The sequence below is a fragment of the Centruroides vittatus genome, unplaced genomic scaffold (genome assembly GCF_030686945.1).
Source record: "Centruroides vittatus isolate TY-2023 unplaced genomic scaffold, ASM3068694v2 contig_474, whole genome shotgun sequence".
NCBI lineage: Eukaryota > Metazoa > Arthropoda > Arachnida > Scorpiones > Buthidae > Centruroides > Centruroides vittatus.
The window spans coordinates 4,600,143-4,672,231 of NW_027122266.1; the positions used below are offsets into that span (position 1 = coordinate 4,600,143).

The window sequence follows — 72,089 nt, forward strand, 5'->3', positions numbered from 1 at the left end:
GAAAATCGAAAGATATAATCAGAACACATCGTGAAAATCGAACAATATTAGAACATTCGATTTTCAAATTCGACCTTTCTTTAGAAAAACTTAGTTCGTTGATGAAATTACTCTTTTTTTCTGACTATAATGTAATAATCATAATCTTCGCTATCGTTACTTTTGCCAAGCAACGCCGGGCCTACCTGCTAGTAATAATATAAATAAACTCGATGTAAACAGCTTATATCTGGTTTTAACGCCTCACAAGTTGCCAGGTAGGTTTTATAAACAGTAAAACAGAATTCCTAGAAATGTAGCCCAAACTATTTTTAAAGCGGCTCAAAAAGTAGTAAATAGCCCAAAAGTAGTAGCCTAGAGCTTACAAATACCTCAATCCGCTACTTGAGCCCAATTTTGCAATCCCGAAAACCAGCCGTATTTTATGAGATAAGAAGGAAAAAGGAGAAGTTTATGAATAAGGTGACACCCGAAAATGTGTTATTGTAAAAGCATAGCCATATTGACCAATTACAGTTGTTCTTGATCTATTGTTCTTTTAAAACATGGAGCACTTCGACCTAAGCGAACGAGTTAACGTACGCATATGACAGTTTGGGCAGAATTTTCACTTCGAATTTCGAAGTAGCCGTATTTCAAACTAACCGAATTCCTTAACGCGTAAATCCCTATATTCTTGGTCGGGATAGAAGTACGGTTACGATTTAACCAGATTTCGAACTAACGAGGTGTCGTGGTCGGAATCGCGAGACGGGCGATTCCCGCCTTTTTGTGTTACAACGCATTCTGTAAATTCAAATTGCTAGCCGTTGGAGAGGAGTCCGTTGGAGAGCGACCGTTAGAACGACGGTTAGAATAACGGCCGTTGGGTTTGAATTAAAGAGCTACTATTGGTCAACGATATCGTACGTTGGGCCGGTGAGCCGAAGACTTCGTAACGCTGATTGGAAGACGGCCATGGACTCTGAGAAGTATAAAAGGAGTAACTTTCGGCGGGAAAGAGGTTCCCTTTTGAAAGCTCGAAAGTGTAAGGTTTCCTTTTGAAAGCTCGAAAGTGTGAGGTTTCCTTTTGAAAGCTGAAGGCAAAGGTTCCTGTTCGAAGCCCGTTGAATGTGGACTCGCGTTAGACTGTGACGTACTGTACTTGCTGTGGTATAGGACTGGAGTGCTCTACGATTGTTACGTTCGTAACCGGAAGTCTTAAGGTGCTCTTCCGACGGACCTGTGACGGAATTATTGTCGTTTGTAACTTCTATTTAGTGTCATCAAGTGTTACGGTGTATTTATTTTTTGTATTTTTGTTTTGTAAATATAAACGTTTGTGAATCGTCAACCCGAGTTGGTTTTTGAACATTACTCGAGGATTTACTGTATTATTTTCTTTACGATATTAACAGACTGTTCCGTAATGATGTATCCTTGAGAGCCGTTCGGTCAATTCTTTTAGTTTTCAATTCCGATTTCGACGATCAAACATAAATCTAATATCTTTCAATACACAATGCAAAGTTGACTTACTTAAGTTTTGTGAATCGGGATCGTCGTTTATTTCAAAAACAGCGTATTTAATCATACGAGGTTCAGTTATAAAGAAAAATCGATAAATTGTGCTTCTAATGATCGTGCAGAAAAACTCATCACATTTTGTCTCTCTCTCTCTCTCTCTTTTTTTTTTCATGCGAAATCTCTTTCGAATTGGCGGTTTCACCTTTCCCCTGTCGATCGCCATTCCCCCTTCATAACAAAAATTTTTGAAGCACAGCAAACTTGTTTTAACTCGTGAATAAGACATGAGTTAGAACAGAAGTTTGCTATGCTGCTTCCTCGACTCAGAAAGAGGATTTTGTTCTTGGAATTGAGCATATACTGTGTACATTAAATTACGTATTTCTTTAGCCTGTCCTTGTAAACGTTGTCCTTTCTTATTACTTTTGAAATAACATTCATTCTTTACAAGATTGAACATTCTTTGAAAAATGTCAAATACAAACTCGAGTTTAAAATGAGGTTGAATAAAATAGAATAGAATGAAAACTTATAAAATTCAAACACTACGTCATAAGACGTCTAGATAAGTAGACTAATGAACATCGGCACCATTTTTATTCTGAAAGACTTTAGAGCTTATTCATTAGGCTTATTTTCTATTTTATGAGTGAATTGTTTTAAGAGTGTTACTGCTATTTTATAAATAAGTGAAATTTATTATAAAATAAATTATAATAAATTTATTTTATTTAATATTGATTATTGCAAACATATGTATGTTTACTATGTTTAATAATATATTATTAAAAGATGTTTATTTTCATTACAAATTTACAAAAAACTAATTTTGCATTAATTTATGCATGACTTTTAATTTGCATTAAACCCTCGAATATTTTAATCAATGAAGTATTATATATATACGCGCTTGTGTGTGTAACCACATTATTTAATAATTTAATAAAATTGCTTACTATTCAAAATAATAAACACAATCAATTTTTAATAAACACAATAATAAACACAATTTTAACATTTTACATTAGCGTCATATAGGCCTATTAATTATACATTACTATAATGCGTATGTAAGATACATTAATTATAACGTAAATAAATAAAGTACTGTACTTAGAATATAAAAGATAGTACATTAATTTTTAAATTTAAAATCATATTTGATCTTTCAGTTACACAACAGTTTTAACTGCAAATTTTAAAAAATTTTAGTCGTTTTGAATAAAAATTCAAAACAACATTTAATAAATATTATTATAATTAAAATGCACCCTAGAAAGTTTTTTAGAAATTAGACTTATTATTCCGTGTCAGTACTGCAGTGTTAGAATAGAGATGGATGTAATAAAATTATTTTAAGTGTTTAATAAGAGATTTCTAATGTTCTGGTAGGATGATAGTCAATTAATTACAAGGATTACTTTATTCGGTATGTATAGTTGAATTTATTTGGGTGTGTATTTACACCTAATAAACATTTGTCTCGGAACAGTACACATTTGTAGTAATAGTCTCAGAACACTTAGGACCAAAATCCTTGTATAAGACATTTCTACTTAATTTTTTATGTGCATTTTTAGCATTTATGATATAATTGTAATGTTCAGAAACATTCTAAAAATAGCTCCTGTATAAGGTATGTGTACTGTACCTTTATAGAAGATATATTACGTAGCGAAATTTTGTACACACATCTGATTTTTCCCATTTTAATACTTCATCTCTACATCTCTAACATTTAATATGAATCTTTTTAACTGTGATGAGACGTACCGCTTTTCGAAACTACGACACTAAACATTAAAAACATTGTTCCTAAGTATAAAATTGAAAATTTGGCAAACTTTTGCATTAATTTAGTATGCATTCTTGAGATAGGATACAGAGAATAAAACTCTTTGCTATCGTTAGTTGCATAACATGCATTTAAAAGAGCCAGCAAAGTACATTTTAAATCAGTATTCTTTCTTCTGTAAGTGGATGGAAATAGACCAATTCTGCCAATTAGAGGAAATATAACTGCACTTTTATAAGATGCAGGCTGGAAGAAATGCGTGAAATGATTAAAAATTTTTTTAACTTTATAATAAACACCAAATACTTTTACTTGATAATATTTTAATATTAAGATCTAAAAAAAAGAATATGAGAATCGTCCGCTTCCTCTTTAAATGATAATTTTATAGTTAGTTTCATTTGTTTTGACCTGGTTTGATGACGCAACTCAACACAATAGCGATCTGCCAAGAGACTTGCTATTGGAAATAGACTCATATTTGGAGGTTAAACAAGTGAAGAAAACCTGGAAAACTCCATGTAAGCAGCCCATTGGTCAGGCGCTAACCCGCGATTAAAGCTAATTCACGTTATCGCGGTAGCGATTTTTACGTGTTGCGTTTCCGCTGTGGAAAAATCGAGTAGCAGTTAGCATAGACGACTGAAATGTCACGGCAATTATAATTTTGCGCTTCGGTCGAGTTGAAATCTTCTCAATGCAGAAAACCGCAACTTATTCCTCTTTCCAATCACTCGAGATAACGTCACGATCTAAATTCCGCGCTGAAACCGCGATAGTGGAAGCAAGCTTAACTACCAGAGTTCAATGATTTTATCACATAGCAACTGTTGGACCAATTTTATACTTGGGAATGTAAGCTTTTAAAATTTTTATATATTGCTGCCGTTTATCGTTTAAACTATCCCATTCTAATAGAGTAACATCCATATATCTTAAATTCATTTTATATCTTAGATATAAAATGAGAAACTTCAGAATCAGAAAAGGGACCATAAACATTCTCCGTTCCAAAAGTCTCATAACGCTTTCTACAGGTATTGCAGTTAAAGAAGAAAATACTGGTATATCCTGTTTTTATAGATAACAGTTATCATCAAAACAGAAATAATTATTGTTGATCACAAACTCTAGCGCTTCTCTTATTACCAGAATCTGATGAGTAATTGCCGAGGCTGCTGTGTAACATTAGTTTATTTACGAACATAAGTTATTAAAGAAGTTATTTCTTCAAAAGTCAAAACAGATGGGTACAGAAATATTAAGTCAATTTTATGGAAACAGAAAAGTAGGACAGAGTAATCAGACAATTCTGATTATTCGGTTATTGGTCTCAATGAAAGAAATGATAGTATAAAAACGCTAATCTGCGAGGTTCAAAAAAAAATAATAAGTCTGGAATTTTTTTAAGAAATAAGCTGAATGAGATATTTTGTTTACTATCAGATTATAGATAATGCGGCCATTGCTCTTTGTAGTTTTTAATCTCGAAGAAGATGCGGGAATATGCTATATTTCTGGGTGATTTCAATCTATCATATTGTGAAGAATATAGCATTGAATTGCAATTTATTTTATTTTATTTATAATTGAAAGCAAAAAATTCCTATTTAATAATTGAGAGGTGGTGTGCACAACATTTTGCTATACGGTATATCTTCTATGAAATATACACCTTACATAGGGCTATGTCTAGTCCTATGTATGGTGTATTCTATGTATGTCTAGTCTATGTCAACTCATGTTTCTGAACATAGTAAAAATATCATATAATCTAAAAAATCATCTGAATTAAATAAAATATTTATACAAAAGTTTTGTTCCTATGTAAACTGAAAACACATATTTATTGTCTTAAGTAATTTAGTTTGTCGAAGATCGAATGCAATTTTAAAACTGTGATGTTCGAAATCCATAAAACGTTCCAAATTTCTGATATTAGAGTTAAATATATTTTAATCTGAAACTTTTACTTCTTTGTTATTTAGAGTTTATAATGCAATTTCCATTAAACAATACGAAAACAGATCATGAATTAATTTTCGAAAATCGAATAGAACATATTATCGTAATTAATTTGGTATTTTAACATTTTTAAATTAACAAACTTTTACAGTAAATATAATTAAAATACAATCGTCAATACAAAGTAATAAATAATATTAAAGTTTTAGTAAATCATAGCAAAAATAAAGAAAAAACAAAATGCAAAATTACATTAAAACAAAATGTTATAAAATCAAGTCGATTGCAAGGTTATTTCTAAGAGGATGACAAAATAAATACAATTTAGATACTATAACCAACCAATTTATTAAATTCATACTCCTTAAACAGGTTTATTTCTATTTATACTAGTTTAATCTATCTTCATAAAACTGAATCAGTTACGTAAAAACAATCGAAAACTTGAACTACGCTATAAAACGTGGTTTTCCAAATACACGAGCACGCTAAAAAAGGAGCCATCTAATCACACATAGAATATACTTATTTTCAACGTAATGACTATTAAAATAAATGTATTCTTTCAAAAATATCATTATATTATAAAATTGCCATTGAGAATACATCAAAAAAGAAAAATTAAAGAATAAAACAAAGCTCAGGAGGAACAATTATCTCTCCCGGTACCTCCTCGCTGCCATTCTTCTGTAAACTATCAATTAATTATTATTGTTTGTATTATTATATTCTTATTTTATTTGTATTATTATATTTAAGTTACATTTATGATAAAAGTTCGTTAATTTATATTAAGATATTAAAACGATTACAATGATACACACTGTTCAATTCACGCAAATTAGTTTACGTTCTATTTCCGTTTCTATTTTAATTCTAAATTAACCTAATATTAAAATGCTGAATTTCAAAAAAGGTTATCCTGAATGAATATTTTTATCATCCAGTCTTCTACAGGCATTTAAGCGTTTTATTTATCTTCGTTATATAAGAATGAAACAAATAAAATACTGCATACAACCATGTTAATTTTGTCGTCAAATCATTATAATGGTATACTTTCACAAATAAATTTAAATTAATTTAATTTTGCGTTTTAAAAAATATTTAATTATTTATATAATTAATAGAAGAAATTTGATATAGAAGGTATATAAATACATTTCAAAAGTGTTTGAAGTAAAACCATTGGTTTTTGATATAATTACTTTTTATGTTATATTCGTACTAAATTGCATTTACTTTCTTTTTTACTTATGTCTCAAAGCATGTGTTCCAACTGCATAATCAATTCTTATATATCTTATATAAGTTGATTTCTTTTCTGGGAAAGTTGATGATAAATTATTTATTTCTGTCTCTATTTTATTAATTAAACATTTAAAGCAAATTATATAAATGAAAACCTCATTTAAAATTTTATTGCTAATGGTTATTTTTCAGATTCAATTGTAAGAAAATTTATTCTAAATCATCAATTTTTGAATTAATAATGATATTATAACAGAAAAAAATAAATTTTCTAATTAATGAATGTTATTTTACGCTCATATAGTCTATATCGAATTTTAAATTTTCCTGCGGAAGTAAATTGCTTTTACTAATAAATAATACTATATAATTACTACAGATAAGCCCGGCTTTGCTCGGGCAAAAGTAACGATAGCGATAATTAAGATTATTAAGTTATAGTCACAGAAGAAAAAGAGTAATTTCATCAACAAACTAAATATTTCGAAAGAAAGTCCGAATTTGAAAATTGAATGTTCTAATATTGTTCGATTTTCACGACGTGTTCTGATTATATCGTTCGATTTTCATCGAATGTTCTAAAGAAGAAAAGTCGAGAAAAACCGAACTAATCTGTTTAAACTTGAAAATCGAATATGTTCTAACATTATACTCTTTTCTTTTTTTTTCCTCCAGCGCCCGTAAATCTTGCACGTCGCTTTCTCTTGTTCTCCATTGTTACTTAACACTTCCATTGTTGATGGAAGTGTTAAGCCTTAATCCTGTCCCTCTCCCCCGTGGGGAGGAATTTCGAAAAATCCCTTCTTAGTGAGCGTTTTCGTGACTTACCCTAACTGTGTACCAAATTTCAACTTTCAACTCCTAACCGTTTGGGCTCTGCGCCGATTATCATTATTATTATTATTATCAACTCGTCTCGATTATATATATAGATATAACTTTTATATTTAATTTATATAACAATAAAAGAAATGAATCTTTGTCTTTTCTTATTAATAAATTATCTTACATTTATTTTATGTAAATGTAAATATTTTATGTTTATGTATATCTATAAAAGTTATTCTGTTAAATGTACTTTCAAAAATAAAATATTTGCAATACAGTAAATAATTTATTATAATATATGTAAGGGTTCTTAACTAAAATTTTAATATAATCAATTTTTTACTTTATTATTTTATAATAATTTGTTTATATTATTTTTTTCTGAATAATTCTTAACGATCAAAAATAAACTAAGAATAAAAGTAAAAATTAATTAAAAATTTATTTAATTATAATTTTAGAATTACTAGTAAACTTTAATCGTAAGTTTTTTAATTGTAACATAAATTTTAATAATGAATTGATTATCTTATGAAAAACTTAAAGACGCAATTTTATAATTATAAATTAATTGCAGCACTACTTCACAAAAGGTTTAAAATGTCCACGATTATGGTTTATTTTTTAATTTTGAATAATTATAGACACTAAAGAAAGAAATGGGATCTAATATAACTTTTTAACAAGTTATTAAATTTAAATATTTATATGTTTAAAAGCAACTGACATAAAGAGCTTACCTATAAATTACTAGATCATTATCTAATTTCTCTCTTTTATACAATGATAGAATGAGTATTTTAATGGAATCTTATATTATCATACAGAATCGAAATTAAACATCAGTGATTCCAGAACCGGGAGGCTGAGTAGGCCATGACCCACACATTTTCCTCAGCTAAAAAATCAAAAAAGCTTAAGCTGTAAACCAGAAACAGGGTATCCACTTAAACATCTAATGTTATCAGGGGACAAATTATTTGTGAACTAAGCTTTAGACTACTTTAAATTATTTGAATAGCATTTATACACGTATATGTAGCTTATATATATTAGAGAAACTTATATTTCCATATGTGCTGTACTTTGATTAAGAGTAGCTAGAATATAATTCGTCATTGGCCCATTAGTGTCCGGGTGAATAAAACGACTAAACACTAATAGTTGGTCGAGGGTTTGCGCTTCACTGACTGGTAAGCCATATGGAATTTTCCGGATTTTCTTCATTTGTCTAATGCCTAAATAGGAGTCAGTTTCTGGTAGATAGTCCTCTGGCAGATCGTTCATGTGCTGCGTTGTCTTGTTGTATTAATTCAATCCTAACTCTTGAAATATGCGGGGTCTCCAGAGCCAGGGATGCCGGTTGCGCAGATCTGACACTTCAAAAATTTTCAATTAAAAATACCAGATAACATCGTATATTTCTGCAAAAGAGGAAATAAAAGTGTTATAGTGGTTATAATATTCAAATTATTCATGTGTTAAATAATGGCTTAATTGATAACTTATCAAGAAACACATATCTATAATATGATAACTTATCATCTTGCTTATAGATATGTGTTTACTATAAATATATGATACCACACACAACATTGTTGATTATCTTGATCGTACAGAATTCCAGAAGCAAAGTTTACCATTCTTTATTTTATAGAGATATTTTTTGTTTCCGAAAGATCTTATTCAGAATTATTTTTATGCAATTATAGATTGCATTTCTTTCTATAAATGAAAATAATTAATCATTAATCATCAATAATACTACAATTGTCATTTTTTCCTGCGGTCGAGCACATAGGTACTGTACAGTGAGGGATATTCGTGAAACAGAGAGAAGTACAGAATTGAAATCCATCTGGATCGAACTCACATAACTCTTTACGAATACTAGAGTTTGAACAATATCTCTGTTTCTTATTTATTTGGAAATCTACTCTCGAGTTATTTCTACGATAACGCGAATAACTCAGAACTAACTTGGTTCCCTATCGTTGTTCATACTCCCCAGCAGTAGCGAAATTGAATCCATTGTTCAACCTGCCTTGCCAGAGATCTAAATCGTCTGATTTTATAGATCATTTCGTACTTTGTAAAAATGATCAATTGAAATCTGTTAAATAAAATAAACTTTTTCAAAATAATCTATCAATTATCAAATAGCCCTCAAATCTAAAATTTACTATGAATTATTTATACAGAAGCATATAATTTAATTTTATTTATTTATCCATTTTATGTTTGGTTTTGCAACGAGTATCGGATTTACATTTTTAATATTGTTTAAAAGTCTAACAATATCCAAAGCAAGTAGTGTAAGGTTGCTCAAGTCATACCACTGCCTGAATTTTGAATCTTTAATGGAATACTATGGAATCTTTAATATTTAATACCATGGAAACATCGGTTCTAGCGGCAATAAGATGCAGACTTCAGTCAACCATATTGGTTCACGTAGTAACTGTCCATCACCGACGACGTAGTAACAAATTTTCTCAACAACTATGTTTATTGTTGTTTTCTTATAATTTTCTGTTTGTTTGGTAGCTTTGAAACAAGTAAATTATTGATAAATTCATGATTTTTTCTAAGTGTTCGGTCTATACTCTACAGTATCACTTGTTTACTCGAAACCAAATCGTAATAGCTTTATTCAGTGTTTTCTTATGTTTACTTGAAATGTAACTCGTACTGTGTTACATTTAAGTCATACCTACATAAGATTCCCAAATCGTATTGGTTCGTTTAGGAAAATACTCTCTCTGCTATCAATTTTATCTGCCGAGTGTCAGTAGAAGTAAGACAATACATTCAACAACATATAATATTGCTTTGATTTTGGTGTTTTTTGCTTCATTATTGACCATAAACACGTTGAAACGAATTTATACAGTACTAATCGGAAACAATAAGATATGGACAAAGCAGTAAAAAAATTATGCAGTGGTGATATTGCATTTAATGAAACACATAGACAATATAAAATTTCTAAACCAACTCTACGACGTCATCTTCGAGGATTTAATAAGAAAATTAAATTTGAAAGGCCTAAAGATCTGACTAAAAATATGAAAAATAGTTAGTTAAACATGTTCTTTAGAATCATGTTTCTTTTCTACTGCAGCTGATCTATATAAACTGGCGCTTAAATTGCCAGAAAAATATAAATTACCACATTCGTTTTTTCCTTAGTCGTACCGATTTTAGTTTAATTAGTTTAATTTCATATAAAACCGTATAGAATTTCCGAACTTTATCATAATAAATAACAACAATGCTCATAAAAATTTAAAATAAAACAAATAATTTATGATTATTTAGTAGATCCTATAATTCATACTTGATTTTCCTTGTGGGGTACGACTTGATCAACCTTCCATTATTTTATCTTTGATTGTCCTCAAATAAACAAAATCAATTAACTTCGTTAATTATAATTAAGTAGTCAAAAGTAAAGCCTGCATTTTTTATTTTTATACTTTTCACTTTATTTAAAATTAATCGCCATAAAAGACAAATAAGCACAATGTAAAAGCAATAGTATGTGTGATATCATGTGCATATGATAAGTTTTTTAATAGTGCTTTAAAAAAAAGCTCTATTAAACTTTAAATTTTATTATACCTTTTAAAGCTAATATTATTTTCCTACATATAGTCAGTGCAAATACAGTAATGTAAAATTTATCGATAAAAACTTAAGCTTACTTTTTACAAAATATTTTCATTTATAAATTAAAGTTATGGAAATTCATTAAAACATAAATCTTTACCATACAATTTTTCATCGTGATACTGAAAGATCTTTTTTTGCATAAGAAAATATTTTTGTATTTTTAGTTATTTATAGTTTCTTGTATACTATGTTTCTTTTTTTTATCTTCGGCAGACATAAACATCATTATAAAATTTCTCATATTTACGCCATATTTAAAGATCGACCATAAAGCATATATAGATAAAATACTAATAATTACTTCAATCATTATATTGAATTATAATTGTGTTTAAAAAACAATTAAACAATCTCAGTACAGCTTTGCTTAAAATAAGCTTAGCAATAACTAGATTAAAAAATCTAAATTATTATAAAACGAAAATAACTGCAATAATTATTTTGCTTTTACTATAAAATTATCCAATTAATAATATTTTTTTCTTAATACTGAACTTAAACTGAAATATAAATGATTAGTTTATTGAATGTAGAAATGTGTTTGTACTAAATGAATATTTTGAAAGGGATAACGATTCATAGACTGTGAAAATAAAATGTATAAATCACACTCCAAACGATACTGGAATACTATCATAAGAAATTAGCACAAGAAAAAGTTTAAAATTGAGTATTCCGTCCTTTTACAGGGGAGATTTCTTTATGCAACATCTCGAATGGAACAAAGTTCAACTGAAATGAACAAACCACAGAGATAGACAACAGCTTCTTGAAAATTCGGAAATGCGTAAAAATGATTATATTCTAATCAGCATAATAATCTCAATTGTTCGATTATTCTAATTGAGGAATCTTGACTACTTAATTAGCCGAAAACATTTCTTCCGTTATGATTACATTAAAAGAAATTTCATGAAGTTAAAATTTTTTCAAGCATTTCTAACATAAACAAAATGTACAGTTATTACGAGATTTCTATAAAACTAATCTCAGAGTTCCCTTAATATCCAACGACGTCACGTCAAATTTTCTGTAAATGAAATAATCATCTTCAATTCGGTAACATGCATACCTAGTCTCATTTTTGGACAGAAAAATCTGTCCAAAAATTTTCCTCTATTCGAAATTTCCGAATAACGCAAAATTTAAACTAATTCTGATCGGTTATTACGACCTGAGTACAGAATTTTTAATCAAATTTATTTTAAAAAATAATGAACATGCTAATATTTATATATTTTATATGAAAAGTATATCGCCAATTCCAGCATACGTTTAACTGTATCAACGGTCTTAAAGTATTTTTTTCTCATACTTCAATGTTGTATGGGAGATTTGGAAGAACTGGGACGGTTTTTACTTTTTATTTTTATTTTTTTTTAAGGAGCTATAAATGAAAAACTTTTATGCAGAGATGGTCTGTATATATTAATATATTATGTAAGAGAAATTTCGTGCGTTACACAATTAGAATAAATACGGATAAACATTTTCTTTAACTTTATGAGTCTATAGTGTCAGTTTTTCCCACTACGGGAAAAACTGGGACAGCATAAGGGGAGATATAGGACATCTTTAAACAGAAATTTACCATACAAAAGCATACAGACTTTGAAAAAAACTTAAATTTTATTAATAAAAGGCAACTAATTATTAATAAAAAGAACACGAATGAGATGTTGAGCACAAAGTAATCTATTTCACATTAAAACGTTCAAAATTGATGGCTTTATCTAAAAACAATAGTTGTAATAACTCTCGTTCTCTATTTCTCTGAGGATCGTGTAACGGTTGTTTCATCTGCTCCACTTCAACTTGAATTTCTAATTCTTTGGGACAGTTTCAAGTAAGTTCTTTAACAGCATCTTTTAGCTGAAATACTTTGGTGTCTAGAACGGTTTGAATTTTGCTGATCTGTCCATTTTTTCGGGAGTTACTGCACTTTTTGTACAGTTGATCGGCGACCGTTATAACTGTCCGTTATAACGGTCATTTTGACTTAAATTAGACTTAAATTAGATTTTTCGGTTATGGGACAATAAAGCCATGGAACCGGAAGTAACCCACACTCCATTAGGGGAGGAAGACACGACAGAACAACAAACTCAACAGACAACAAATTTCCAACAAACAAAGGAATCAGAAGAGACAACAGAAAACACTCTAATTAAGGAGGCAGCTTTCTTACTGGGAAAAATAATGGACTTGTGCCCAGAGCACACATACTCGAATATTAAGGTCAATCAAAGACATGAAATAAGGGAACATGCTACTAAATTGTACGGATACTTACATGAAATGCATGGAATAGTTCGGGAAATGCGGAAAACAAAATTACCTATGCGGAATGATAGCCACAAACCAACTTATAGTGACATAGTCAAACGAAATACTAGGCCAAGCAACACAACAAGGAATATACAACGATCGATAGATGAAAAGATTAATAGTGAAGGAACGGGAGGATCACACGCAGTGATATTATACCCCAAGGACCAAGAAGACGGCTCAACGGTGGACATGAGGAAACTCACAGACAAGATACAACAAACAGTTGAACCACACAAGCTTAGAATAAAAATAAAAGCAGTCAGGAAAGTCGCTAACAATGGAATATGTATACGTGTTGGCAATAGGGAAGAATGTGAAAAATTGGAAACGGAAATCCAGAACATACCAGAGATAAAACAAAAGATCCAATGTAAACGATCAGAGGGGAGAAGACCTCGAATTATACTTCTCAACGTCCCTCAATCAGTAGCTGATGAAAACATAATAACATGCATATACGACCAAAATGAGATCTGGAAGGAAATAACCAAAGAAGTATTTCAAAAAGAATGTAGAATCACGGCTACAATCACAAGAGGGAAAGTCAATGAAAACTGCAGACATGTGGTTATCACAACCTCCCCGAAAATCAGGAACTTCCTCATAACAGAAAAGAATATTTCAATTAGTTGGGTCACAGTAAGAGTGGACGATTTTATCCCTCTGTTGAGATGCTACAGATGCTGCAGAATAGGGCATATGGCGAAAACCTGCACAGGACAGCAACATTGCAGCCACTGTGGTAAAGAACACAAATTCGCCAACTGCGACAGACGCAAGGAACCGCCTTGCTGTATAAACTGCCACAAAATAAACAAAGAATTGTCAAACAACAAGAAGCAGCCAACCAACCACGGAGCTTTCCATCCAGACTGCCCCGTAACTAGAAAAACAAAGGCAGCACAAATCAAAAAGATAGACTATGGCCTGTAATTCCTCACAAAGCATCACTCAGTCAACTCAAACTACACAGGCAATGCAAGCGAACAACAGTAATACCATCAAACTTCTCCAGATAAACCTACAGAGAAGTAGAGCAGCGAGCTCTCTTTTGATAAAAACCGCAAACGACCTGAACGTGGATATCATAACAATCCAAGAGCCATATACCATCAATAATAAAATAATCAGATTTCAAAACTGGAGAATTTTGACTAGTAACAAAAACACCAGGCCTAAAAGTGGCATCATAGTCCGAACAGACTCAACAGATATAGCTTTTGTCCCACATTTAAGTAATGAAAAAATCACTACAGCTATAATTAACCAAAAACAACCAATCTTTCTGATTGGTGTCTATTTTTCACCGTACGACGATGACGACGAATGTATGCAGGAATTAGCTGAAATTCTTTACCGGTTAAAAGGAAAAAACGTTATAGTTGCAGGTGATGTTAATGCGAAATCAGCAACATGGTACAACAAAAAGGAGGATAAGAGAGGGACCCTGCTTAACAACCTTACGGATGAGATGGACATGGTCTCGTCAAACATGTCAACAGAACCAACCTTCTATACAGGCTTCGCGGAGGGGTGGACCGATGTATTCATTAACACAACAAATTTAAGCCACATAATCTTAAACTGTGAAACGCAGCTGAGAACCTCCGCGAGCGACCACAGATACATCTTGACTTACCTCCAGTTAGACACCGTCACAAACTGCAACCAAACTACACTTCAAACCAGAATAAATTGGGACTTATTCAAACAAACCTTCGCAGAAATCTGGCGCACTTACCAATTCCCTCAGATAAAGACCAAACAAGACCTGGAAACATACGTGGAATTCATCACCAACACAATAAACAAAGCAAAAAGGATAGCAACAATCACAAGAAAAGAGAAATTCATCAATACGGTCTGGTGGACTAAAGAACTAACTAATAATAAAATGGAAATCAGAAAATTAAGAAAGCAAATACTCAAAAACAAAAATGAAAAGATCCAGGAGAGACTTAAAACAGAATACAATAAAAAACTCAAAAAATATAAAAAGAACATCAATAAACAACGCACGAGGGCATGGAGAAACTTCTGCAGCCAGGAGAATAAAAAAGACCCATGGGGAATACCCTTTCAAACTGTCTTTAAACGTAAGAAAAAAACGCATATCCCCGACATAACTGACAATAACCAGAATAAAATAGACATGGAAGATAACATACGGCAAATCCTAAACTATCACTTCCCAGACGACGACCAGCAGACAGACACGGCACTCCATAAGCAAATACGGGAATTATCAAATCTTCCCTCAACTGGGAGCAACGACAAACCTTTCACCTTCAGGGAAGTTCAGAGAGCCATCAGGACCATGGCAAATAGGAAATCACCAGGCTTGGATACTATTACGGCTGAAGCAATCAAGGCCATTCAAGAAGAAATCCCCTTAGCACTAGTCCATGTCTTCAACGAATGCCTAAGGATGAAAGTCTTTCCTACAGCTTGGAAACGAGCCAGCGTCAAATTTATCCCTAAAATGAAAAACCCTCAAAAACCTATGGATTACCGCCCAATAAGCCTGCTCCCTACAATGGGAAAGGTTTTAGATGGATTGCTCATAAACCGAATAAATTGGCACCTGCACAAGCACAACCTCAACAGTGATAAGCAGTTCGGCTTTAAGAAAGGAAAATCAACTACACAAGCAACATTAAAAGTTAAGGAATTCATCCTGAAGGCATGGGACAAAGGCCAACACGCCTTATTGGTGAAAATTGACTTCCAGAAGGCCTTTGATTTTCTCTGGTGGCCAATCGTATTAAAAACGCTTAACGACATCAATTGCCCCCTGAATCTCAAGAAATTAACACAGGACTATCTTACAGACCGCCAGGCAAGCTTTTTCACTAAAAACATAAACATCATAAAGCGGATAACTAGAGGATGCCCACAGGGCTCCAGGGCCGAGCCAGGTCTCTGGAACCTAACGTTCAACAGTATACTACAGGAAATCCCAGAAACATCTGATGTCAAAATTCAGGCATATGCAGATGATGTCCTCCTAATGGTCGCACACAGAAACTGTAACCGCCTAAGAGATGAGACCAACAGGTTATTAAAAATAATTGAAAACTGGAGCTTTAACAATAAACAGCCAATAAATCACCAATTTCTGGTGATTTATTGGCTGTTTATTTATGTCAGGCCATGGTTTGCACACGAAGAAATAAAGGCAGTCATCTCAAAAAGTCAGTAGGGGTTAAAATCGGTAACAAAAGCATCAAGAACGTAGAAAATCTTAAATACCTCGGAATCCACTTCGACAGATCACTCAACTGGAAAACTCACATTCAAGAAATTTGCAAAAAAAACAACAGAAAGAGCAAACCTCATACAGCATATCAGCAGGAACACCTGGGGTTTAAGCAGCAGACACACGAGAATGATCTACAAGGGAGCCATCGAGCCTGCGGTGCTGTACGGGGTCCAGACGTGGGGAGAGGCGATCCATAAGGTGCATAACAAGAGAAGACTGCTAGCAATACAAAGGAAAGCAGCAATTCGGATATGTCGAGCATATCGGACAGCACCGACTGATGCCTTGCTGGTTTTGGCGAAATTGAAGCCCATATACTTGAAAGCTACTGAAATAATCTGGCAGGGGAACCTAAAGAAAGAACATATTGGAGAAATGACAGATACAGAGATAAATAAAGCAATAAACAGAGGGCAACTTCCAAACGATAAACAGCTCATAGACCTAATTAAGAAGAACGATACAGAGGAAGTGGACAAGACAACAACAATAGAAAATCCAGCACAAATGGAGACATACAGAGTAAACACAGATTATGAAGAAAATCCTAGAAGTAATAAGAGCCTAAAGGTTTTCACTGATGGCTCGAAAACACTATCAGGAACGGGTAGCGGTATAATAATTAAAGATCCAAACAACCGAACATGTTACCAGGCTGGCAGACTTCTGTACAATAACACAAGCAGAAATGTATGCCATTGTAAAAGCTCTCAATCATATTCAACAAAACAACTATCAAGAGAAACAAATCGAAATCTTTTCAGACAGTAGGGCAACACTTCACATCCTACAAAATAAGAAAATTGCCACAAAAATTGCACAGGACCTTATTGCAATCTCCGAAAGCACCAGCAAGAATCACAATCTAAGCTATAATTGGATACCAGCCCACAAGGGCCACGTGGGAAACGAACAGGCAGACAAACTGGCCAAATGGGCAACCAGAACCAACACGACAAAGGGATATGCCAGAATTCCACTCACTGAAATAAGAAGCCAAATAAACAAAATCATGCAAAATCTCTGGCAACAGGAGTGGGATAGCTCCGAAACAGGACGCTATTGCTACAAATTCTTTCCAACAATCCAAGATAGACTTCAAAACAAACACTTCACCGTGAACTTTGGTGTGACACAGTGCTTAACAAGGCACGGAAACTTCGGGGAATATCTACACCGCTTCTGCATCAGGAAAAGCAACCTCTGTGACGTCGATGACAGCAAGAAGGACGATGTGCAGCATTACCTATTTGAGTGCACGAAATTCACGACAGAACGGGAGAACTTTCAAATGAAAACACTCTACGCAGGATTCAACTGGCCCCCGGACGAAAAAGACATTGTGGGTAATAAAACCCTCTTTAGTGCTCTCAACCAATACATCAAAGACACAAAAATTCTCATCAACCCGTACCGGCAAGCAGCAAACCAAACTTCTCTCAACGACACACAAAAAAGCAGCAATCATAATTACAGTGTCGAAATAAGCGAGGAAGAAGACGCCGATCAAACATCCGAAGACGAAAACAAGTGATCTAGGCGCAAGATTCACATAATCTGTAGCTGACTGAGAAGACCATTGTAAATAATGTATATAAATGTAAATAGAGTATTACTGTTATTGTTTAAAAAAAAAAAAAAAAATTTTCTTGTTTCACACACTTTTACAATTCTTACTGTGCGAACCTTGATTTATTGTGAGGGACAAGTACTCCCATCAAAAGCAATTTTGTTTTGTATACTGATTACTTTTTCAAATGTATCTAAATGTGTTCTGCTTTTTAATTCAATAAAGGCCAGGCAGATGACCGTGGGGTCCCATGGGACCCTTTGGCAGCTTCTCTTCACACTCTCCTGTCTTGCTTTATTTCTTCTTCCCTCTTATTCCCTAACCTTCTTCCCTCTTCCTTCCTCTTCACACTCTAGGGCTAAGTCCTTCGATTCACAAGAAGGACAGCCCTCTCAACTCTTTTACCAAAGTCTATTTCTCTGAGGGATAGGATTGGGCAAGAATGTTATAAAAAACAAAACATTGTAAAAGACATTTGGGGAGAAATAGGACATTTCTCACTTCTCTCCAAGCCTTCTTATCTCCATGCACATTAAATACGCTGTATACCGTATGCCTAACAAAGTAACACGTGTGTACCGATAATGCTAATAAAACCTTAAAATTGTTAGTAAATAACTAAAATAACTTACCGGATTTTAAATTCTTCGTGAGAAATTCAGCTGGAATTTTTTGCCAGATATTTACTTAACTTTTCAAAAACAACTTATTTATTTTTTTTATAGTTTGTAAATCAGAACCGCAAAAATCAACAAATATACGCCATAATGAAAAAAACCTCTGTTAGGAAAAGTGAACGTTGCCAGGCACAAAATAACGTCACAGTTTTTTCAAAAATAGCGATGTCCCAATTCTACCCGGTATCTCCTACAATGTTGCTGATTATTTCCTGAGTGAGACCACGTGCAATACTGTTTTCCCCAAACCTGCATTCATCTCTATCGTTACAGCAACCTTCTGATAATTGAAAAAGATGTAATCTCTAATATTACAAGAAGACGCTTTAATAATCTTTCAGATTTTATAAATAAACAGCTAGCAAATAATAGAAACTCTTGAAAAAAACTCAGATTTTAATAATAATTTTAAAAAATAATTTTATTTAATATTCTACTATTTCCTCTTATCAGTAAACTAAACGATCTGATCGATAACTTAAAACAGTTTTTTTTCCTAAATTTTTTTCACTTTACAGATAAGTTCTTGAAGCGAACCAAAACCTGCAGAATAAGATTTTATAAGTTGTTGTTAAATTTAGTTCTCATTCTTCCTTCCTCATGTTTTTTTAGGTATGTACAGGTAAAATTAATGAGTGCACTCACAATGATGAGCTCTCACTATCTTCAAACATTATTAAAAAACGATTTTTTCGAATATAAATGGCATTTGTATTACGTCCAAATTTCTTGTACGAGTATATCTCCATAAAAATAAAGTCATTAGTCAATAAATATAATTGAAAATTCTTATAACTATTTCAGTTAAGTAAAATGAATTAATAAGAATATTTGAAATATTTTTATTCTTTTTATTTTTAATTTTATTATTATTATATTTTATAAATATTTTTTATAATTGTAGTATATAAAAGCAATTATAATTGTATATTATTACTCTTGTCAAGTGTAGAAAAGGAAGTGAACAAGTTAAAATATAACCAATTATATTTCTATTAATAAATTCTTTTTTTTTTTTTTCTTTTCCTCTTTCGTTCTTGCGTATTTTAATATTTTTTACATTTTTCAGTTTTTAAATATATATAAAGTTGAAATAAATTGTCGCCGCAACGCTTTTCTGTCACAAAAAATATAGAAAAGAAAAGGCGTCTCCGGGAATCAATAAATCGTCATGAAATTTTGTTGTGAATAATCTGTATTGGGAATAAGGGACGAAGACCGTGGGCGAGCGAGCGAAGCGAGTTAGGAAAAGCCCCTAGTAAAAACATAAAATATTACTTAAAACACGTTTACATTGCTCTCAGGAATTATGATTTCATTTTCAGCTCACATCTGTTCATTTTTTTTCGGATAATTTCGATCAGATATTTCTCTAATGTTGACTAATCTCTTTGAAAGTTTAAAAACTCATATTGGCAAGGTTAAATGTAACGAGATGATGTTATGATAAAAATTTTAAGAACAAATTAAATTTAGTCTTTTATATTATGTATAAAAATATACGGTTTGAGTATGTAAAAATTTAGATAGGAATAATTGAATGAAACTCCAATACTACTGATATTTCAATTATTTTAAAGTTGAGAAAACTTAAATGCTCGCAATAGAAGATATATCAATCCTAACTAACGTAAATTATAAAAATTTCTTTTAAGAAATTTCTCAAATTTCATTTTAAAAAATGTCAAATTAATATTTTTCATTCAATTATTTAAAAAAAAGGCATTTATTTCCCACAAGTGCAGTTTAATAATACTAAAACTTCATAAAATATGGATATTTTTTGCATTACATTATAAAATGTTTATACTGTATTATATGACTTACACGAGTAATATTTTAATTTTTTAAAACGAATGAGGAACTGAAAAAAAAATTAAATAGACCAGGTTAGTCACAAATGTGGGCCCTAAGTCGTCTAATAAAAGCGTAAAATTTATGATTAAAATTAGTTTAAAAAATAAATTAAAATTTTTACCACTTATGAAAACATTTGGTTATTTATTTTTTTATATATTTTATATAGAAAATTAAACTATGAATCCTTCTAGTCTAGCTGTTTGGGTTTCAAATCAAATAACCCTGCTTATCTTTCTTATCTGGGTTTCATTATAATATATTTAGATATACGTATATTTTATTAATACAGTAGAGAGTCGTTTATCCGAATCAATTGGGGACTGGGTTGTTCCGACAAGTATTTGTTCGGATAACCGATTATGTACGAAAAAATATATTAACCTATCCGATGTTGAAATTTTTCTCCGTTGCGTGTCGCTTCGTGTTGAATTTTCGTCGATTTTAAGCCTAACGAGAATTTTTATAATAATAATCGAGGCTATTGTATCGTTAAAAATTATCTCTTTATTTTGTACAAACAAAATAAATATATTGAAAAATATAAAAACAAAAATTATACTTTAGAAGTAAATCTAGTATAAAAAAAGTTCGATTCAGCACGACACAGTCCATCTGGAAAGCGTTCGGATAATCGGGGTTCGAATAAACGACTTTCTACTGTATTTGCATAATAATAATAGGTTATTATATAAAGAAGTTCGCAGTAATGATAAAAATAATTATAACATATAATAATGACTGCAATAGTTAAAATAATCTGTTACAGAATGAAAATTCTGAACTATTAAATAATAGTTCAGAATTTTAATTTTGTACTGTACTTAAAATCGTCTAAAAATACTTTCAATTATTCGTAATAATTTAAAAAATAAAATTAAAACTGAATTACAGAATTTTCACAGATTTAGAAAAAATGAATCGTGGGCAGTTCGTATAATAAAATATTGCTTCCCACGCTTCTTTTTTCCAGGAATCATTATCATGGCATCTACCCTGCATAAAGGGATGATTGCTTAATTTATATAAAATCTTTAATTTTATTACCTTAATTTTAATTAACGCTAACAAGTTAACATTTGTTTTTAAGTTAATCTTAGTGACTGGCAATAAATAATAGATTTTTAACTTTTCTACAGTTTCTTGCAATCAATTAACCAGTATTAATTAACGAAAGTAAACTGATGTAGATGATAATCTACATCAGTTTACTTTTGTTTTAAAAAATGAAATTAATTACTGCCTACAGCTTTAGAATTCATTTTAATTAAATAAGTTTTCATTTTATTTTCTGGGAAGTTAAATGTTAAATTAGCATCAGAATTCCCCAATTTTTCTTATTATTAACATACTAATTATTCGTGTTTTTATTATGTTTATCTCTCAGTAATATACAGTTTTCATTGATAACTGATTTTTTATCAGAAGATTAATTTAATAAATTTCAATCAAAAACATTTAAATATAATATTATAATTAATTAATGTAGTTTAAAATACATTAACATAATTTCAATAATAATTCAATATCGATTTAATACATTTACTTATTCTTTTACGTAAAAAGAATTTAAAATACTAATTTCAGAATAATTTTATATATGCGTTCATACACAATCCATAGCTTTTTCAATCGCCAGATATCAAGCCACTAAACTTTTTCTTCGATGTTATGTAAAAGACATCGTGTATTCATGAAAAGAGAACGGTGTTGAAAAACTGAAAACTCGCGTAACTGCTGCAATTTCAACTGTTATAGAATCTATTTTGGAATATACTGTACAGTATCGGGCAGAGGCTTGTTGTGCACAGAGCAATGAAAGGTACTGTACGTATATTAACTACATCAAAAAGTTTTTCAGGTTAAGTTCTGACATCAGTAAACATTATGTTCCTGTCCCGAGTAGATTTTTTTTTTTTTTCAAAGAAATGTTTAAAATGTGTCAAGGACTTTTTGAACAATCTATAAAATATTTTAAAGAAAAGCATTTACATTTTACTTTTTTATGTAATTCTTGAATTAAATCTATTGATAAATTCGAATTATTTACAGAATGTTGAAAATTAAATAATACTTGTAAATTGTATATACAAGCTAATTTAAATATTTTATTCACTAATGACTTTCTTTTTGTTTCTTTTTCATTTTCGTTTTTTATTTCGTGCTCTTAAATTTATTAAAAATATTTTCAATAATATGATAAATGTCTGTTAAATATATGAATTTAAAAAACTTCAATATTTCTAATTTAAATTTAAATAATAAATTTTAAAATATTTTAGTTTTTGACATTTAAATATACTGACTTCAATTGAAGCTTGAAATTATACTTTATAACTTTATTATTATTATTATTATTATTATTAAATTAATTTTTCTTTACGGAAATTTACTTCTCTATTATTTTTCATCAATCCGTTCGTTCAACTGTACATAAGAGTTTTCGAAATCTATTTATAAAGTGAGATTTTGTATTCGTATTATCCATTTGTTCATTCGCAATTTTTTCTCAAAGTTTGGAAGTGGACAACAAATCTGCGGATAAAATGTTAGATTGATGGAAGAAATCGAAGACGTATGATATGGTGTAGACATCCTATTTCACCTATTTTTACGTATTTATGAACATGCATATTTATTTACTATATATATATATATATATATATATAGTGACAGTTTTAAAAAGTGTCTTTCAGTTGAATGTCACAAATCCAAATCCAATAGTTTTCAACGTTTAATATCTGACATCATTCTTTGTTTCTTTATTCTTGATATATACCTTCAAAATCAATCGCATGACTGATTGCCTTTTTTTTTAATTCTCACATATAAAAATCATTGGACTTTTAGAAAGTTCTTCTGAAAATATTACTTACTTAATTAAGTTAATTAAAAACTTTTTGTGTTTTATTTTTATTTTATAGTAAAATTTCAGTTTTTTTAATTTACTTTCTTTATATTCTTTTTCTATAGCATGCAGATATAAGTCTGTTCTTGTAATTTACTATTCTTGAAATAGTATATATATAAATGTGACTCTTTTAGTTATTACAGTAAGATAGATAAATTAAATAAAAGGAAATGATTTCAATAATAAAAATTCATTATTTTTTATAGTGTCACATATTGATTTTAAGAAGCTATAATAATTGGAAATGAAAGTTATTGATCTCCTTAACATAATCGTATTCCGTTTCACTTATTGACAGCTATGTTATTGAGAAAATTGCAATGGACAAATCAGAGTGGTTTTAAAACAAAATTTAATAAAATTCAACGAAAAAAGCAATTTTTGTGATAAGATCTTACGATTATAAAATGAAAAAATTCCTTTTGTTGATGAAATGAACCAATTTATTATTTCTTTCACTTGCTAAAATGTTTAAAATTTTTTACTTGTTTCTATTTATTGAATAGTATATTTGTTCTGTTCATTGTATCTAATACCATATAAATTTTTTATATTACAGATCTAAACAATAGGAAACTAAAAAGTAGGTTACAAATTTTTTTAAAGATTCGGAATAGTCTACGTATATTTAAAAAAAAGGAAAAATCAATACGAATTTGTTTTTTATGTATACATAACTTACTCCGAACAATTTCTTCTATTCAAAATGGTTAATGAATGTAAAATATACTCTTTATTTTTTTTGTTTTTACAAAAAATATTTTACTAAATTCAAATTTTAAATGGTGATTAATGTAAATTTTAAAAATATATAATTTAAAATATAAATGAAACCCATTCTTTTTAATTCGTTATTTTATTTAAATATTGAAATATGTTTTATATTTATACAGAAATTTTTGGAAAATAATAATGCTTTTCGACGATTCTTGGACATCCGTAAGACACCGTATAGCTGGATTTTCTAACCAATTTATTCAAATTTTGTCAGATTTTATTAATGCCACTAATATATTCAATTATTATATACATTGCAATTTAATTCTATATAATTTTTTACAGTTTCTTTCTACATTTCATAGATGTTTTGTAAAATTGTTTAAAATATGTTAATGAAATACATCGAATGACATTTTTAGTTCAAAAAGAGAAAAGATTTGAAATAGTGTATCTATAAAATATTGACAATTCATCAGCATCAATATAATATGAAGATAGATAACTATGTAAATATACAGTGATCGCATGTAAAATTAAATTTTCTAACGTGAAATAAAGACCAAATCATATTTAAACAAGATTAATCATTAACTAAATGAAACAATATCAAACAAAATTCATTACCTTAAATATAACTAAAGCAGAGAGATATTTGTAATAAATATTATTCTCCGTATAGAAAATAAACAAATTGACGCATTTAGTTAAATATAATGTTTAAAATTCATTTAAAGATACATCATTAACATTCTGGAGTATATCAAATATAAAATTCACGATTTGAGAAATTTCTCCAAACTAAATAGAAAATTCGATAATTAAAAAAAAAAAAAAAAAAAAAAAAAAAAAAAAAAAAATACGCAGTTTATTATCGAAAATAATAGCATCATTATCTACACATTTTTATTTTTAAAATGTTAGATGATTTCAGAAGCATTAAGTCAGTTTTACGTAATTTATAATGAATAAATTTCTAATATTTGTTGCTTTTATAATACATTGTTTCTTGTGTTAGATTCATCTTTCTATCGACTGATGAATTCAAAACTAAATATCAAATCGATGAATGCAACATCAATTTAACGAATTTTGATTCTCCTATGGTCATCGATATCGAAAATATATATACTGTATTTTTTGTTTTAAATATTTATTTTCGATATTGTTTATGTTTGTATTTCAATCAATATGGGCAAAGGGCTATCTTATTCAAGAACTAAAATTTTTCAACTCAACTAAAACAAAATTTTCCAAGTAATTTTAAAATATAAATTTTAAAATATAAATATATAACTTCCATTTACATATTCTATATAAGTAAACCACACATCTTATAAAATGGTTCATTAATTTTTCGTAGACACGATAAGAATATATACAGATAAATTTATTCGCGTACGCAATTAATAATTATTCCTCCAATAATAAAACTAAAGAGTTAGTTGACAACAATTAATAGCAATGATTTGAAATCAATATTTATACAAATAATTTTTCTTGATATATCCAGGAATGAAATATATTGAAAAATCAAGATCAATAAACAAAATTTTATGTCACATGTTATTTTGCACAATTCGTCTCTTTCAGCTTCAATACAACTTTCCTTATTTTTTTCTAGCAAGTAAAATCAGTTATTACATATAATTCAAACACTCACAAAACATACTTAGACTCATCTGCAATTTGCCAAATTGATAAATAAATAATAAACTAGTTTAGTTGTAGAGAACACCCTGCATGAATAGAGTAAATGGAAAGCATGATGTGTCGGTATTCCATTTCCGTCAATTCTATGCCATAATCACGTCACAAAGCAGAGGAAGTGAAATCGTGCGTTAGACGTTGATGTGGCCAATTATTCCTATGAACGATGAAAATCTCTGTTCCGGATACAAATGTATATTTCTTATTCTGTCCCTATTTTTCACAAATTGCTTTTATGTGACACGATTAGTAACGTAGCATTAACGGGAATCGAATACCGACAAATTAGCATTTCACGCTTTCTATTCGCTCTATTCATGGTACTCAAGTGTCCTTTCATACTAAATCGGTCATGCTCTACAACTTGGTAATCAACATTTTTCCGTATTGTGCATCGTTTTTGGGACAGGACAACCTCAATAAACTATCTTAATTAAATTAACGAGATAACTATACAGTATAACTAAGGAACAATCTTATATCGTATACAATGAATTGTAATTTCAATTTGTTATTTGATCAAGCATTCAGTTTTAATATCACAATGCTATCATTTGCATATAGAAGAGAAATTAATTTAAAATTATGTATAGTTAAACTCCCGATATTCACGAGGATTAGGTTCCTTGGAAATCTTGCAAATACCAAATAGGAAGGAAGGACTTTGAGAAAATCGAGTTAGGTTCCTACCGGTCGAGCCAATTTGGCGAAACTAAAGCACGTTGCTGTCTCGGGTTATATTTTTAAAAAAATGATTCAATAAGCAAATAATATACATGTATTGTTTATTTTATTAATATTATTTATATATGATTAGCCTAATTATATTAAAACATTAATCTTCCATTTTAAGATGATTGTGGTGTAGTTACAACAGTTTGGAAAACAACTCAGTTAATGTTGCTTGACAGACATTTTTTTATTTATGTCTTTCAAGATTTTAGCATACGGGAACCAGCTGCTTTTAAAGCTCGCATAAACTTGAAAGTGCGCTCAGGAATAGGATGTGAATTTTGCAAATCCTTGCAACAGTACTGCTGTATATTTTTGAAAGCTTGTAAGTTGTCATTGATAGTTTTAGCGTTTTTCCTGTTCATCATCTTCTTTTTTTCTGTCGTAAAAAATTTTCTGTAACCGTCATGTTCAGTTTCTCAATTGTGAGATCTGCAGCTTTCTTATATAGGCTAATATATTCTCAGAATTTTTAATCTACGTTCCTCAAATCCTTCGCCGACTATCTGCTTTGCCATCTTTTATATTATTTATATTGTATGGAGCTACATACGTATTTACTGCATATAGTCTCATTACATAATTGTGACATAAACATTGTAAGATTTGCTATGAGGCATTGTGCTGTAATGTCTTTTGGTAGTACAGTAGTTACAGTACTTTGCTTGGTTATATCAAACAATGTAAAAATTGGAAACAACAGAGTAGGTTTTTACAACTACTAAATTGTAATGGAAATATTGTAAAAGTAATTTGCGAATAATCATGTGGTTTTTCACAACTTTTTAATCGCGGATAAGCAAAAGCGCAAATAATCAATACGCGAATCTCGAGAGTTATCTGTATCTATAAAGTAATTCGACATATATAAAGTTTATGTAAGGAATAATTGTAATATGAATACTAAATGATATAAAATTGAAGGTTATTTTTATTTCATAATGGGTTTTTCCCAAAAATTATAAGTTTTGTTTTATAGTGAGACACTAGTGTTACGAAATAGATACAACATCCGTGCGACGAACAAGATCAACAATGAAAATACTAAGTATTTTGTACGTGGTAAAAATTGTAATTGATAATAATTTATATAATTTGAAAAATTTTTGTAGTTATGTAATATGATATAAGATCTCAATTATATATGTTTACAATATATTACAAATATATATTAATGTTGGACAAATTAGATGATAATTGCAATATATTGATATCTTATGTTATCAAATAACAAAATCAACTATGTTGGTATCAACTGACTCTCCCCCTTTGTAGCAGGTATATCCTATTACAATAAACGTTACTTACTTACTTTATTTCATAATTTTTCTCATTTTCACTCCTTATTATTCCTTTCTCTTAGTCTTTCCCCAATTCCCTATCAACAATTTAAGAACAGTTGATTTCGTTCCAAGAATAGGAATTCGGATATACAAAATGGGATTTGCAGGGTTGTAAAAGAAACTCTACCTATTCTGGAGAAAGTTTCTGAGTTGGCATAGACTAGCGGTCAGATCCTCCAGAGTAGCATACTGATATTAATTAATATCATCCGATCATCCAGTTATTTTCAATATGTATTGTTACATATCGCTCTAAAGTTACAAATACAAGCCAATATATTTTTAAACGCCACGAGACTGGATTACTGCTATTTTGAAACCGAACAATTGTTGTTAAACTTACAAATTCTATATTTCGAAACATTGAAAAACTACGAAATACAATATATTAACGAATATTGAAAAATTGCAGCAAATTTTCAAAATTGCAAAAATTTTCAATAGCACATAGCATTTAAACATTAATTTTAAAATCTTTAATAAAAGAATTAAATAAAATATTATTCTGATTCTGCATCCTTATGTGTTTCTTTGCTTTTATAACGGATTATATTACCACATTCAATTTATTTATCTAAATATATAATATGCGAATGACATCACATATTGCATCAGTATGATAAATTTATGTCCGCATAGCTCAATTTACCTTTATTATTGAATAACCTTCTACTGTTTACTTTTTATCTAAAAAATCAAATCAATAATTCAGATCGAGAGTAGCTTTATTAAAAACTAATTAATTCAAAAATAGCATCGTAAATTAATTATATCTATTTACTTAGACGTTTTTAACGGGTTATTTGATTTCCGTAAGAATAATATCATTTTGATTAAACACAACAGCAAATAAAACTCAAAGAATTTAATATATTCAAATTAAATATCGATACAATACTTTTTGTTAAACTTAGAACATCTACAGCGTGAAATGGCTATAAAAGTAATTTTGCAGAGATATAAATCAAAATAATAGTTTTAGTTGACGTGCTGATAAATAAATCAAGTTAAAGTAAACTTATATTTGTCAGTTTGTTCTTCATAGGAAATATTTTTATTGAAATGACACTATTTTTTACTGAAATTACTGTCTGTTCAGCAAGACGATATATATAAAACTGTAAAAATTAAAAAAAAAATTGTTTATTTAATATATCGCAATATAGAAAATTTGTATTAATAAATAATTTAAATATTATTTTAAAATATCTACTGCAAAACTTATTGATTTCTTATTTTGAAAATAAATTTTTATTTTTTACTATTATATCTTTTACATTGTTTTATTTATAATTGCAAAAATGCATGATACATACATAAATACAAGATTAAATTTTTAAAATTTACAGATTCATCAATAATTTACACAAATTTAAATAACAGATTCGATACATGGAATTTGATTTGTTTTTAATTCTTCAATTGAAAAAGGTGATTTGATATTATAAGTATTCGTATGAAGATTATCACTATTCGTGCTCTTTAGAGAAGATAATACTGTTCCTACGGAATGTCCAAACCTTAAAAGTTCTCTCCTTATATTAGTATTCAGCCAACCATATAGAATAGGATTCGATGTAGCAGATGTCATTGCAATAATATGACATACAGCAAAAGAAAGATAAAGGTTGTAGGCTGACATACTAGTTGGATGAAAGTCTGCAACTAAATTAACAACATTCCAAGGTAACCAACTGGCAGCAAAAACAACGGTAATATTCATTAAGACCATTGTTGCTCTTTTATTTCTTCCTAATTCTTTACGAATTTTCTCATAATCTTTACGAAATCCAGCAAAAGTTTGCTGAAAAAGGGTAATATTTAAGTGAGATTTAATTCTGAAGTGTGTAATCACTAATACTGTTGCAGGAATAATGAACTGAGCCACAACAATTATTATAGTATAGGTGCTTTTTGTAAAATTAGAAGGCCAGTGCTCCACACAGCGTTTGTATATAGCAATACCAGGTAGACCAACTGTACTGACAGTTTGAGAAAAACATACCGGACTGGAAAGAATTATCGATATTATCCATATTACAAAAATAAAATATGCTATTCTTTTTTCCCTGTCTTCTCTCTTCTGCGGTACGCGAGATGTAACAACGTTATATCTATCGATAGCAATGGCTGATACTGTAGCTGCTGATACGAAAACCGTAGAACCTTGAAGGAAAGGTACAATTTTGCAAAGACTTTCATCTAGAGGCCAATGACGTTTTACTAAAACCAGTGCAGTGAACGGCATGCAAAATATACACAATGTGATGTCGGTAAAATTTAGATTTACTACGAGGAGATTACGATTGGTTCTTATTTTATTACGAAAGATGGCAACGGTCACTAATAAGTTGCTAAAAATTCCAGACACCATTAAAAATGCATAACACACTATTATAATTATTTCCGTATTCCTTTCAAATATTCTATTCCTTTGCATATATTCCTCTAGAACCATCGACACTTGGTTGAAACTGAAGTTAAATATAGCAGAACGACCTGTCTTGTTTGCGTATCCTTCCATTGTAAGCATCTGAAATGAAAATTGAGTTTAAATTTAAATCTGATTTTTTTCAAAGTCCTAATTTTATCTTAAAGTTTAAGAACTATTGTGATATTTTATTATCAAATTAGAAGTAAAATTATTATCAAGAAAAATTTTTTCATAATTAAAATTACAGATTCATTTATAATAATTTTACATAAAATTTTCATTATTTTTCTTTGATTTATGTTTTTATATACTGTATTTAAAACATTGGAGGCATTGTAGAAATATATATATATATTATACAGAATGTTCGTCTTTAAATAATTCTTAGCCCTCTGTCATTAAATAAATATAAAAAACTAGCAGATAAGCCTGGCGTTTCCTGGGCGAAAAATAGAAACAAACATTAAGATTACATTATTATTAGCTATTATTATCAACAATATTATTAGCTTATATACTACTTCTAACCCTTCTGTTGTATTATATTATAATGTTTGATTTATATAACTACAAAGGCAATCTTTATCACACCAACTGAACAATCTAACATATTTTAATTTTTTTTAAAATTGTGTACAGTAGAGAGCAATAAAGAATTTTTAATTTAAAATATATTAGATTGATCACTCATTGTGATAAACCCTTATGTAAGATAACCTTTGTAGTTATATAAATCAAATATTATAACATAACAAACATTAAAATGAAACTAATATAAAGAGTTTTGTTATTTCAGTCTACCGTTGTCACGTTTATTGCGATACTTAAATGGTACGAAATGGCACAATTACATGGTCAATTAGACAGCAATTGAAAATACGATATCTTAAACAAATATTCTCATTATTACGGGAGTAACTCTGAAAGTTTTGCAATACAGGAATAATATAAAGCTTGAAACAAAATATTTTTTATTTATGATCAAAGTACTCTCCTGTGGCCAAAATGCACTTATGTAATTACTTCTCCCAAATATAAAAACGCCACTCATTTTCTGAAATGTACTCTGTTAAAAAAGCTTTAATTTTATCCTGTGTGTTAAATTTGCTACTCCTCAAATCTCAAATATTTTTTGAAATTAAAAAATAATCATAAGTCACACAATGCCAAATCTGGTGAATATGGTGGATGTTGAATGATTCTTATATTATTAGCTTGAAGGAAATCAACAGCCTTATTGGCAGTAGGTGTTGAAGGATGATCACATGCAAAATTTGACGTCAAATTCTTAGTGACTCCAGAATTCTGAGAAGATAAATTGTAGTGTACCAATTAGCTGTTACTATCTTCTGTTCATCAAGCTTAATTGCTTTTGCCAGATCAGTGCTACTGAAAAAAAAACAGCGAACATAACTGTTATTTATTGCTCTCTGCCTTTTCACAGTGGTCCAACCACTGTGGAATTGGATCATCTTTATGGATCCATACCTGCCTTTCTTGATATGTGAAACAGTCATAAAACGGTATGTATATCTCATCGCCTATGACAATCTTGGAAATAATCTGGTGTCCACTTTGGTTCAACATTTCCAGAATTTTCTTAGAGATTCTGACACACTCTGACTTTTGGAAATCTGTCATCCCATCAAGACACTACTTTTTTAACCATAACTCCTTATGCAGAATGTCTGCAACCAGGGCCGGATCATCGAATAGACAAATGGGGCAAATGTCTAGGGCCCGGATTTTTGAAGGGCCCGGTCAAACTGTCTACGGTATTTTGAAATGATTTATAAATAAGATAGTTTACTTTTCTGTTGGACAACTGTATATAATATAATAAACGTTTGTTTTATTTTATTATGTTACGCCCTAAGCCACGGAGGGCTTTGTCTGTTTTCTCCCAAAGGGGCTGTTCATACGCGTTTTGTGTGTTGAGCACCAAAGCATGTTAGCCGTTATGGGGCTCCTAATGCCTCAAGTTGTAGAGGTAGTCATTTTGTACACAACTATATGTTTGTAATTTGTATTCATTGATGTTATACATTTGGCTCTCGGGTAGTCGAGCTCTCGGGTGGGCACTGTAGTCTCATATTTCACACTTTTCTGTCATTCTTTTCTTTTCTTCATTCTTCTAACTTCTATAACTCTTCATATTTCTTTTTCCAAGGCTATACCTATTGGTGGAAGCCTTCTAATCCTTTGGTAAATGTAAAATGTAAAATGTATATAATAAACAAATAAATAAAAACATATTGCTTTTTATATCGTTATTATGAATTCTAAAATCTAAAGAAAATATGTTCTTATGTTTCTTCTTGATGAAAGTAATTCTTCTGATAATTTAGAAATTTTTTATAGCGATAAGAATAATATTAACTATATGTATTCTTAACATCCTGCGAAATATTGTTAAACTAACCGCCCAGGACACCCTTAGTGGGCATTTATAAATAATAAATTCCTATTGCAAATAAAAATAATAATATACTCAATTACACTGAATAAAAGCTGAAAATCATCGCTGGAGTGCCCTTGTGGACGTTTTTGGCAATGTCTGTAAATCTACTAGCAGCGCTGTCAGTCTGTGACAATAATATTTATATTGTTAATTTAAATAGTAGCTACACATTTGTCTCATTTGTCTATTCGATGATCCGGCCCTGTCTGCAACTGTAGAGGCTCCAATCTATAGTTTCTCCTGTATCATTTCATGGGTACATTTTCATTTTTAATCTTCTGCAATCCTGCATTGGACAGCATTTACATTTTTAAGAGTCACTGCTGTTCATGATTGCCCTTTCACGTGGTTCATCATGAAGGAAGTACTACACCTCTGAATTTTTCGTACCACCTGAACACAATACTAAAGAATGAAGCATCATCCTTAAAAGCAACTTTAATCGTTTATAACAGTCTTTGTTATTCAATCTATCTCAAAAATCATAGTAAATCATTGCACAAAGTGCTTCTCTAGAAAGTTTCATTGTTAATATTAGAAAGAGAATCTGTCTCATTTAGATTAAGGGAGATTGATAAAATTTTTTTATGCATAATGTGTCCTAAGAAGTTTATTATTAAAAAAATAAACACCTTAATTCATCCCAGATGGTTTTCTTGTATTGCAAAACTTTCATAATAACTCTCGTATACATATATATATAATAATAATGAAGAGTCTAATACTATATATTAATAATAATAATATTAATAATAATAAGAGCCTAATATTATATATAATAAATATGTGTGAAGTGACATATCTAAAAGAGATATGAAAAATATCTTCAAAAAATGTGAGACAATGCATATCAAAAATTAAAGACGTAAAAGATAAACTAAAACAAATTCAAGAAAAAACGAATTTACTTATATTTGAAATATTTATAAAATTTTGGAATAGAACTGAAATTTATCAAAGTAAATGAGAATTTTAAAAACGAGCAATTGTTTATTGCTATATCGTCACAATGCAATTTTTAATCATATTTTTAATTTATTTAATTTAAAATTTATACTCTCCACCTCAAATTACAAGTGTTTTGCCCCTGTACATCATACGTTCCCTGTTAGCAATTGAGTCATGCCAGTCATCTACCTAACCCCTTTAATGAGGAAATTTTGAATTTAACGTAACTTTCGGCTTTCATCAATAGTTCTTATATAGTTAATCGGGGCCTCCTGTATATACGCTTTCGACATTTGATATCTATTTTCATCTGTCTAACTCATTTTCAAGATTGAGGCTGGACAGTCAGACATAAGGACTAACGAAGTGAAAATTTATAGGTCTACAATTTTTTTCAAATTGACCCCAATAAATTCATAATACATGAAGACATATAAAGAAGTATGAAGTGATTTTCTTCAACGATTTTATTTTTACATTTTCGTATAATTTCAACAGATTATATAAAAATATGATCTAATAATTTCACGCAACTACGTTAACAATATATAACATTAGTAATTTTAATAAAAGATATAACTTTAATTTATATCAAGTTTGTATTGATATGAGCAACATCAAATCAATGCAAATATTAATTTATGAATACAAAGTTTATAAAGTGTGCTATGTCTTTAATCCTTATAATAGATGTTAAAACTAATTAAAATATTCCTAAAAATAATATTTAAAATACCATGTAAATTACATCATTTTTATTCATTCTTTTCTTTAAAATTCGTGAATTTTATATAATAATGTTATTAAAAGTTTGAATTTATATAATATTATTAGTATGCAAATTTTTATTGAAAAATAGAGAAAACAATTAAGAAGACAATTAAAAATTAAGTTTTGAAAAGAATTTTAAAATTTTTGTTTTTTTTCATTTATATTTTAATATAATTTAATATCTTTGTTCTTTAATTAAACCTACAAAATGCATTGAATTACGTTTAATTATGATCGGCTTATGGTTTAATTTTGGTAAAATATCAAATTTATACAAAAAATTTAAATTAAAAATATTTTTGAGAGAATATTTGAAAATTTAACGTTATTATTGATATTTTTTCTGCCGATGTAAACATTGTCCTAGTATAAAATAAAATTCATGTTTAACAAACTTGAAATTATAATTTAAAAAATCGATAAAGTAAATCAAAAAGTTAATAGAAATTTTAAATCCAATTTTATAATAAAGTTTTAATGTTTGAATATAACATGTAGATCTCATAGTTATATTATTAAAATTTAATATACAAACTAAAATATATAAATTCTATTATAAACGATATTTTTATTTTTATTCATTTACTTAAAAATTGATTAATAATTTTAATATAATTTTTATTTTCTCATTTAATTTTATTCGGTTATCATTCTCAATATATTCAAATACGATTAATTCGAATCGACTTTTATTCTCTTTGAAATTATAGTAAAATGTACAGTTAAATAAAAATTTTAATTCAAGTTTTGATAATTGGAAGCACGAAGTAGCTAGCTCTAGGCCGAAGGTAATATAGCTTATATTTAAAAAATAAAACTGGAAAAAGTAGCATTTAGTCTACTGGTTTACACAATTCATGCGTTTTGGTGATTCCCTGGAGAGTACGTGTTCTATAAATCAACGAGAATTGGGCGAAATTTTACTATTTTACTGAAATTAAAATATAGACACCGAGTTGTTTAGCTATGTTTTTACGATGTGTAAGCGTGAAATATGCACAAGTTTAGATTAAAAATTGAATACAGACCTGAAAAATGTAACATCAAAGAATACGGAATACTAACGAACAGTAGAAATTTGTATAAAATTCCTCTGGACAATTCTATATTAATATCAGATCACGGTTAAGCCTATTATTAAGCAAGAAGTGGATTACAATATAAAAAGTCCTAAAGCCTTTCCTACAATAAGATTGTCGATATTTATCACATATGCGAAGGAAAATAGTTCCGTGTTCTTGCAAATAGAATGTAAAATATACAGACCATATATTCGAAAATTATATATTTAAAGTATTATAATCTATTTGAAACGTCCGACATTTTAGCGAAAGATCAGAGATTATTAAAAAACAAAAAAGTCACATGATGTCATATGACGTAACGTTTGAATTTTCGAAAACTCAAACATTATCCTTAGTTGCTTACTTATGATGGTAGAGTGCTACACATTTAATATCAAGCGTGTCGATCCCATTCATATTCCGGGAAATACTATAGTCTAATTATAAAGAAAAGAATAATACGAAATTTTTCGAATTTTCCTTTGGATGCGAATTACAATGATTAGACTATATTTGAAATATTAAAATGCATTGCTCTATAGCATAATAATTTATAAACCCCTCTCATATTAAAATTCGATTTACTAAATTCAAAAATAAAAAAACAATTTAAAATATTCAAGAAAATACAAAATTCTCTTTCTTTCGTATAATATGCAGGGGCGGATCTAGGTTTTTCGAGGCATATGGCTCATTGAAGTCCAATGTGGCCACATTTTTTGTTAAGACAAATAATACTATAAATTATCATTATTATTAATATTAACTATTTTTACTATACAATAAATGCTCATTGTTAATGAAAAATTGTTAAAAATTTGTGATAATAATTCAATTTTTGTGGGCCCATGAAACTTGGGGTCCCAGGACTTAAGCCCTATTAGTCCCTATGTAGATCCGCTCTTGACAGTATACATGAAATTATTCTTTTGTAAAATAATAAAACTAGATTATATTCAATAGATCTTATTTGTTGTTAAATTGTGAATAATTCATAATTATAATTCATAATAATACTTTTTAAAAAATTTTTATACGAATATTTATATGTTTCTATATGATGTAAGATTTTTAGATATGCAAACCGAACTGTGTCTATGTTTCGCTAAATAATACTAGTAATAAATTAGTATCGATATAAGTACTGTATATTGGATTATCTATAAAACTGCGAGAAATGAAATAAAAACTGTCAAATTAATTAAATAAATAAAAATCTAAAGTTTATATTAATATTATTACTTATCTGTTATACGAAAATTTACTCAACAGTAGAGAAGTGAAAGTAATCAATATATTACATGACATAAATAAGTTTATAAACATTGTTTTTTTCCGCAAAGAATATAATAATAAAATTCAATTTTATTTTTATTTAAATTATGTAACTAACAAATTATACTTTTTGTTGAATAATAAAGTTTAATAATAATGGTGAGTTAACCAACATTTTTCCAGAATACTTACAATTTATACGATTTTTATTCGTCATTTTTTTTTCTTTATTAAAATTTATCGATAAAATAAAATAGAGTAAAAGCAATAATATTATAAAAGTTTAGTTTAGAAATTGCAGTTCCTTTTACAGAATTTTTCATGATCGATTTTTTTCTACTGAGAATCAAATGTCAATCGTTGAGAGCAAATGTATCAGTACAGAATCAAACATTATTATTTAATATTAAAAAGTAACGAAACTATAATTCTAACCTTTAACAAATTTAAAAATTTAATTTTTAATTACGTTTATTCGCTTAATTATTTTACGAATATTTTTATACTCAAGAGCAAGTATGTCGAATAGAAGACTGTGTTTTATGCTGTGTAACTTGTCTTTGTTTTTATAGTAAATGACAATTAAACGATGAAATTTTAATTTTTACAATTAGAAACAATATATTAAACAATAAACCATAATATATATCTATTGTTATTCGCGATAATTTGTTAATAAAATTATTTTTTTTTTTTTTTTGTATTACTTTAACTGTGTTGAATTTGATCATTGTTTAAGTCATTTGTATTTTGTCTCCCTTCCTAGAGGCGAATAATGTAAAGAGAAAAAGACAATGAATATTTTGAACATAGATTTATTGTGATTCTAATTCTAATTTATTGATTTATTTAAATTAAATTCACTTTGCATACTTAATTCGTAATAACATGAATTTTAGTGTATCTGATTTAGAATACTTTACCTTAAAAATTAGCATTATAGCATTATATTTGTAATAAAACAATATAAATATAATAACATTAATTTTATTATATATTCAAACAATAAAAAGCTTAGTAATATCTCTTTTTATTAATGTAATTCTTTCTCCTAGCTAAAATATATAAAAATTTGTTTACACAACACACACATTTAATGTATATACGCTATATAAGATATTAATTAAAATTTAAAATTACGGTAACTTTACATTTTATTTATCTGTTAAATTTTAATAAATATTCAAAATAAAATAAATGACATTATATAGATTATATGACTTTTTAATAAGCTCGATTTATCGTTAATGTCATACGTAAAGTTATACTGTAAAAATAAGAAAATATAAACTTTTATAAATATTAATTTAAATTATTAAACATGCCAATATACCAATTCTATTTAAATAATTGAAGACAATGTATATTTTAATTGAGGGAAAAAAATTACCCTAATCAGCGTGGATAACAGCCGAGGTGAAGGTGACAGCCTACGTTTCTAGAAGATCCGGATTAAATCCGGACGGATAGTAGCCTAAATTCCAAAAATTTTTCGGGTGTAATCCGTTTGGATATGCCAGGCCCCGTCTTTCATTACTCGGCCAGCCTGTTATGGGCTGGCGAACCCATAATGGGCTTGCTTAAAAAGTCCTCTTAATTCCCACAGAGCGGAAAGTGTTTAAAAAAAAAGACCAGCCGACAATGGGGAAGCTAGTAGCGAGGGACGGGGCCCGATATATCCTGGATTGGCTGCCCATGAAAATTGCTTGGGGATTTACTCTCTCGGATTTCATCTTGAACCCACAGAGCAGTGGGCTAACGACCTAACAGTCTTGGGCATCCCGTAGTCGAATATGGATATTGAAGATCATAGGTAATAGCAGTAAATAGAACTGATCTTATACAGTTTTCTATAAACTTTTCAGAATACGTATATTTATATATAATTAGAAGATAAATATCCTTTTTAAAAAATATCATTTAAGATTTTCTTGCCATTTCTCTCATTACTGGAGATTAATTGAAAATAAATGTCAGGTGGTCATTATCTTAATTAAAAGCTTAAAGTTTCCATTTCATTATCAATAAATGTTTAGAATTCATTTACTTTATTTGATATAAATCCATAATAATCATTAAATACGGAAAATATTTATCTAAATTTTACATTAGATTAATTTGTACAGTATATTTTGCTTTATGTGGATGTAGTGATGCCATATTTTGCGCTGTTTTTGATATTAAACTGTAAACAAATTATAACATAATTTAATTTAAACTTATGCCAACTCTACTTGTTTACATCAATTTAATATTATTACATTTTGTGAAATAGTTATTGAGAAGGAAAGATTGAAAAATTAATTAAATATTAGTTTCTAAAATAAGTTTATATTTTCATATTTATTTTTAAGTTTTTAATGACTTAAATAAAATAATCGTAGAAAAATAAAACTGCTTATTTTAATTTTATGTATATTAAATGATAAAATATTTATATTTTATTGTAACAAAGTATGTATTTTTTAAAAGTAAAACTGTTTCATTAATATCCAATTCTCATTTCCTGCGTCTTTTAAATTAATTATTAAGAATCGAGCCATTTTAATTAAATTGATAAAAACTAAGTAAAATCAAGTTAATTTGTTCTTGATTTTTAGTTGTAAGATTAATTACAAGCTATTTTAAGAACAGCATTGTAATTGTAACCAACCTTTATTTGAATTATAGCGTTAAAAATTAAATTTTTCTTCTTAAGAAAAATAATAATAGATAAAATAATATATTAATCAATAATAACAATTTGATATTAATAGGTGTTAAATAAAAGCTGTTATTCCCAGAGATTCTAAATTGAATTAATTAATTAACTTATCGTATAAAGTGCTCAGCGTTAATTTAATTATCATTATATTACTAAAACTGTGAGTACAGCATGAACGATGTATATATAAATATTAAACAAAAATAGAAAATCGTAATAGAAATTTAACGCAAGTAATGTTATAAAGCTCCATTTGATGTAAGAGTAATGAATACAGCAAGTGAGAAGTGAGAATGATTTAAAACAAATTTTTTAAAAAACTGAACTGAAAGTAGCTATTTTCTTTCATTAAGTAATAGAAAAATGTTAATAAATCAACTAATAAACATTTAATATAATAAACATAAAAACTTTTTAGTATAATTATGGGATATTCAAAGCAAAAGTGACGAAATTCTTCAGTTAATTGATTCTAAGTTACTAATGTTAATTTAATGATAATATATAAAATTATAAGTGATTAATTCAATAATTCTAAGGTAATTAATTCAGAATTCAATATTTTAGCATGTATTATTGCATGCGATTATTGCATGTACAGTACAGTACATTTAGCTTATACTTTTTATGTATAAATTCAAAATTCTTTCCATTGTATATGTTTTTATGAACATTTATGAACGTTTTGACTTGAATTTTTAATGTATAGTGCATGTAGGCCTATACTATAGGCTATATGTTTTGGACTGAGTAATATGGGTATTATAATCAATGACCAACCATTATAAATAATGACACATAACGTCGGTCATTGTAATAAATTTCACGTTATTTATCGTAATGTATCATATTGACTATTCAACATAAATACTGCTATTGAGGAGTGATTATCTGACAAAGTTTACTTTGTCAGATAATCACTCCACTTTGATAATTAAATATTTTTTTATACCCTTGACATTCCATACCAAAATGGCATTCCAAAAGTTTCCTTTAAGTTAATTTTTATTATGAAATTATATAAATTTTGTTCATAATACTTTTTGTTAACATTAGTTTAACACAATTAATAATACTGTACTTTTAAAAAATATTTCAGTTTGTAAGTGAAATTTTCACAAATTATTGCTGAAATGCAAAATAATTAGCAAACTAAGCTTATTTTAATGATGATTCTATTTATATAGTGTATGTCAATTAATAAAGAGTTTAATGTAATAAGTATACTTATATTAATTTTAGCCATATAATATGAATGAGTTTTTCTTAAAATACTTTGAAATAATTCACAAAAATTGTTAATGAGTGAAAAAAGTAATAATTTTTTTCAAAATCAAATTGCCGAAAAGAAATTTACCTTTATGCATAATGTCTGGTCAATTTAATAAATTAATCAATATTTATCGGGCTGCGTGGCCGTTTTAGTCATTCTTCATAATTGCCGGGCATTATGAATAATGACCCATTAATCAGTTGGCTCATAACATACATACAAATAATAATTAATTAAAAAACAGTTTAACATTTCATTAAAAGAAAAAACAAATTTTTAAAATTAAAATTAATTGTAATAAGTATACATAGACTAATTAAAATTAATTTTAATTTTAAAAAATTGTTTTGTTTTTCTGCTTTTCTTTAGTCTGCTTGGAATGAGTTGTTAATCACGTGTTGATCAGCCAATGGAACGTAAAGTTGAACCAATCAGTAGACGATGCAAGCCGAACCACACGCCAATCAGCAGATGCAACGCGGAATCAAGCCAATCAGCAGATGGGACGTAAGTTGATAGGAGATATAAAAAAAAAAGATGGTAAGAGCTCTTGATCCACTTTCTCGAGGAGGTTAAGGAAATGAGGATGTTAACGGGACCATTAGAAAGCCCGATAATTTTTAATTATACTAGGATTCAAAATTTAAGTAATAACAAAAACTTAAAACGGATTAATTTTAATGAATTACGATAAAAATCTCTATTTAAAAAACATTTTTTGTTTAAAAAACCTATGACACTAGATCAAAGCTAAAATTGTGTGTCACCATATGTTATGAGATGTTATTATAAAATAACTTTCACATTCATAATTATTATAAAAGTGCAAGAAAGACTTAATTTTGAAGGTAGAGATGAGTTTTTAAAAACATTGTAAATGCCAGTAACGAGTAAAATTTTAATTTAGTCGATACCACTTGAGATATGACACATGAACCCTTTTATCCTCTACCTCCTTGAATTCCCTACTCCAAAATTTAATAAAATCAATGCCCCTTGTATACAAGTTACCATGCCAAATTTCATTTCTTCATCTTTACTCCATCCAAGATATTAAATGAAATAGATGCCAATTCACACATACATACATATCCACGGAAATTTTTTCACGTGTTCTTGACTTTTTTTAGATTCAGGCGGTCTCAAAACATTGACATTTGCAAAAATCCCAGAGAGTAAATTTGACACGATTATAACACTTCTCCATGTTGCAAAAGTTGGAAAAGTAAAAGTAAAAATCAGCATATCAAAAAAGAGGAAAGACGGAAGAGAAAGAAAACAAGAGATGGAGAAGACAAACAAGTTAGGAAGAGGCATTCTGACACGGATTGTTGTTCGTTTCCAATGTCATGCACCTTGAGACCAATCAATTATTTAAACTTACTTATTGTAATTTCTTTGTTTACGAAATCGTTAAACATTTGTTTTATTGTTAAACTGCTTGTAGCTCTTACAGCTCTCATCTTTAGAGCCTACATAAATTATATTATATATATAGACACGCGTTATCATTATTTTCTAGATTCTGTATAAAATATTCTTTTAATTATATATTTTATAGTTAAATCTTATTAACAGAGGATAGTTTATTATTTGAATAGATTATTTAACATAAATAAAATATTTTATGTACAAAATTATCTTTTTAAATTGTAATCTTAAAAGTAATATGTTTATTAAGCTTGGAATTTTCTAATAATTGAAACACATTTTTGTTTTAAATAGAACTATTTAAAACTCTATAGATACAATTTAAATTGTATCTGAGAGTTTAAATGTGTTAAAGATAGAATTGAAAGAATTGTGTTAAAGATACAATTTAAATTGTATGCTTTTTAACATGTATGCATATATATGTATTTAAATATAATTATCATCTAGAATATAAAAAGTATATAAACTGTACTGAATTCAATTTGTTTGGAAAGATAATAATTACATATAAAATATATATAAAAATAGTATCAATAAGAATTTAATTAAATAAAAATTAAGTAAAAACAAGCTTCTCTTTTTTAATATAAATAAACTTAAAATGTAAATTTTATAATAAAAATGTTTATTGTAATAATTAGTAAATTTATCATTAATTTCAAAAACGTATAAACATAAAAAGATTACAATTATTGTAATAAATATTTAAAATTTTTGTAAATATTATAACAAACAATTACTGTAATATTTAGATAGGTTTTAAATATATTTAAGGTGCATAAATTATCAAAATTAACAATTTAAGGAGATTGTTCTTTAATGAGGTTAAAAAAAGTAGAAATTAATATTAAAATGTCTCATTTTTTGCTCTTATATATTTTAATTGCGCTAAGCCAAAATCAATATAGTTATAGTAAAGAAGTAAAGCTACAAGTCTGCCGTTATTTTATCACTGTTGCAGAAAATGTTTTGTGATTCTACAACACCTTACTGCAGACCAGAAATCAATATTTAATAATAAAATTGTAAAAAAAAAGTCATTTTTAATTAAAAATTAATTTAAAATACTTATATGTATTTATAAGTATAATATAAATAGTAAAAAAATCAATGTTATGAAATCAATATTTCGTATTTCTTATACTAGGAGTAATTTATTAAATAATTTATATTATTTCATATAAAATTAATATTATAATTTAATATTCTGCATAATTTTGAATATAATTTGAAATCAGAAAATATATTTTTAATTTTAATATCAATATTTTAAAAAATTGCAATTTATTTTAATCTGTTATTTTCCATATTTTCCAGGTTAAATATTACATAAAAATTAATTTTAAAATTTTTTATGTTTTTAAAATCTGGACACTTTATACTTAGAAAATTTTGAAAATTAAATGCTCTTTATAAAAAATTTATCTATAATAAAAGCTTGCCTAGTTGCAAAATAATAAATCTTTAATTTCTTTTAGCAAATATAAACAGCTTATAATTTATTATTATTAAATATATTATTAAAACGTTAAGGAATATTTATGATTTATTATTAAGAGAATAAACGTTTCTTCATTTGTAATTATTTCACTACGACTTTTATTAGTAGAATAATACTATTTAAAATTTTACTGCATGAATAATTAAATTATATGATAAATCATATTTTAAATGCACTCTATAATCTTTCTAAAAGATTTTGCACTAATTTTGAAGTTAATATTTGCAGTAAATTAAGCAAAAGTATTTTAAAATAATAAGAAAAAATTATTTTTACTTATTTTAAAATACAGTTGCTTGAAATGTTTTTTCTTTTTTTTTAACTAATAATCTAATCTCCTTAGGAGAATTATTGGATTACATATAGTAAAAGTATATTATATAGAAGCAATTCTTAATATTCTACAAGTATAAGTTAAATATTATTTATTTCTATATTAAAAGGTATTAATTTTTAGACAATTTATTAGGAATTCTGTTTCTTCTTTTAGGTGTTTTAATTTGAAAAATCGAAAAATATCTTTCGATTATCAGGTAGTTTATAAGAGCTAACACATTCTAAATTAATCCGCCATATATAAATAAAATCAATATAATAGAAGCTAAAAATAAAAATCTTTAGACAAAACCTTATTTCTTACAACAACGCTTCCTTATATAACTTAATACAAAGATATTTAAGATACAGGGTTCGTTCTTTCTAGCATTATCGATGAATGAATATTACAGCAAAAATTTGTTTACAGAAACACAAAATAACAAATTCCAAAAATTTATAGTTATACTTATTAATTATGATTTTTATTACATCACTAAATAAATATTTTATGTCAAGAAGTAAAAATTGTATAACTTTATAAAGAAAACATTCAACAGGAGATATTAAAATACGAATAGAATTTCATATAAATTCAAAATTAAGAATAAAATAAAATAAGAATTACCTTTCGATATTTGGATTGATTTAAGCAAGAAAGAAGTTAGCAGTACTGTGAACAGACATTTCCAACATTAATGTAAGTTCTTGTGTGTTGTATTCTCTTGTATAGGTTGCACTAACATCTTATTGGTTGATATTTAGCTCGTGCGTCATGTCTACACTTCGATTGTCCACGTTGTAAATATTTTTACGTAGGATAATAAGTAAGAAATTTTCCATGTGCTGGTGTATAAGATTATATTATAATGTTTAATCATAATTATTTTTTACATTTTTTTTTTATTTTGAAAATGTCATTTAAATTAATAAATTATATATACAAATGACTATATAAATGCTATTTTAGTTATTTAATAATTAAATATATACAATTATTTATTCATTTTTTCTTATTAAAATAAGAAATTAGAGAATATGAGAATTTAATTAAAAATAAGTAAATATATTATTATTGTTGTTATAAAAATATATTAAATCAAAAATGCAGCATTAATTAATATATAAATTTCACACTTATTTATTCTTGTTATACATTTAAAATTGTTAAAACACGTGCAGATTGATGAAGATATGACTTATATTACTGTATTTTAGTTTTTCTTGTTGTTTGCTAGCTTTATTGAAATATATTATGCAGAAGTTATTCTTCATTATATATTTCAATATATTCGGTTTAAGTTTATTGTATTAATTTACTATAATTGATCATTCTTTGGGTTCATTTTTAGTAATTTGGAGCTTGTAATATCTTTATTAAAATGTAAGGCTACATATTTCTATGATCAATTGTATATTTCGCATCAAATTAAATTACAGTATATACAAATTCTAATTTAACCTGATTTATAATTTCTAAAGGAAATTGCCAAGTAGATTAATATTTCGAGTAAAAGAATATTAAAATTTATAAATTTGTTTCAGTGACTTGCATTTCCGTAAGATATTTTATATTTCAATAAGTTGATAACAGATGGCACTTTGGATGCATTTCTCTTTTAATTTATTTTAAACGATTTATTTGTAATTAAACAAATTCTATTGAAAATAAAAATCAATAGGAATAAACACTGATTAAAAAATTTTTAATTTTTAAAAAAATATGCAGTTAGAAAATCAAACGCAAGATTGAACAAATCATAGACTTTATCCATCTGTCTCTACTCTCATCAATCCGTTAATGCCGTTATAAATATGCGTATATGTTGATAATCATTGGCCATATAGATACAACCAGAAATTTGAAAGATCATTTAATATCTTTAATAATGAATAATAAAACAACATGCTTCATAAACTGGATTTCGATACAATTTAAAAGTGTTTTAGTGAATAATTAAACAAGTTAATTACAAAATTCATCCATTCGTAATTCTTATTAGTAATTATACACTTCAAAATTTTGAAACATTCTACTTAGCTACTCATTAAATTTAATTAAAGACATTTTATTGTAGAATTAAGAAAACATAATTTATTATTATTTTTTTTTACATAAATATCTGTTAATTATTTACACAAATATATAGATAAACAGTCAGATTTATCGTATAAATTTATATAATTATACATCATTTTTACATCATGTAGCAGTATAACAAATGCACAAGAACAAAAATATTAAAAATACATTAAACATGCACTCTTATGTTTGCACCTGTGCATATGTACGTACAGTACAGTTATACATATGTATAGTTGTATGTATGCATATGCGTATATGTAATTGCATATGCATATGTGTATATATTTCAAGTATATACATATTTATTATAAAGCCTGTTTTCGTTTATTCATTTAAATTTTAAAGCATTATTACATACATTTTTATTATAAATGTTTATAATATTGATTAAAATAGAAGGTAACTAAACAAGAATTTATTGAAAACAAATTTGCGCTTAATGTAAATTAATAAAAAGTATAATTGATGGAAAATATTACATAATATGTTTAAATATGATTAAGAATCAATTTATATAAATAATATAAGACACATATTTACATCTTTAAATTTAGTTCAAATAACATTTTATAATATATTTAATTTTGATTGTAAATCTATTAATTACACTTACATTTTAAAAATACTTAATCTGACCAATTTTATTTTAAAAGTAAATAAAAAAAATTGATCATTAAAATAAATTAGCCTAATTGCAAACACTTTTAATTACAATTAAAATTTTTTTATAATTAAGTTTATGTAATAAAGTTTTTTGTAAATATTTCTATAGCTTTTAATTATATTTAAAATAAATTTTATAATATTAAATTTAAAGATTAAAGTCAAAAAATATAATAATAAATTTAATATTATTTGACTGCTGAATTATTTAATTATTTAATATTATTTGACTTTGATGCAGTTTGAAAAACTTTGGCATTAATCATCACAACTAGATGTATATGAAATAATTATATAATTTTTATTTTTATATCTTAAATTATATATTAGAACTTAACAATGGATTATAGTTTGTAAAACAATGACAAATAAACTCAAAAAGTATATTTATCAAAGAAAAAAAATATTTTGTTGAAATTTATTATTAATATTTTGCATCTAAATATGGTTTTTGTACTTAATTTTATATATTATCATTCCTCAATCAGTAGATCGCGATTCCGTAGACCGTATTCTTGTCCATTTTCATTCAAAAATTATTTAGATTAATTAAATTTAAAAATTCTAAACGCTTTATTAACTTAAAAATAAGCATTTTTATTTTTGTATACTCATTTTAATGCTATTATATTAAAGGATTCTTTATAATTTTAGATAATGATATATATTAAAGTGTAGACGTATTTTAGAAGTTTAAATTAGAAAGTGATTGACATTATAATCTATAAGGCAGAGCAATTATATTACATATTTAATTTGAAAATTATATTAAAGATATGACATATCAGGTTATATAATCACCATAATTCCAAGATTAAATTTTAACAACATGCGTGAATTTCTCTATAACTATACTTTGCATGCTAATTTTGATACTTTAATTATAATATTTATAAAATATTTAAATATTAATTGGAAAAATATTAGTGATAGACATAATAATAAAAATAAACAGTCATATTGGTAATTAAGTAATGTTACTTTATGAATTATCCCTATAAAGAGATAAATGAATAAGAAGAGAAAATTGATAAGAATGTGCAGCTGTTAAAACAATAGAGTATTAAAAAGAAAATATATTAAAATTGTTAACTTTTAACTGTGATAAAATATACGTAGAATCTCTCAAATACTTTAATTTCTCAGTCATTTTTTTCGTCAAAATTTTTGCTACTGAACGGCTTAAGAGAATTGATGAAAAGGTCATGTTATAAACAAAACTTGAAATTTCTCAAATTTACATTTCTTTTGTAAACTGATTTTATAAAAGAAAAAATTTTAATTAGCGCAATTAACATTCAAATATCAGAAAAAGAAGTAGTAAAAAGAAACCTATAAGCAAACTATAAACTTCTTTCATTTCTGGTTGTAAAAATAAATTATTCTATAACTAAATAGTAAAATTTTATACTGTGTGTTATATTTATTTATTAAAAAGTGTAAATAACGTCTTAATGATATTTTAATAAAAGTATTCCATTATAATAAATGAATTAAAAAGTCTCTGGAAAGTTACGTCTGGTAGTTTCATCAGTTCATTAGAATTAATGAAGAAGGTAGGTAAATAATGCAATTTTTTTCTTCTGTTTGGTTATTTTATCATGATTTAATGAACAACTTGCACTGGTAAATAAATGAGTTTGAAATAGATGTTATTGAAATCTTTATAATTCATTTACAGTACTTTAACTATAATTCTAAATAATTTAGTTTACAATTACAATCATTTAAATTATATACTTAATTCCTTAATTAGTTAAACCTATCTAAAACGGAATCTGAATAAAATGAAACCTATTAAAACAAAAAAAGTTAAGTACAGTATAATTCCGGATTGCACAAATATTGAGAAAATTGAAATTAGCATTTTTATCATATTTTCAAATATTATATTAAATAAACTTCGAATAATTTATTTTCTCAACGACATCTTATCTCACTGAGATTTATTTATTAACTTTAACAAACGTTTGCAACCTGTCGTGGAAATTAAGAAACATCTAGCTGGGTATTAATTAATTTATTATTATTCAAATTTAAAAAAAAAAAAATTAGTTATATGTGATGAAAATCTTCTTGTTAATAGTATTAATTATTAATAGGTAAATATATTCTATTGAGTTAATATTTCATTTCTTTATTGCTGAAAATATAAAAGACTGTATAAAAACTCATACCGATCGAAGGAATACATTTCTGATGTGTGTGCCCTAATATCAGGCATGATAATATGCATTCTTCGCAAACAGAAGGAAAGCATTCATGTTTGCATTCAATGAATTGACACTTACTTATATAATATGCTGTAACTTATAAGTTAAAGCATATAGGCCTAATATATGTCAGCGACAAGTTATAATAAGAAAATTTTTGGATCTTCTTATATTATTTTCTGTTTCTTCGTGTAACGTATGGTCTGTTGGTACGTTGATATAGCGCATATTTTTACGCAAATGGGACGTCAATTTTTAGGATTTCTCGGTATAAAAATCCAGCAAAGAGTTACTTAACTTTTCCGGCAACATTTAAAACTGTGTGTGTGGTACAGTTTTTAATGTTTTATTATTAAAAAGTTTTATAGTTTTAATTATTAGGTGACGAAAAGCTTAATTTTGTGGTAGGAATGGTTTTGCAAAAAATTGTAAATGGTAATAACGAGTGAAATCGCCATTAATTCCGACCCTACTCGAGATACGACACACAATCTCCCTTTATCTCCTCACCCCGTCGACCTTTAACTACCAAAATTTAATAGCATCCATTCTCCTAATACTCAAATCTCCTTGCAAAATTTCAGAAATTTTCAACAAAAAGCACAAGAGTTATTAAGCTTCGAAGAGGGTGAACAAAATCATGCCCCTACACACCCTAACATCCTACATACAGAAAAATCCCCCGAATTTTCCTGTATAGGATGGTATTCTGTATAAAAGGTCTTTGCTTTTTACGAAATTTTAAGTTTTGAATATACGACCAGCAATTTTATTATGGTTATATTTTTTTTAAATGCTTAAAACTAGCTTAGTTTGACAGTTCTATATTGTTTTCAATTTTTTATATAAAGTATTACTATAGTTTTTGTAAATTACTTACAACAGTATATGCAAATAAATAGTAAATGTCAACATAACAAAACAACGATAAATTTTAAATTAAAAGCGCGTGTTATGAGTTTTTTTTTAAATTTAAAATAATACTTTATTTCAAATGAATTACATTGAATAAAATGATAATATATTTTACTTAATATCTTTTAAATATATTTTCTCCTGGATTTTTTTAAAGTGTTAAAAGTTTAAAAGTAATTTTCTCGATTCTTGATTGATTGATTAACTCGAGTCATATTTCAGGTTATACCGCTCCAGTTACGCTTATTATTATAGCAGTATACTTCGCTCATAATGGGATCGACAAGCATGGGCAAAGAATAGAAAACATGATGTCTTCATCTGTACTGTCCATGATGACTTATGGGTGTGGACCTCATTCGAATCTGATTTTTCACAAAGGCAAGCTAGCATATATCAGCAATCTGAATGACCTATTCGTCTACTTTTTGAAATATCAAAATTATTAATTTTTTCTTCAATAGAATCAAATTCTAATTTTAAAATTTTATTATATTGCAAAAGGACAAATTTAATAATCTAACATAATATTTCAATCAATCTGAAGTATTTTTTTCAGTATTATTACATATTTTTTTCTTATTAATTCTTAGTTTGTGGCTGAATAAAGTATACTAAAGCTGTCAAATGTTTCTCGTTTACTATAAGACCTATTTCTACAAATTTAAATGATAGATTTCTTTTATTATATAAAAATGAAAATAATAATGATATTTTTTTGGTCTGATTGTAAGATACATTTATCTTCTTGATTTCAGAATAAATATCAATGTCGATACTAATAAATAAGAAAACTATTTTAAAATTTTAAGAATTTTTGTATGTTATATATAGTTTGAGATTTAGGAAAAAATAATAAAAAAGTAAATAAATTTAAGCGTGTTTCAATATATTATCACATGTGATACCCGACATAATAGCTATAATATAACGTCTGTAGATCTATAGTGAATTGCTTGCATTTAAATATATAATATAAAGCATCAGTACTTTCGGAAATAGTCTATTTGTCATTTAAACTCTACGGTAATTCAATTTATTCATTATTTGTTATAGTTATATTGAAATTATATGGTTGAATTTTTGAATACATTTTTCAGGTAGACCTTAAACATAAATTATTGTAATATTGAAATGTACTCCTGTCGTCATAGATTTCAGCCAATAAGCAGAGGCCTTGATAACTTTTAAAAGAAACGTTCGAAAAAACGTTTCAAAGAACGTGCTGAGACAGTTTGATTTTAGAATCGCCTAAGCCTGGACTGTTTTTCAATGTTCGGGGATTTCGAGCATCTGGTTATTCCATGTATCTCGTTATTTAATTTAGTTCCTTTATTGATTTTTGGGTTATTTCATTAGTTTTAGTGCTGTTAAGTTATTCTACAGTTTTTAGTTTTATATTTTGACCTTTTGAAGGAATTAAAGTGTTTTGTCATTGTTCCGTGACGTTATTATCAAGCTTATAAGAAAATCTGTCATATTACTTAAGGTAAAACTTTATTAAATTTATTTATTTATTGTTTACTGAACATTGATTTATTTCAATTCTGAACAGTTTCGTTTAGTAAAAACGTCATCTGATATACAGTATAATTATATTTTTATTTTTCTGAGAAAATTCATATTTCGGCTCGTTATTTAGTATTTATTTCTTCTAGACTAATATAAAGCAGCCTTATACTATTTTATATTGTTATTAATATACTGTATTATATTAACTTCTGATATTCTTATACTGTTTTAAACTGATATAAAGCAGAGACATGTTTTATAATCATCTTTCTTGCTGAGATGGAATCTAAAAATCGCAAAAAATAATAACAGATGTTTAACATCTGGTATTATTTCTGGTATTATTTGGTGTTATTTTTTGTGATTATAGATGCCATCTCGACAAGAAAGATAATTAAAAAATGTCTGTGCTGTCACTTAAATTGAATAAACATAAAAACTAAAGACAAAGAATAATTGATTTTTAATTTAATTTTGGTTAAAACTTTGATTAATAAATTAACTATTTAAAACAAGGGCAAATTTTTCACTTTCTGGTTAATTTTTTAATGTTTAAACATAAAACATTTAATTTGAGACATTTAATTCAAAAGTCATGATCAAACAGAATTCGAAATTCAATTACTCTTCGATTTTATGTTTTCATTATGTTCTTTTCTTGTTTAATGCTTCCAAATTTTTATATTTTTATCATTATTTATGCAGAAAATTGTCTCATAAAAATAATTTTCATGGCAAGATAAGTAATCAGATAATCAATTTAACAATAAAGCAGTATATATTTTAAAAACCATTGTAGAAATATAGAAGTTTAAATAAGTGTTTCCTTTTAAACTATAGATAATTTTTCTATAGAAAATCTATTTTATTCTTGTGTAATACACCTAAAATAATATTTTAAAAATTCTGAAGTTAAAATAATGCATTCACTCATTTAGTCGTTTTCATACATTTTTATCGCTATTATAATAATTGTAAATAATTAATTAAATGTAGTATATAATTACGAAAACTGTTAAGTATTTACTATACATTAAAGTATTGTATTTAAATTAATTAAATAATAAAAAATTTGTATTTATTATTTAGTCCAACAAAAATGAAAACAATAATTTATATTTTTCTTAACTGTACAACTGCCATCTGTTGTTCAAATTTGATACTAATTGTACTAACCGGAATATAAAAATAGGGAATATACAATTGAATTAATATAATTTAATACAGAACTTTTCAGAAGTCAAGAGAGGCCTGAGTCACTTTTTATATTTTTATTTTTATAATCCACCTGAATTGCAATAGAACCAATAATTTGCAATATATTCTTTGGGACTCCAGTAAATATGTGAACTGAGAGAAATAGATCTTCTAATTCTCCATAACAGGTATCTCTGGTTTAACGTATATAGAAATATTTATCTATAGAAAAACATTTCTAATAATTTCGACATATATCCGTCGCTTTTTAGAAAAGATTCAGTCAGTTTTAATGTGTTCAAATTTATAATATATTACTTTGAGTTCATTATTGCTGAGAATTTGAAGTGAATGGTATAGATAATTTAGTTAATATTTAAATATACTGAATGTGGGGGCGTATCTTAACGGCAGCGCTGCTGGTGACTTTTTGTTATCACTTCGATTAGTAACAAGAAACCTGTGCAATTTTTACCAACCATTTAATTAAAAATATTCTAAACTAATAAGAAATTACTACATTCAAGAATTGATAGTAACTAACAACTATGCAACATTCTCCTGTAAAACGTGATAGACCTCCACTTAACCGAACTAAAACCGAAAGTAAAAGAATGCAACCAAACTCAACTAACGCGAAGCTAATGACGGATTATAATACAATAATGGAAAGTAATGTACAACAACTTCCGACAGATACAAATGGAGCTTATATGGATACCATTTCACAAAATCTACAAAATCCATCAGGTGAATGCAGTGACTTTTATTCATCCTCGCCATTAAACTCAAACTACACTTTAACAACAGATCTATGGTGCAAAATCTCGAAACTAATTAATACATCTAATGTTAATTGATTCTTGTGAAACCGTGTTGTAGTTTATGTTGTTCTACACTGACACAATGAAGTGACTTCTTTCAAACACATGGCAGGTTATTCATCTTTTTATTAAACTAACTTAAAAGTACAATTTGTACTTTTAAGTTAGCTGAAGAGGGGCGAATGCCCGAAACGCAATTTGTAACTAGCGTTCTAACTGAATAAAAAGATGAATAACCTGCCAAGTGTTTGAAAGAAGTCACTTCATTGTGTCAGTATAGAACAACATAATATATCTAATGATAAATTATCTTTACAAATGACATCAATAAAAGAAGATTTGAACTTAATACACAAAACTATTCGTGAAAATAAAATACAATTTCAAAGAATGGAAGAACAAATAGACAACATGAATCTGAAAATTGATAATTTAAAACTTCAAAAAGAATTGATGGAATATAAAATGGATACGCTGGTTAACAACTACCACTATAATAATATAGTATTATAATTACCCTACATCAAAAAACATAACTAAACTAGAAATTCTGAGACTTATTAATACTTCATTGGACCTAAACAATATATCTCAAGATGAAATTTTAGAAATAACTCAAATAAATAAATCAACTAATCCAGTTATTAGAGTATCCTTCAACAATAAACAGACTCCAGATCAAGTTTTTAATATGTTTATATCAAAGAAACAACAAAAATTATTGGGAAAGTGGGAAAATCTGAAAATTGCACCATATCTCACTAACGAGTCACAGAGAAGAAGGAAACAACTACTACCAATTTACTACGATCTAAAACAACAAAACCGTTTAGTTAAACTACGAAATGATATTTTAACAATAGACTGAAACAGAATAACGTTTAATCTAGATACAAGAAAACTAGTCAATGTGCATACCTTTCTACCCTTTATCATATCACCAGAACCAACAAGTTGATATGCACAGCAAAGTAAAAATCACCAGACAAAAGTCAATAAAAATAAAAATGCAACTCTGATTTTAAACTGGAATAGTCAAAGCCTGAAAAGTAAAATTTCATCTCTAAATATCTTTCAATTGAAATACGATCCAGACATAATTCGAATAACAGAAACTTGGATTACATCTGAATCATTTTACAACTTAAACTTTTTCAATAACTATATCACAATATCAGTTTCAGCTCAAAAATCTTCCAGTCCCGGACGTCCAAGTGGTAGACTATGTATACTTATAAAAAAAAAAAAAAAAACACATATTTGCAAAATACAATATATCAAAAACTCAGACAACTATATTTTACTTCTAATTGCAATGAATAAACTTTTATTGAAAAACAAAGACTACAAACAAATAATATTAATGATTACTTATATTCCACCCTACAACCTATCAAATTTAAATGAAATATTCAAACTAATAGATTGTTGGCAACATGTTACGCCAAATATACTTTTCCTGGGTGACTCTAACGCACGCATAGCAGAATTAACCGACTCATACTATAGAGGTCATAATCATTTAATTCAAGAGGCTAGGAGATCCAAAGATAAAATAACAAACAAAATAGGTGAAAATCTAATATAATTAACAAAAGATAACAAACTATATATCTTAAATGGACGAATTAACACTGACTACCCTGCAGAATTTACTTGTGTAGAACATAATGGCAAATCTATTACAGACTTAACGATTTGTTCTGAATATATGTTCGACTGTTGTACAGAATTTGCTATAACCTCACATGACTATATTCCAACAATAGCCAAATTTCTACTATCTTCTCAAACTTCACCTACCAACGAATACAACAAACTAAATAAAACTTACTATAAAATGACAAAATACGTAAAAGAAATTGGAAACAAGATCAATAATGTTCCAGAAATTACTAATCGTAATTCTGATATGATTTACAATAATATAATTCAAATAATGAAAGAATATGTTCAAATCAAAAATGGTAACAATGCCATCCAAAATCAATTTAAAAAACCATGGTTTGGACGATATTGTTACAAGATGAAATAAATGAAACAAGTACTCTTAAAAAATTTCGTGAAAATTCAAATAACCTAAATCTTCAAAACTATATAAAGACTAAGCGTATGTATAATAACCTAATCAAAGCAAAAAAGAAAAATTATCTCTCAAATTTGGAAACAACACTCATAAAGAATAGCAACGATAGCAGAACTTTCTGATCATTAATACATAAATTTCGATTTAAAATGAATCACAAGGATAAGAACTCCCTCTATAAAAAAATTTGAAACATGGAAAAACTTCTATCATCGTCTTCCTATCATTCAAGATATTCCCAATTCAATGCCTTCTATCAATCCGAATAACGAATACCTTGATGCCAAATTTACTATTAACGAACTTGAAGATATTTAAAAAACCCGCAATAATACATCTCCAGGAAGTGACCTCATACCAATAAAATTTTTGAAAACATTACCAAACCAAGCAAGAGAAAAATTGTTAAACCTCTTCAATACTATGTACGAAATAACCAACTATCCAAAATCCTGGAACTAAGTAATTCTAACTATGATATATAAAAAAGGTGAGAAAACTTTACCAAATAACTACAGACCAATAGTCTTATTGCAAACTCTAAGAAAATAATTTAATAAAGCAATCTTTAAACAGTTTTCATATTATCAAAATATAAACTCTTTGGAATTAACAGATATTATTTCGATAAACTTTTATTCCAGTATAGGTACGCAATAGGGGTTATTCTCTTACATTTCTCAAATTTGACTATGCCAAATTTCAAAAATACAAAGAAAATATATAAGATATAGGAGAATATCTGATAAATCAAAATATCAGAAATGATTTCATTATATCAATTTATGATTAATTTCATAATACAAAATCATTTGATTTCATTATTTTGTTATTTCGCTATATAGTGATAATTAGTCCTATATGAGAAATTCGCAAAATTTCAGAGGATGTTCATATAGGTATTAAATAGTTCTTTACAGTTTATCTATTGATATATCAGTATCAATTTCAAACAAATAAAAAAAAAGGTTTAACTTGTTTCAAAAAATGGCTGACAAATCTACACATTAAAAAATACGTAGAAAAGACTAATACGTCTTGATTTAGACTGCTTTGCATGTTTTTTCTGAGGCATAGCGTCTAATAAAAAGTCGTCTCTGCAATGGAAAACTGTTGATCCTGGTGATTCTACATGACGAAAATTAAGACGTTTTAGTCTTTTCTACGTATTGTTTTAAAGTTTAACTTGATTTATACATATAATCGAAAACAAACTGATCTAATGCGATATATGTAGCGAAGTAGGAAGTCTCATATCCAAATTAATCCGGGAAAAATATTCCCTGATTCAAGCTTTTAAAGCTCAATATCTTTCCGTAACTACTTGGTCATGTCTGACTTTCACAGAACTTTATGAACAAATTCTCCATTTATTGCAGTTCCTTATAGTATCTTATTAAACTTCGAAGATTAATTCAATGTCCTATTTGATAGTATTCATCCAGCAAATTCTTCGTTGGTCATAACTCCTATTTATTTCAACCATATTCAGTAATAAGAACTTTTTCCCGTGAATTTTATTCGTATTATAAATCGGCCTTAATTTGGCGTTTTTAGCTTTCAATGATGTTTATGGCCTGATATAATTCAGAATTTGTTTACCTTTTCTACTCAAGGTATCGATAACAGCAGTTTCCAGACCCGTAATTCTACAGAATCTAATTTCCTTTTATCCAATTTTTCAGTCTAACTTTCACAACTACAATTATTAATAGAAAAAGACAATACAGAAGACAATTCTGTGTTTGGTGTAAAAACAGATGTGTCTGTTTTTCCTGTTCTTTCTTAATCTAATCATTTTAGCTAGATTCTTAACTTGTGCAAGTTTTCATGACCTAATACAAGGATAATAAGGTTATTAACTTATTTATCATTACTTAATTGCAGACCAAATGTCAGTAGATGATTTACATATCTTAAACGTTATCTTAAACAAATTTTAATGTTGCTATTTTACAACAATAAATTGAAATTATCGTTATAATTAAGGAAACCAAATAACTAAATAATAATACGTAAATCTATTTTTATTTACAGATGCTTATAATACTTACAAATGTTTTAAAACAAATAATTTTAAAATCATGAAATAATCCTTATTAGAGGATTATTGGAGTCCTTAATAATCGGGGCCTACCGGATGACCAAGACGATTAAGGCGTCAGCTTATCTGGGAGACCCGGTTCGCCGGGCAGTCGAAAAGCCCATGAAATTTTCATGGTAATCAGTTGGGGATATGTCTAGTCCCAGCCTCTTCATTCGACCGTTCCATATGGGCCTGGCCGAACCCATGATTGGCCCGGAAAAGGATCTCTTAGTGCCCACAGAACAGACTCAAAAACAAAAACAAAAAAAAGCTAGCCGGGATCTATAAGGGCCTTGTAATCTGCTTATGGATTCCGACCAGTTATAATTGTTCACAGCGATATTCGTTCACTATTAACTCTATTAATTTGAATCAGATTTTGATTAATATTACAAATACACTTCATTTAAGTTCAATACAAGGAACTGAGTTCTATTGCCGTGAAGGTTCTAGCTTGTGAGTTCTTATCTATGATGGTTCCAGAAGAAAAGCTTCTTTGTACAGTACAATAAGCGGTATAATATAGGAATCAATACCGTTTTGTATCTGGAAAATTTGATATTTCGTTTACAACAAAAGATAGGACGGTATATACTTGTGTGTGTTGGTCAATAAAATATAGTTCATTTGAACGTTATATTGCTAATTAAAAATTAAACTAATGAGTCTAACGTTTATTCTGTACATTAATATACAGCACAGAATTTTAAATATTGAAATATTTAATAGCGAATTCGGAAAAACTATGTGAATCATTAAAAAATGCTATTGTAATGTGCAATTAAATATTTGGTAAGCATACTAAAAAATTAATTTAGAAAGTTATATTAAAAATATGTGTTCGTATCAAATGAAAATATAACGTTTCTACCGATAGTCTAAAACCAAATAATTTAATTTATGAAACTTTTTCATAGACATAAAAGGATTTCAAAGGTAATGTGAAACAAAAAACAGTGGTGAAAAAGGAATCGTGTGGAAAGAGTGACGGTTAGGTTAGCGAGTGGCCATGCGAGTTCTCAATATATATGAAAAGGCGAAAAAAGTCGAATGTAACGGATAATCACGTGACACTCGGAAAGTCGCTTCTCACACAGCAGGTTAAGCTACAGTGAGAAATTCTAGCAAGATGACGACATACCTATCCCGTTGGGCACCACGAGTCCGTATCTCGTAAGTAGATCGTGTGAGATCTACTTGCGAAATATGACTCGTAATGCCCCACGGCAGACTAGAGCTCCGGGAACACACTTGCGTAAAATCAGATGGTAGATACGAAAACAAAAGACGGATTTTCAGTTTTCAAGGAACCTGTAATGTAGAGAGAACTATCGCCATCTATAATAAAATGGTCCGTTCGATACACAAAATAATTTTGCGTTGGTGGCTTTGTTCCGTTCCGACGATGGTGATTTTGGAAAATAATTTTATGAAAACTTTTATGAAAGTTGGAATATAAAAGAAAGTCTGTAGTAAAATTAACATGAGTAATTATTTGATAAATTTAATGACATTTATTTATATAAATCCCATTAAAATTAAACATTCTAAAAATTCATTCAAATAAAATACTGGCAAAATTTATTAGAATATGTTAAGATTAAAATTAATCAAGTTAAATATTTTATTATTTGAAATATTTTGTTCACGTAATATGACAACTTTCCTAAATATTTTATGTCAGCAATTCAATTTTATGTCAGCAGTGATATTACATATGAAAATATGTAATGTCACGAATTGCAATCATTCAATATGTACTTTTAGTAAATTTGTTCTGAGACAGGACTGATTAATATTAAACATGTTAAAACAATGAATATTTTAATGTGAACTCCTATAGAAATCGTTTTATAATTTCAAGTAGGAAACACTATCTAATTTCATATTAAAATATGATTTTTTACACGATGAAAATGTTGATTTTTAAAAGGAAAAATAAGATTGATAATATATGTTTTTTTCAATTTGCATAAAATATAATCTATTATTTCTTGTTTGGGATGCATCATGCATTATGGAGATGGTAGTGTGAAGACTATAAGGTTAGGAATTTTTAAATTAATAAATGTATGCAAATTTAATAAAATTGGTGGTCCATTTCGAGTATTATATCAGTGCGTCAGATTTAATCAATTTCGTTTATATATTTAGACACTACTTTGGTTTTACGCAAAATCAAATTGATTTGAAGCATTATTTGGCTTATTCTTTATTGAAACCATGAAAATATATACTATTATCACCGCTAAATTATATTAAAATAATCTAGATATAAATAATATATATATATATATATAACTTAGTAACAAAAATTGTAAACCTGTTACGAAAGTTTAAGAGATGAAGTTTTATAGAGCTTAACATTTATTTTTTCACCATTTAGGTTCTCCAAATATTACATCAGAAAATATTTTTTTCTCTAAAAATATCTACTTTGTTAAGAGAATTTCAATATTATTGCCAAGTATGCTTTCAGTAGAGTAAATTTATTTTATGTATTACATAATATAATGTTATTCAAACATTACACAGTAGAAACTCGATTATGCGAACTTGATGGGACCAAGGTCGTTTAAATAAACGATAATTCAGAAACTTGTATGTTTTGTGTTTCAGGAATAATAAATAGTATAATACAATTACTATATTTAAATTACTGTATTACAATTACTATATCAAAGGTAAATTAATTGACTCAAAATTTAACGTAATTTTATATATATGAGCTACTTTGGCGGCGTTATACAATCGACAGATAAAACAGTGATTTCCAGTTACTTACAGATTTTGCTCTTTGTATTTAACTCTGTCGTATGCCCTGTACAAAGCTACACTCGTCCTTTTTTTTTTCTTTCTTTTTTTTAAGATTGTTTCAGATATTTTATATATTATATACATTTATATATAACTGTTATAAGAGAAAGTTGACCAAAAAAACAAACTCTAATAATTTTGCTCTTATATAACCAATGAAAAATATTTGTTTAGTGAATTATTTACATTTTTATTTGTACTAGTAGCCCGGGACGTCCCCTAGTGGGTGTTCTAGCAGCAGCGGTGTCATTCCGTGGTATAAATAATAAACTCATATTACAAATAAAAATAATAATACTGTATACTGAATTTCTCATGGAGTATGCTACTAAAACGCAGTCAAAAACGCAAAAACCGCATGTAAAATAGTATAGTAGAAGCCGAGTTCTTCAGAGTTATCCTTAACCCTCTCCCCCGTGGAAGGGATTTTAAAAAATCCCTTCCTAATGTGCATTCTCATGGCATATCCTACTAAAACGCAGTCAAAAACGCAAAAAAAAAAAAAAACTGAATTTATTGTTAATTTAAATAATAGCTAGGGGCACCCCTGGTGGCCGTTTTTGGCATACCATGACAGAGACTGCCGTTTTTCAGTTTTTATAGTACATGATAAAGTTCTTATAATATAATCAATAAACGATATTCCAAAAAAATATTCTAATTGCAAAACTTACCTAAAGTTTTACTCTGATTATTAATTAAAAACAAATTAAATTTTCTCGTTTTTAATTTTATATTCAAATAGAAGCGGGAAATCCAACGGCAGAGAATAATTTGTGTTTAACAAGTTATATTAGAATTTATCATTATTCACGGTAATTATTTTGACATTAAATTATAACATTCATATAATACAGCAAGTTAAGCTCCAATATCCTGAAGAAAAACCTTGCTTTATGACCGATCTTTATAATCCCTAGCTTTTATAACATATAAATTTTTCAGTTATGATTTATGAAATGCTAAAATTATGTACCAGATTTTTGCTGACCATCTCCACATATAATCCAAACTTTACTTCTGGAAATATATCGCTAATAAAATATCACTTTTTTAATATAAAAGCTACGTGAAATCAGTTTGATTTACGACGACTATCTTATTGGCGGCTTAACAAGAATATTGGTGTCTATTATATAACTTAACCTGTATACTTTATTTTTTTTATTTATTTGTTAAAAGAATTCTTTCTAAAATAAATAAAAATCTCAGAAAATATTTTTATATGTATTGTCTAAACTCTTAATTATATTCTCTGAATAAGAAAATTAATTAATACTTAGAGGATTTCAACATCGCACATAACAAAACGCACATTGAATAATGTATAATTTACTTTAGAAATATATTATTAAAATTATCACTTACGCAGATTTTCGAATGAAATATTCACTTGTTAACGTATAATTTCTAGTTCTATCTACGACATTTACAAATTAAATGAATTAAACGCTTGTTGCAGATATGTTATATCCATTAAGCATGTTAAGACATTTTGATTACATTATAATTTTCCCATTATGACAAGGGAAATGCTAAAATTCTAACAGCAGACAATTTCACTATTAAATCAAAATTTCTAATCAGAACTTGAAATGAACGCAAATGGTCTACATTTGATAAATAATAAAAATTATATTCTCCATTAGTTTAAGTTGTAGATTATAGAAATGTATTGAATTCATAATTAATATATAAAATTAAACAATTTAGTCGTAACCATCACTTGAGGCTAAATGAGTTTAACCAATATAATAAATATAACATTAGATGAATAACTAATATATAAATTGTTGGAATGTCGTCATCAATTTTTTTAGATAGATAGTTTTTAAAAATAAATGATAGATGAAAAATATATCAAATATTTAAGAAAAAATATATATTATATATAAGCAGAATGTTCAAACTTTTTACAAGTATATTATTTTTCAATTTAACATTTTAAAAATTGCAATAAATTCTTTTCTTCAAAGGATTCTTCCTCTTCTTTCTCTTTTATTCCTTTAATAATATTGTATATAAATAGAGAGAGCCACACAAGCAATAGCTGCCAGACATAACAATAAATTATAAAAGATATAATACTACGTTTTTTATATCGACTCTATTAAATACGTTCAGGTTAATTATTTGCGGATTCTTAATATAAATATTTTTCATATAATCTCATATATTTAGATCTACGTCATTCGAAATTAATTTAAAATATCCAAACAATTAAAATAATAAAAATTAATTTCGCAAATATTTAATTTTATTTATTATCAATAAAATCATAGACAAATTTAAAGATAATGACATTCCTTGAATCTTGCTACTATTCTTAAACTAGATTTGATAAAGTGTATGTTTCTCAATAGATTTATTTAGATTTTTATCTGACGATTGAATAAATATTTAAATTTATTTAATACTAGCGGATATACCGGATCTTACTGGGATCCTTCCGGGAAACCATTGTTATGTTTATCACAAAGTGTCAAGGGGATAAAATTAGAAGGATGTCCAGGTTTTATGGTAGCCTATATTTTCCGCGGGTTCTTTGAGAATAAGTATGATAGATGTGATAGAAATCGATCAAAAAATGTCTAGAATTTTATAAAAAACAGACAGCAAATGGACAGTATGTTTTATATACATATAAATAGATTTTAAAATATTAAATAAATTTGAATATACTCATATTTTTTATTAATAAAATTTTATTTTTATTAATCTTTAAAATATAAGCTAGAAATTTCTCATATTACTTTTTCTTAAAATTTTAAGCATTAACTAATATGTGACTGTGACAATATATATATAATTATATTAAAATTGTTTTAAACATAAATATTTAAAATTAAATGTTTCCATAAATTTTAGATTTACAGGAATATTCCTTTGTCGTGAACCAGTAAAGTCTATGAAACAATTGTCAGACTTTTGACATAATCTCATAACTAATTCTATCGTTACAACAAGAAATGTCATGACAACTCATTTTAAATCATTATTATATTTAATTCATGTCTTGATTAGTTAATCAATTTTATATTCAAATTAGACAAGTAACGGCGTGAATTATGAATTCTAATTCGAACTAATTTAAAATCATATAAGAGAACAATAATGATTCATCAAACAGTTTTCTACATACATTAGACATTTTTATATGATCTTCAATTTATTAAAATATACATAACTGTTTAATATAATTAATAAAAACATCTATAATTTAATGTAGTTCTCTGTGGTTCCGTTCATACTGTTTAAAATATATTAATAATGCGTTTTAACCATTATATCTAATACTTTCATATTTACAATTGGAAACTTTTGTAATATTGTGTACGCCAAATAACCAGTGACATAAGTTAGAGGAATATCCTCAATCAATTTCAAAGTTAAAAGAATGATCCAAATAATTAGATTAATCTTGTTCGGAATTGGAATCGCTGAAAATAATAGTCGCAAATAAAGGAACATTCCTTTAAATCTAAAATTTATGACGACATTTCTTTGTCTCCTAAACACTATAAAGTGCAGACACGCGGACACTTGGCAATCTTCATCTTAAGTTTATTTCAGTTGATACATGCACCTGTGTTTTGTGCAAGTTTCGGGCTTCTTAAGGCCCCTCCTCAGCCAACTAAAATACATAATACATACAAATTAAATATACAACTTAAGATGAAGATTGCCAAGTGTCCGCGTGTCTGCACTTTATAGTGTTTAGGAGACAACAACAATTACCAACACGCTTTCAAGTGCGTCAAGACATTTCTTTTTAAATATTTGTGTTCTAATATTATGATAACAGTATAATGGCATAATATTAGATTACTTAAAATTATATTAAAAATATGTAAATTTTGATAAAACTTTGAGACAAAAATTCGTAATTATCCTTTTCACTTTCCCGACTTTTCATCCGAAGTGAATGTTACAATAACCACAAACTGGTATTAAAAGACTTTAAAACCATTACTTTTTATGTTAAAGTAATGGTTTTAAAGAAAATATGTGAACAAACTCAAATGGATTTTCCGTAAGAAGATGCCAATATTTTACCCCCCAAATCATGACATGGGATAATATAACACCCCCACAATGCCTTATAAAAGCTTTGCAATTTGGTCTGCAATATGCTCTTCTCCCTCGTTTTCTGCCGAAGGTTTTTATACCAGATATTAAACTCACCTCCAAAGGCTTAGGAAACACACGAAAGGATTTCTTCCGCTGAAAAACATCACTACAAAGAAGATACTACAAAAGTGGCAATAATGACACAAAATTGGTATGTTATCAGTGGCGTGCCGTGACATTTGATGATAGGGAAGCTGTGTTTCTGTAAGAAGCCGACTTTCAGGGGCAATCAATTAATTGCGCGTCAGGGCCCGTTCGTATTCGTTTGTTCGATAAGCCAGTAAAAACCGTATACTTCTTTAAATGTATTTTTAATAGATTATCTGACGTACTTAATAAATAAGAAAGTTCAATATAATTACCTCCGTTATTAGATTCAATAAATTTCCTATGCCCTCTAAATGCCAATTCTCGCTTTGAGAAAAAACATATAACATCTACTAATCGTAATTATCTTATTATAATTTTCAATATTTATTTTGTATTGTCTACCAATGTTAAATTCTATTCTATTTTGATTTCCAAATTGCTTCAATTTTACGAAAAAGTCGTCATTCCTCATAAATTTTATCGTCAAAATGTCGAAATTTTTTTGTTCACGTATTTATATTTAATTTAGGCATTGGTTTTTCTCTTTTAATGATGTTTTCTTTTTCATTATATGGTCTTGAACCTAAACTGTTTTAAAATAAATTTTTGAATCATTAGCTACGATATAAGGGCTAAAATTCAAATTATCAGAAAAACTTACTTGGTAAAACAAATTGTGTGATGAATATACATACCTAGTACAAAAAATTCTTCAATTGTATGAATATACTTTTAAAGAACCTTATAATTAAATATAACTTTGTGAAGAAACGTACATAAAAATAACAAAATATTCTTTACTTTTTAAATCTTAAAACAATCCACTTAGTGAAATAGCTCCCTGCGAGTGGCTAATGAATGGAATCAGAGACGCGACAGGGTAGATGTGCGGCGCATGCATGCACGCAGGTTGTCAAATCCCGAGGGTGCCGATACCGGTCAATGTCAAATGCCTCTTTTGTCGCATCACTAGTATACGTCAAAGGACGCGACAGGGCTGTTGTAAATTTTAAACGTTTCTCACCGTAGCTGTAAAAATCTAAATATGTTAAAGTTAATAGTCATTTGTTTTCTAACTAATTTGTTTTAGTACCAGTTGTACACGGAAATCAGTTCCCCACTGTAATGAGCTAGTGATTGGTTCGGTTAAACTTTTGTTTAAGTAAAATTCTGGCTCTTTCAGCAAGGTTTTATTTATGTCCCCATTCCCTAATCTCTTAATTATTTAACTACTTCTTAGTAGAAACAAGTCGAAACCGGTTACTTTGTGCTTGAATATCTATAGTCTTGGGAAAACATTGGAAAGACAAATTTTTATGACAACGGATATATAAATCGTAAATTTAAGGAAAATAAATTCTAGAGCATTTTTTTTGTACCTTGTACGTATCATTCATTAAATTTGGTTGTAAATGATGCTGCCAAAATAACAGTTAATTTTTTTAACATTATACAAGAATTGTACACGTTTTTTCTGCATCCCCTTACAGATGGGACATACTATAATCGTAATATCACCGGTTTAACATTGAAATCCGTAAGTAATATAAGATGGGAGAGCAGAATAAACGCGGAATAAATATATCAAATATTTTAATGAATTTTTTAAAACTCTTGTCAACTATACAGAACTATTATAAAAACATGCCAGTAAACTCCTATCGGTTAAGTTTATAAATCTAGTCTAGGGTGGGCAACCTTTTTTATAACATGGGCCAGAATAAATTTTACGTTTTCTCCGCGGGCCGTAGTAGTTAATTGACGCCTTCTTGTGACTTGTAATTTTTTTGTCTGCAAATATGAAATACATAAATAAAAAGTTAATTACAGTAGAGAACCGATAATCGAAATCAATTGGGGACTGGGGTTGTTCAGATTAATGATTTCTTCCGATTACCGATTATGTACGAAAAAATACATTAACCTGTCCGATGTTCAAATTTTTCTCCGTTGCGTGTCGCCTCGTGTTGAATTTTCATCGATTTTAAGCCTAACGAAAATTTTTATAATAATAATCGAGGGGTGTACTATAGATTACTATCTATGGAATTTCAGGACTTTGATTATATATTTGAACTCAGGGGACCGAGACGAGTTCAACGGTACCTATTTTTGGACCGGAGACGAAAAATAAAAAAAGTTATCATACTTTTTCACTTACCATACTTTTTTAATACTCTCATGAAGACGGCACCATAGTTGCTAGTACTGCCATCTTGCGGTAAAGTCTGCAAACCGTGACGTCGGACTACGGTCATCTCCTGGAGGGTTAAACGCGATACGAGAGCGGAGAGAGCGACGCGTCTTCCGATCATCGCGCGATCGCGAACATGGCATGCCGTTTCCACTGTTGCGTGCTCCCGACTGACTTCTCGTATGGGCGCCACCACACCCCGCCATGTGCTAAACTAGTGATCGATTCACGGTAGTTCTTGAACGAAGTAAAAAAAGGGGGAAACGTCTACTAAAGGCAATTTTAACGGCAAGCGACGGGACTCCCGATCGCGATAGCGAGGCCGACTTAGCGGAGAGCGACGCGACTCCCTATCATCGCGCGAATCGCCGAAAAAAGTATGATAACTTTTTTTATTTTTCGTCTCCGGTCCAAAAGTAGGGTATCGTTGAACTCGTCTCGGTCCCCTCAGTTCAGATATATACTCAAAGTCCCGAAATTCCATAGATAGTAATCTATAGTATCCCCTAATCGAGGCTATTGTATCGTTAAAAATTATTTCTTTATTTTGTACAAACAAAATAAATATATTGAAGAATATAAAAACATGAAAATTATACTTTAGAAGTAAATCTAGTATCAAAAACGTTCGATTCAGCACGACACAGTCCGACTGAAAATCGTTCCGATTACCGGGGTTCCGATTAACGAGTCTCTACTGTACTACATGTTATTTCTCTTATCGTTTTCGAAAATTACAGAGAATTTTTCCAATTTAATAATCTATTAAAGATCTCGCGGGCCGGATAGAAACTTTTCGCGGGCCGAGGGTTGCCCGCCGTTGATCTAGTCTGCTTACGATTCACATAATCGGGCGAGGGCGGCCGAATATCTAGCAGGTAGGCGGCTAACAGTCCACAACCGGTCCAGGATATAAAATTGAATGCTTTACGCGTGTGTCGCTTCTACCGGCTAAACCGGGTGAGGTTGGTGCTCTGTAAACCGCATGTGCCAATGCCTATATAATCTGGCTGATTGGAACTGACCCGGTTTCGACATTCCTTCCGCCACCGAATTATTCGAATATACAATAGCAATCTTATCGTTTTTTTTCACATGTAGTATAGAAATTTGTAAAAGATACATAATGCAGTTATAATGAAATATTAATTTTAATTAATTCAAAGTACGTTAAAATATGAAAATTTATATTTTATAAAATATAAGGGAAGGTCATTGGAAGGTGGAAGCGGCGCTTCCATCGCTTCCAATGACCGCACGCCACTGTATGTTATACTTCCTTTTTGACGAGACTATGTCTTGTTTATAAAATTGCGGTGGCGTAACGGCTGGACACCTTAGAGCAGGGGTTCCCAATCTTGTTCCCGCGGGCAAATCTTAAAAATAAACAAAATAAAAAAGTTACTTTAGTTTTTAAAATCTTGCTAGATGTAGTGAGAGATTTGCTAAATTGGCTACATTTGTGCTACACTGATTGCTGTCTAATCCATCACGACTATTATAATGTGACGATTGAGTGTTGATACAATGCTGATGAAACAATATACAAAGTGTAATTCAAAACACAAATAGTGAACAGATAGAATTAATACACTTTATTTACACAAAACAAAACAAGTGTCGCAGGATCTTTTGTCTGGATCCAAACTAATGCTGGATACCAGTGAAATTTCCCCGCATCAGGAGTGACCGTGATTACAGACCAAAAAAAAAAAAAAAAGAAAAGAAAAACGTTTCGCGCGTAACAGAAATAACCCGAATTAATATTACCTTAAAACTACAAAATACACCAAATGCGCCAAAATACAGTTTTGGGTAAATAATTTGTCGAAAACTCTCTTTACACTTTGCAAGAATGAAAAAAGTGATTGGTGAAAATAATTTTGACCTAACATTATTTATTACTCACCTAAAAAACTTTTGGAACAGTTTGAAAGTAGATTCCAGCAATTTACCATTATTGAACCCTGGCTACATTTTTTGTAAATCCTTTTACTACACAAGTAGATATTATTGAAACTTAGCATTAGAAGTAGATATTAGAAACTTATTGAAACTAGACTTAGCAGTAAGTCTATAGCAAAACTTCTTCAAGAAGAAACATCGAAAGCTGAAGAAGAGATTTTAGATTTTCAAAATGACATCACGAAATGACAAAATGACCTTATACGGTACATACCTTGGTGATTACTATTCATCTTAATATTGGATAAAAACACTCAAAACAGTCAGCGAAACAACTATTCAAAACAAGTCCGAACACGGCACTTACGTTATGAATCCAACGAGATATAAAACTGATGCTTTTCTTTTGTTGTTTAGCAACTCCACGGGGCGTATTTTAAAAATTATCGATATCAATTGACTCACTGGAATGTTGTTTATTAATTCATAAATATGTAAAGGTCATTATCAGTTATGCATTTTTTGACTTTTGTCCTCCTAGAATCGTCTCACGACCCACTGTGCGGCGTCTTCTTCTGGAGGAAGCAAAAATCAGAGTGAATGTGATAAAAGAGAAGAATTAATGGAACTTTTATCGAAGCAAATAATAAAACTTCTGACAAAGAAAACTGGAGAAGCAAGTGACAGCGAGGTAAACCATCCTGGATGGAAAACAATGAATTTTTAATGATAACAGAAGTTGTTGCTGGGGAATACAAAGACCCAAACTCATTTTCTGAAGTATTGCAATCGAACGAGAGAGAACTGTGGATGCATGCCATTCATGAAGAAATGGAATCTCTAAAACAAAACGATACATGGAGATTAGTCAAACGTTCGAAGGATGCACAAGTTGTGAAAAATCGTTGGGTTCTGCGCAATAAAACTAAAAGTGATGGAAGCACTCGCTTCAAAGCTCGGTTGGTTGCAAAAGGTTATGCTCAAAATCCAGGAATTGACTACGAGGAAACATTTAGTCCTGTCCCACGTTATGACACCATTCAAACCTTGTTAGCGGTAGCAGCTGCAAAGAATATGCAATTGGAACAGTTTGACGTAAAGACAGCTTTCCTCAATGGCATACTTGAAGAAAAAGTGTACTTGGACAACCAGAGGGTTTCGATGATGGTACAGGTCGAGTATGTCTCCTGAAAAAAGTCTGTATGGGCTGAAGCAGGCACCACGTTGCTGGAACAAACGATTCATCGAATTTATGAAGAAAGCAAGTTTTCAAAACTACTGCAAATTCTTGTCTTTTTTTTTATCGAAACCAGAATAAAAGGCAACTCTATATCGCAATGTATGTAGATGATGGTCTTATTGTCTTATTGTCGGCAGTGACAAGAAAGAGATCTCTGATTTTTTCAGAGCTCTGCAACGAGAATTTAATATGACGACAGGGTCTCGACAATTTTCTTTGGATGAAAATAAAACAATATGAAGATGGATCAATTACAGAAAGTCAAGAAAATTGCACAAAAAGAATGTTAGAAAGATTCCAAATGGCTGAATCAAATGCAGTCTCAACCCCTGTTGGCTGTGAAGAAAGTGATCTCGACGAGGTAGTGTCATCTGATATACCCTATCGCGAGGCAGTGGGCTGTCTCATCTATCTTGCAACTGCGTCTCGTCTAAATATCGCCTTTGCAGTGAATAAAGCTGCTCGAGCTGCAAAGAAACCAATTATTCAAAATTGGAATCAGGTAAAGCGTATATTTCGGTACTTGAAAAGTTCAGTGGAGCATAGTTTATCCGAATCAATTGGGGACTGGGGTTGTTCGGATAACTGATTATGTACGAAAAATATATTAACCTATCCCACGTTAAAATTTTTCTCCGTTGCATGTCGCTTCGTGTTAAATTTTCGTCGATTTTAAGCCTAACGAAAATTTTTATAACAATAATAATCGAGGCTATTGTATCGTTAAAAATTATTTCTTTATTTTGTACAAACAAAATAAATATATTGAAAAATATAAAAACAAAAAACGTTATACTTTAGAAGTTAATCTAGTATCAAAAACGTTCGATTCAGCACGACACAGTCTGACTGAATCTTTCGGTTAACCGGTTTTCGGATAAATGATGCCCTACTGTACTACAAACTGGGGCATCATTTATAATAAAAAAGAAGAACTGAAAGTCTACAGTGATTCAGATTTCTCTGGTGACAAGAAGACAGCTAGAATTATCGCGAAATTCTCGGATGGCGCTATATCATGGACTAGCCAATTACAAAAGGTAGTGGCAACTTCCACAACTGAAGCAGAGATTATCTCAGCAAGTGAAGGAACAAAAGAATTAATTTAGCTAAAACGTTTATTGTCTGAATTGATTGAAATGCCAGAGCAGCCTCAACGCTATATATTGACAACGCAAGTGCTATAAAGCTAGCAAAGAATCCTGAATTTCATCAACGGTCCAAACATATCGAGATTCGACCAGTGGCGTAGCGTAGTGGGGGCGGCAGGGGCGGCCCGCCCCGGGCGGCACTTATAGGGGGCGGCAAAATTTTACAATAAATAATAATATCTTGTAAAAATACCTAAATAAGGGGACGGCGAAATTTTCCTCCGCCCCGGGTGGCTGACACCCACGCCACTGGGTTCGACACTTTTATGTGCGTGGGAGATTTTTAAATGGTGAACTCAAATCGGAGCACATCGACGGAAAGAATCAATTAGCCGATCTGTTGACGAAGCCGCTTGAACGTGTCCGATTTGATTTGCTAAGAGAAAAGATTGGTTTACGTTGATTGTAACCATGTAATCATTAAGCAAGTCTTTTTTCTTTTTTTTCTTTTGGAGGAAGTGTTGTAATAAAAAGAAAAAAATATGACAAGGCTCCCTCTGTCGCGTAGCAGCAGAGTTAACTTTTTTTTTTTTTTTAATATAAACAACCCGTATGCAAGTCATCCATGCTGTTTTCTCGTGAAGTCCACGTGTAAAGTTATTTATTTCAATAAAAAAGTAATAGAAAGAATATAAAAATTTTACATTTAAGGATGCCTATAAAAGAAAA

At 28.4% G+C, this 72,089-nt stretch overlaps 2 protein-coding genes across 4 annotated transcripts; one reads left to right on the plus strand and one right to left on the minus strand.

The window, feature by feature from the left end:
- Positions 1-16,739: 16,739 nt before the first annotated feature.
- On the plus strand, positions 16,740-18,147 carry LOC136977745 (uncharacterized). The gene is made up of 2 exons (XM_067273295.1): positions 16,740-17,226; positions 17,378-18,147. Exons 1-2 carry the CDS (start codon positions 16,740-16,742, stop codon positions 18,145-18,147), a joined length of 1,257 nt encoding a protein of 418 aa, XP_067129396.1.
- Positions 18,148-29,482: 11,335 nt separating this feature from the next.
- LOC136977765 (neuropeptide Y receptor type 6-like) lies at positions 29,483-45,212 on the minus strand. Of its 3 annotated transcripts, none has more exons than XM_067273314.1 (2): positions 44,939-45,212; positions 29,483-30,663 (listed from the first exon to the last, which is right to left on the minus strand). In XM_067273314.1, the coding sequence occupies exon 2, from the start codon at positions 30,661-30,663 to the stop codon at positions 29,503-29,505; it is 1,161 nt and encodes a 386-aa protein (XP_067129415.1). In that variant the 5' UTR covers positions 44,939-45,212; the 3' UTR covers positions 29,483-29,502. The 3 variants fall into 3 exon arrangements, with proteins under 3 accessions (XP_067129415.1, XP_067129417.1, XP_067129416.1); XM_067273316.1 differs by lacking the exon at positions 44,939-45,212 and adding an exon at positions 41,975-42,027; XM_067273315.1 differs by lacking the exon at positions 44,939-45,212 and adding an exon at positions 30,925-30,942.
- Positions 45,213-72,089: the final 26,877 nt, after the last annotated feature.

Coding starts and splice junctions, on each gene's coding strand:
- LOC136977745 (XM_067273295.1), top strand. CDS start 16,740: ATGATCTACAAGGGAGCCATCGAGCCTGCGGTGCTGTACGGGGTCCAG. Junction 17,227..17,377: donor ACTATCAGGAACGGGTAGCG/GTATAATAATTA, acceptor AAATCTTTTCAG/ACAGTAGGGCAACACTTCAC.
- LOC136977765 (XM_067273314.1), bottom strand. CDS start 30,663: ATGCTTACAATGGAAGGATACGCAAACAAGACAGGTCGTTCTGCTATA.